At 35.7% G+C, this 72,089-nt stretch overlaps 1 protein-coding gene across 2 annotated transcripts; it reads left to right on the top strand.

Moving 5' to 3' along the window:
* The first annotated feature begins 39,304 nt into the window (after positions 1-39,304).
* Positions 39,305-65,010, top strand: LOC145687916 (testis-expressed protein 264 homolog). Of its 2 annotated transcripts, none has more exons than XM_081761473.1 (4): positions 39,305-39,698; positions 41,310-41,528; positions 43,689-43,896; positions 64,199-65,010. In XM_081761473.1, the coding sequence occupies exons 1-4, from the start codon at positions 39,444-39,446 to the stop codon at positions 64,264-64,266; spliced, it is 750 nt and encodes a 249-aa protein (XP_081617599.1). In that variant the 5' UTR covers positions 39,305-39,443; the 3' UTR covers positions 64,267-65,010. The 2 variants fall into 2 exon arrangements, with proteins under 2 accessions (XP_081617599.1, XP_081617600.1); XM_081761474.1 differs by having other exon boundaries at positions 39,309-39,698; positions 43,689-43,890.
* The last annotated feature ends 7,079 nt before the right edge of the window (positions 65,011-72,089 follow it).

Below are 72,089 nucleotides of genomic sequence, written 5' to 3'. Positions count from 1 at the left end.
GTGATTTAACTGTGTCGTTTTAGAATGAATTGCGAACCTTCTTTACTGAACCATTGCAGCTCGTATCTCGAACCTTTGCGCTCGAGGAGTTTGACTCCAGGTTTGGAAGCCGTAACCACGCACGTCGCGTCGAGTTTCAAGTATGACTTTGTGTTAAGGGGCACAAGCTATTAGCCGGTGAAGGACGTTTTCTTACGGCTAGACCCAACTAGTGAAGTCCCACGTTCACATACCTTGTGCGTATAAGTTATAAACGCATCCTCCAACATTAGCATTCCACTTTGGAGACTGTGTTATTTTGCTGAAGACTTATCTCAACTCTTCAGCACTTTTTGGAGCAGCAGCTAGATTACAACGTGGGATTATCCCGACAACCCTTTTCCCCCAGTGCTAATCCCCCAAATGCGTCAACGGTGTGAGAGAAGCATTTATAGTGAAATCTCCATTATAATTTTCTATATATAAATCAAAGTGATAAAGGGCTAATATATAGTGAAAAATAAAGTGCGATTTTGATAATGGTAATAATTATATATATCTAGTGTTAAGTGTTGTGATCATTTCTCTTCGTTATTTTTCTTTTTAATAGTGTTATAATAAATAAGTATAGTATCATTTAACCCAGTATGTTTTCGTTGTATGTGTGAATGATGTTTGTGTGCGTTATGGTCTGGATGACCCTCTGATCGTCCGTGAGGTTTTCGAGACGAGACATCCGAACCTCTCGGCGCCTAATGCTCATCTCGTGATTGAGACCCACGAGCAATTTCGAAACAATTTGGTAATCCCTTCTTAGAGAGGTCCTTCATCGTCCTACCCAGGTAAGTCCAGGTCTTCAGCAAATACCCATTGGCAGGACCACGGAGGACAGAACCACGAACAGGGACCCGATACACTTGATGGTTACAACTAAATGGCAGCCCGAACAGCGACCCGATACCTGGTCATTTACAAATACATGACGCCCGAACTAACAACCCGAATCGAGACCGTTGGTGCTCGAATATACTTATAAGATCAATATTTTAATGCAATTCATTTCCAGTTTAGAATAAGTCATGTCAAAAAAATCTCTTTCAGGTGACTTTAATTATATGTTTTAGTGATAGTTTATTTTATTTTGTTCAAAATGGTATACAACGAAGCAGAATTGTTTACTATGATAGCTTCACTTTTTCAAAAGCATTTCGATAGATTAAGAAAGATATAAGATGAGAACTTTGCTAGGTTAAAACAAAAACTAGATGAAAACAATAAGAATATCGTTGAGTCAAAGAGCGAATTAAGGCAAAAGATAGACGCTTTACGGGATGTGTTTAATGAAAATAACCATGAAATAGAGAGCGCTGAAAATAGAACTCTGAAGTCTGAACATCAATTACAGTCAGATGTTCCTATTGAAAACAAAACATCGGAATCGGAAACTGAATTAGACACAAGTACTTCTAGTGAAAACTAAATACACGAATCAGAGTCTCAAATAGAGATAGATATTTTGAATCAACCTCGTAATAGACATGTTTATGATTCTGCTTATTCAGAATCTAGTGACACAGGTAGTAGTAGTAGTAGTAGTGAAAATCACGAACTTATGATTGTAGACAACAGAAGTCGCAAGCGCACTAAAACAGCTACTACCACGAACCACAGAGAGAAAAAGCGCAAGCGAGGTTATAGTTATTGTAATAAGCAAAGATAGGAACATCAGATCGTAAACAATACAAAATTTAATGGGAATCAGAAACAACACAGGAGCCACAACTTGTATGACAACATTAAGAATAGATTCATACATAGAGGTAACCGTTGTAGGAATAGTAAACCAACTGTAGTTATCAAGATAGGAATAGTAATCATAAAAAACGTAACCAAGACTTTGTATGTTAATACAAATTTTTCTTGCAGGGAAGCGACGTATTTCTTTTAATTTTTGTTTTGCTTTTAGTTTCGATGACTCACGGAAAAACAGAACTACGCATTTCTTTTAAACTTCTTTTAGCTTCCAGCTTGTAACTGTTCAGCGAAGAGCAGGTATTACGTTTTTCTTTCTTTTTATTTTGATAAGATAACCGCTGGATTTTCAACCACTTATGTTTATGGTTACCAATAATACGCGACACAGCTGATTGATTCTTTTTCTTTTTTCTCTCTGGTCAGTGTCGTACTTCATATACTCAAATATGTATATACCAATGTTGCAAATTTCAGATGTTCGAATTTCAGATTTTTAGTAAATATTAATCCCTTTTACATGCGTAGGGGAATTGCATTTTGAAAGCAATTTGAAATTTTGGCAAAATTTCCGCACTCTCAGCCAATGGGAAGATATTTTGGCGTTATAATATATTTTATTAAGTGTTTTAAAATTTTTAAATTCTTTTTTAGAATCCCTTCCCACCTTTCAAATTCTTAAATATATTATAACATATGATTCACAATTAATGTTTGATTTTATTTTCAGAATCCTTTAAAAAAGATATATATAGCAAGATGCCCAGGATGAAAAAAATTTTAGTTGTTAATTATATATACATTTGAATATTTGTAATTGAAACTCAATATGCAATCTCATGCGTAGAATATGAAACCAATATCGTTTTTTCTTCCTTTATGGTAACCCGTAACTAAGCATGTGTATTCTTAGGTTAAATCTTTCCTGTATGTTTTATTGCTTAATAATATCCCAATAAATATTTTAGTGTTTATGAACCGTAATTATATTATGTGCACTTATATGATATGTAGTAATGTTTCTATACGAATCTTGAGAAAGTTATATTTTAGTCACAGTATTTCCCAATATTATTTGAAATATGTTAGCTAAATTGCTATCGTTATGGAGCATTTTTAGAAATCAACATGGCCGAAGGTCTCTTTAGTACGTGTCTTCAGGTTTCAGGCATAATAAATAGTATGGAGGATTTCCTTCAGAGATCAACATGGCCAAAAATTTTTAATACAAATCTTTAGCTTTCAGCCATACTACCAGTGACGGACGAATTTTTTCAAAAAGTCGAGAAGGCCCATTATTTATGAGGTTTCAGCCGTCTTAGAGAGTTCGATATAGATCAGAAAGAATAAACTTATTTTCTTTCTTTCCAGCAGCATGAAGCCATGATAATTTATGAAAATTACTTTCGGTTAATTATTTCATATGCTCGATGACTGAATTTTAATGTCTTAATAAGACCATTTTGAGTATTTTGTAGCGAAGATGCCTAAGAAAATTTAACTGTCGTGGAATAACATAACTGTTTTGTAGGGAATTTAATTTTGATGTTTCAGGCCGACCAGAAAGTTGTAATGTCGTTGACCATATTTTTGTGTTTGTATCCCATGTTTTTCTTTCAAATATGTCTCATGTATTTTGCCTTAGAGACATATCTTTACGATGCTAGGAGAGCATTTGCATTTTGTGAGTTTACATATCTTTTTGTAGGTGGAAGACGTACATTATGTTCCAGGAAACATACGTGTATTTTACTGAATATTAAAATGTTTATATTTCAGTTATGTATAGAAAATTTTATAACTGCCTATGGCTACATGCCTTTTCACGCTTCTAGTTTTGCATCGTAGAAAACGATCGCATACTTTGTGTGTAAGTCCGTGTAGTATTACACATTTTTCCCACCTATGGTTTTGGTCAATTCATGGCGTAATGACCGTTTATTTTCAGGAATGTTTGGATTTATGAGTCAACTTCCTTATTTGACCTCTGAAAAACTTGGATCAACACTGTATAGTTTTCAACGCTTTATTAATAAGTTCCTTTGCAGCTAGTAGCCACTTATTTTGGCAAACCTATAATATTTACGTCTTATGGAAGTGAATAAAAATTATTATTCTAGGACTAAATTAATAGTAAATTTATTTCAGAATAAAATCATTTATTACATTCAGCATTATTAAATTAAAGTTTCAATTTTCACATGGCGAGTAGATGTCACTTTCGTCTTATGGCGTACCGAATTTTCTTCATACATGTCAACGAAGTCACTATTTTTTTCTTGACGTATAGAATCATGCTTGTTTCTTGGAATTACTATGAATGTCACTTTTGACACTTAATTTTATGTTTTTCTTTATTTTTGAAAAAAGATATTTCGTTCTTTTTCGCTAAACAACACAAGGCACTACTAAAAAAGGGACATACAGTTGAAAACCTTATTTTGTTTGCATATTATCAGTTTATAATGTGTTTGTGTTTGCATTCATTTAACATTTTCAATGGTTTTCAAATTTTTCATGAACGTTTGACAATAATTTTAATATTTTAATACGTTTAACATGTTTGCTATTTGCATATTCATTTATATTTTAATATTTTAAATAGAGATGTCAGTATATTTTAAAAGAAAACATTTACTAACTTCTTTAAGCCGATACTTTCATGAATAGTTATTAAGTGTGTATATTTACTTCATATTATACAAAATAAAGTGATCGAAACGGAACACTTTAAACATTTTACGAAAGGTATTTAAAAAAAAAGAAAAAGAAAACATAAGTATTTAAATAGCAGTATAAACGCTTTCTGCGCACTTTCAGTGAAAGAAGTAGTTATTGTGCAGGTGTTAAACCATACCTCGTTTCTCACACCAGGGTTTAAAAAATTTCCCCTTCTCCCCTCATCAACTCATCGATGGAAAACCATGGAGCATATTCAACACAGGAAGATAGCATGGCTTCAACATGTGATAAAACGGAAGATAAAGAAACCCGACAACAGACATTCAAGAGGATCTTATTACTTCATGGTACATTTGGATTGGATATTGCTCATACAGGAACTTCAGCATGTTTGTTGCAGTGAGTGAACAACTAATTTAACTATTTCAAATAGCCCTTTTACAGGTGAAGAAACCATTGAACGTTTATACACGTAAGTCTCACACCATATCACAGAGCTGCCAACTAACTGATTTTATATTTTTGGTGAAAAACTTAATTTTATCCAAATCTCATTAAACGCCAGGAATTCTCAACCTGTCTACGCAGACACTTGACAGGTCGTTCCTCTTGCGGACGTCAATCTATAACCGCCACCAGGCTATAGAATTATTTTTTGTGGACGCTCTGTTTTTTTCGTAAAGGCAGTGATTATTTTTTCGATTTATACTTTTTTCTGCGACGCAAATAAGTTCTTTCTTCGGTGGGAATTGCTTCCTTCCCACGCAACTGGACAAAGAATTCTTTCATTGTTTTTCATATATATATATAACACTGTTTCATGGTGAGAACATTTCAGTGAGTGACGAACCTTTTCAGTGTTTCTCCCTTACTTATTAATATGCACAGTCTATATTCTACTGTTATTTGGAACTGAATTAAGTGCTTTCTTTATTCGCTTATGGAAATATGGCAGTAGATTAGAAGAGATCAGAATAAACCAGATGTTCTTACACCAGAGTGACGCCTGTCACATCGCTTTTCCAGTTCGTTATCTGTTCTTTCTCACTCCCGAGTTATTGCAATGAATGGTGCGTCGTGGCCAGTGGACTAAAATTAACATAAATTATCTTCCGTATTCTGTTTGCATGAGGATATAGGTGATTTAACTGTGTCGTTTTAGAATGAATTGCGAACCTTCTTTAGTGAACCATTGCAGCTCGTATCTCGAACCTTTGCGCTCAAGGAGTTTGACTCCAGGTTTGGAAGCCGTAACCACGCACGTCGCGTCGAGTTTCCCCCAGTGCTAATCCCCAAGTGCGTCAATGGTGTGAGAGAAGCATTTATAGTGAAATCTCCATTATAATTTTCTATATATAAATCAAAGTGATAAAGGGCTACAATATAGTGAAATGTAAAATGCGATTTTGATAATGGTAATAATTATATATATCTAGTGTTAAGTGTTGTGATCATTTTTCTTCGTTATTTTTTTCTTTTTAATAGTGTTCTAATAAATAAGTATAGTATCATTTAACCCAGTGTGTTTTCGTTGTATGTGTGAATGATATTTGTGTGCTTTATGGTCTGGATGACCCTCTGATCGTCCGTGAGGTTTTCGAGACGAGACATCCGAACCTCTCGGCGCCTAATGCTCATCTCGTGATTGAGACCCACGAGCAATTTCGAAACAATTTGGTAATCCTTTCTTAGAGAGGTCCTTCATCGTCCTACCCAGGCAAGTCCAGGTCTCCAGCAAATACCCATTGGCAGGACCACGGAGGACAGAACCACGAACAGGGACCCGATACACGTGACGGTTACAACTAAATGGCAGCCCGAACAGCAACCCGATACCTGGTCAGTTACAGTGCCTCTACCCTCAAAATTTAATGTTATAAGACCAAAAACTGCGCCCTGTTGTGTGGTGTATACATACATACAGACAAACAAATTGAGATCAAATTGTCCCAGACACTGTCTTGGGCACTAATGTTACAATAATTATCACACTTTAATGGTGAGTTACGTGCGCGACTGCCATACCTTGCGCTTTCTCGCCTGGCCCCTTCCAAGTTGTAAAGTTTTTAAGAAAATTTGGAACCCAGGTGGGGAAGAGGGATAAAATAAAATTTCCATAATGTAATGAAAACGATATACTTGATACAAAATTAATTCTTACCTGAAGTTTCCTGTTGCATCTCAACCACATCAGTGATGTTAGAATCACCAGAAGCAATTTTCGGATTAACACTTTTACCATTTGTTTGGGCATTCAGTTTCTTCACAGCATTGCATTTTTCATAATGATTCTTCATTCTTTGAACTAAACCAACCATTTCTTTCTTACACAGTTTGCAACGAGCTCATGTGACCGTTTTCTTATCTGATGGAGTTTGAGTTACTCTAATAAATTTGCTCCAAATCATGTCCTTTTTTCCCCGTAAAACTCCCTTTAAACGATTCCAAGTTGTATGGAGACTGAAAACCAACATGTAGTGTATCAATGAATGTTTGCTATATTTTAATTTCAGAAAATCAATTTAGCAAATAACCCTTTGTTTGTTTTCTGAATACAACACAAAAATTTGTTTCCCTGACAATTATTTTATGTATTTTTTAATATCAGTTCTCAAGTAGTCCAACCTTCGACTACGACACTTTCTCGCAAGTTAACTTAGAAGCATTTAAACAATACAATATGCGTTAAAAATAAGGGAGAGACAAAATAAATCGTAGATCACCACATTGACTTGCTGTAGCCGCGAGAAATCAAAATATTCACATGAGAAGAAAATAGTCTTCTGAATGGGGAGCACTTTTTGACAATTTTCTTGCTCTGGCAGATTTTTTTACAAAAATAGAATAAAATACAAATAAGCATATGTTTAAAACAGGTCTTTAGAAATACACCTGTTTAAAACAAAATGTTTCAAACGTATACAAGATTTGTTTTAAACAAAATCAATTGTTTAAAACAAGTTTTAATCATTTGTTTTAAACATTTTGTTTTAAACAAAACAGCCCTGATGTCCATGCAAACCTATCGATATATAATCAGAAAACTGAGTTTTCTCTCTATCGGAGCGACTGTGAATATTCAGATCTGCTAAGATTAAAAGATGACGATACTAAGAAAACAAATATCGAAATAATTCTAGAGGAAGTATATGTCCTGGACGGACGTAGATCGTAGCCACAGTTAGAGCCAAGTTTGCTAGTTATATTGTCGTCACTAAGTGTTCGGGTAATGGAACATACGTCGGTACGGAGTGATGTCCATAAGGAAGTTTATTGTGTATTCCAATTGCTACGCCCCTTGTGCTCTGGCGTTAGTTTCTGGGTAATCATGCCGTACAAACTGATACGTGGGAAAACGTATGGATTGTGGAGGTTTAAGAGCTGTCTCGTCCAATGCAAATATATCGACCTGTTCTTCTAGAAGCACTTGTTCAAATAATATTCGATGTTGAGTTAAAGATCTAATATTCATAAAAGAATAGTAAGACCCATATTGAAACAGAAGAAGTGGTTTTTAAACTGTAGTATCTCATGGTGCTATATGAAAGTGAACAAAGGGACCAGAATACGTGGCATATAGATTAACTTGGAAAATAACAGTGGCTGCTGCAACAACATAGTCGAGAATAAGCTGACGTTGGAATGGAAAAATGTTTTGCAAAATAAGAGTGATATATCGCAAGAAGTTTTCCACAGTGATAGGTGAAGCAATAGATTGGGAGAATGGGACTGAAGCATCCGTTGTACGGAGTGGAACTGTCATTTCGGGTTGATCTGGATCAGGTGCCGGCTTAGACTTGCATTTGTAACTATAAGTAGAATGCCTTGTGATGGATCATGTTGAACAACGTGGTTGCTTTCCCGTATTCGGACACTCCTTGATTTCATGTTGCCCTGCACAATACCCACATTTGGGAACATTTGGACATTTTGACGTGACGTGCGCATTATAAGTTTGACACTTCTCACATCTAACTGGGAGAGGTGAGGTAGTACGGGATGACTCTACACGGTGTCGTTTTTTGAATATGTAAGCTCCCTCTTGCAACAAGGTGTCAATAGAAGTTTCGGACGTGGTTAAGACACGAACCATATATGTAGCATCATTGTTATTTTTAATGCGAATACATTTTGCTACATCAATGCCTTCTGCTTTAAGTTCCTCAAGAACTTCTTCATTGGTTATTTCAGGCAAAACACCTCGAATAACAACATACATCATAGATATGCGAGGTGGTGGTGGATTTTGCTTTACTTTGTCAGTCAGATTCGAAAGCTTGGCATTTTTACCAAATATTTCATAACTAACTTTGTTACGGAGTGTTATGCCTAATTTTTCGTCATCTGACTTTATGATAACACCATTCTTAGTGAAAATAATTTGCTTCACACTAGCCCGTGGAAATAATTTTCTTCTGATTGAAAATGTGCTGACTATTACTTATTTGGCGTCATAATTGAATAATAAATAATAAATTAATAGAAATGAATAAATCTTCGGGCGGGTCGGTGATGCAACATAAATAGGAGGTGTTACGGAAGTAGACGGTGCAGGCTCTGGCGGATCTGTGGTGAACCAATTTCTTCAGTACGTTCAGATGTTTTTTTGTATGTAAGTAGGTGAATTGAATCGAGAGAGTTTATCTGCAGATTCAGTACTACTTTCAGACAACGGTCGACCGCGCCGATTCTTGCCAAGATCATAAGGAACACGGCGTTGCTATTTGCCAATATCCAATATCTAGTTATATTAGCCGCGAGTACTTGAAATTTTTACATTTTTACGTAGGCCCGTATTTAAATAAGTGCTATTCTGTGCTCGGACACAGGGCGGCAGAATTTAGGGGGCGGCAAAATTTTGGATTTTTTAAAAAAATAAACAATAAAGTAATATTTAAAACTAGCAACCCGCATAGTCCCGCGCAAGCGCGAGAAATATATTAATGTGTTCAATTCGCTCTAATTACAGTAATTACTAATTAACTAGCTTAACAGATTATTTTTAAATGTCCTCCTCTCCCAGTCTCATTCCAAGGGATGAGGATGAACTTGAACATCATGTAAAGTGATACCGTTAAATTCAACGACCTTGAAAACTATGAATTCAACACTAACATCTGTCGTTTTCAGTTACTTTGAAAATCTCGCCCCCTCCCTCGTGAGTGGAGTATGACCTTGAAGTTGAATTGTTTTAAAATTGTCACTAAAGATTCACCCTAGCTATTCACTATTCATCCCAACGACCCCCAAAACTATAAATTCAACTCTAATATAGGTCGTTTTCGGGGAAGGGGCGGCAATTTTTGTGTGAGGGATGGCAAATTATTTAGAGCCCAGGGGCGCACAATCTATAAATACAGGCCTGTTTTTACGAGTATATAAAAGCCAGAAAAATATTTAAACACAGAATTTAGATAAACTTTATACTGTAAGTTAAACTTTAAGTTCATATTAAAATATCTGCAACAGTTCTGTATTCTTTCCCGAAATAAGTAGACTCAAATCTACTACCATCTATGTTCACATTTATGCTTTATAGATAAGTATTAATACCACAATTCGTTATGCCTCATGGTTACTGAAATATGAGGAAATAAAAAGCGACATTATAGGCACGTGGGACTAGAGTACTAGACAGCACATTTTTTTTTAAGTTACATTTTGTCCTTTATTCAAGGTGAATGCTAAAAAGACGCTAACAACGACATTAAAAAGACACTAAAAGAACACTACCTTGGCGCCGAAAGTTAAGAGGTCAGCTTCAACGTGGCTTTTGAGAACAACTGACAATCGAACGAGCGCTGGCATTTTACTTCAATTTATAGAAAAGTGTGTTGCAAGTGAAGCTTGAGTTGCCTGCACCACAGCTTGCGCTAAACAAAAATAAGCTTTTGTGTATAAACGAAAGCGGAATAAAATTAAATAAAAGCAACAGGCAAGCAAGCATGCTGTCTGGAACTTAAACCTAGCATTTTAATACATAGAGTGTATGCATTAGAAATTTTCATTTTTGGAACGAGGTCTCAACTCTTTAAATTTATTGTAGTGATACAGTGCGTCCCGAGAACCCTACTTCCATTTTTTATGGTGATATAATTTCCTCTCAATTAATGTATGTCATTTGAAAACAAATTAGGATAATTGAATTTAGCTCTTTCTCTCGGGATTCATCGGTCAAGAATAGAATCCACAGAGCCGTCCACATCCACAAACAAACTATCTGTGATAGGTTCCGAATTTGTTAGTGATATTTCACGGTGCAGTTTATCAAAGACAGCTTTATACCAGTTGAGAATGCTCCAAGAGCATTGCCAGAACGAACTTTAAAAAAATGGAAAGATGGAGCGGGAAGGATAACTGTCATTGTTCCTAGATATAAAAGTAAATAATTTTATCCGCTCCTTCTTCTCTTTCCCGCAACAAGTAGCAAAATAGCATCTCTCTATGACCTACAGTTCTCGAGATATGGCTGCTTAAATATCTAGAAATTCGAACTTTTTGGCCAAAATCTGGGAAACTGTGGCCAGTGGGCCAGTAGACAGTTAATCAGTGGCCATCGGTTACTTTTTGGTACCAAAATATTTACCATCCTCTTAGGTATTGATCAACATTAATATAATCTCTATACAGCTTATGGTTCCTGAGCTATGGCTCGTTAAATATCTAGAAATTGGCCATTTTTTACCAATATCACGGGGACAGTAAGTGATAGAAAGATGATATTGGTGTTAGTCAATACCTAAGAGGATGTAAACATTTTGGCACAGATAGTAATTGGTGGTCACTGTCCAATTGGCCATTGGCCAAACCAGTGGACAGTTGGACAGTGGCCATCGGTTATTATTTGGTACCAAAATATTTACCATCCTTTTAGATATTGATCAACACAAATATGATCTCCCTATGAGTTACGGTTCCCGAAATATGACTCCTAAATCTCTGGAAGTCAGACATTTTTGGCCAATATCTCGGGAACGGTAAGAGTGACGCGAAAAATTTAGTCAATTTCTCTTATAGTTTTTGATGCTCTATCGAAAGCAGGGTTCAAAATTGAAAGAATCGCAAATAACAGATAGACAGACAGACACACAGACAGCAAATTCCGTAACGAACTTTTTATGTTCGTTGAAAATATAATCGCTTACTTCGTTTTTTGTTGTATACTTAGCATTTCTAAAGTTAATGTATTTATATTCAGTTAGTAGGGCTGGGTGGTAAGCATCCTCGAATACAACGGGAGGGTGTTCGTGTATGACCTCTACGCTAGTAAGATTCGAGAGTATTAAGTCAAGCGTTTTGCCATATGAGTTTTAAATATTATTGAGAGTTTGTAAATTATAAAAACTCTCAGGTTCCAATAGATATTAAGAAATTAAAATCAGTTCCTGTGACCTGTGAGAGACTATAATCACCTGTCAGAAGAACGTTACTCCATGGTTGTAAAAAATATGCTCTATATGTTAATTGATTTGGCCCAAGTACGATATACAAAAGATATAATATACAAGTAACCGTGTCTACAAAACCTTTTACTGTAATACAGTCCACACTAGGAATGTTTGGGGGAGAAATTTTCTGCACTCGATATATATATATATATTTTTAATTACGGCTAATACAACACAATCATCTTTTTTCTTTTTAACCAAAAGTAACACTATTTCTGTCAACTCTTAAAATGACATACCGCGAATTAAAGAGTTCAGAGTCATTGTGACTGTCAGTATGCCAAGATTCAGTTAATACAATTATCTGATAGTTGTTACTTAACACATTTTCAATCAGTATTCTTTGCTTGGTACGAATTTCTCTTACATTTCCAACATACATATTAAAATTGTCATCTTTTCCCCTAACTACTGTATATTGTCACTTTCACCTCTCACTTTGAATGTTTTTGTCCTTATAGAAGTATCCTTGGTGCACCCCCTTTCATGGTTCCTCTTAATGTCTTGATTTCCGTTGTTAAATGTTCATTAGCAGTACAAACGGATGCCACTTCGGCCACTACTTTTTCATTGGACGCGCGAAGAGATGATAATATCCCCATCAGGATTCTGCCGCCTATAGTCAGACAATTTGTCCATGCCGACCAGATGCCGCGGTAGGATTTCCGGCGCTGAACGCCGGCGTATTTCAACGCGAATTTCGACCGCGACGAATAGTTGCCTTGCAGAGCAGTCGGCAAACAGCCGGAAATGAGCATTAAATGCGCCGGCGCCGCAGTCGGAAAGTTGCCTTGCTGAGCAGTCGGCAAAAATCCGTAAAGGCGCAATAAATGCGCTGGATCCGCCGTCAAAAAGAGGCCAGCATAAGGAGTCGGCAGAGAGTCGGAAAAAGGACTTTCCGACAGTTTTGCCGACCCTAACGGTCGGCAAAGGGCGTTTTATTTTACGATTTTCGACCACTTGCCGCCTCAGCAAAAGGTCGGCAACTTTGAACAAATAGATCATCGTGCCGCTGCTGGCGGGTGCCGGCTCCCTGTGGCGGTCCGCCACCATCGACGGCGACAATCCCTCTTTCCAACCGCGACTTCCTGATGGGGATGTCTTTGATTTTTGCAATGTCATTGCGTTGACTGATTGGAGAACCGGGATGCTTCTCTGCACCCCTGATGATTAATAAAGTAAATACTATTAATCCGTAGGCTGAAAATTATTTCGTAAACCCTGGTGTATTCACTAACACAGAACATGATGACTCTTTCACAGTAATTCTGAATTAGCCTATTCTGGCTCTGTAAATTCCGAGCTCAACATCCATCACTTTTCTCTGCACTGACAAGTAAAGGGTCCAAATGGATGAATCGAGTTGCGGGAAAAGACATAGTACGCCTGATAGAAGGTGTGAAAATATATGTACGTGCAAAGTTAGCGGCTGAGCGCCATAAGAAACGGAGGGTGAAGAGGTCAAAGTTGGTGGGAGAAAGACTGTGCTGCTATAGAAATACATCAAATATACTGCTAAATCGTGAAAATAGTGAAAAACAGACAATGCAAACGATCTACTTGGTTGGCATGGAGTTGACAATGGGAGAGTGACAGGCAAAAGGTATCGAAAATATCCTATATTTGTGTCGAATGGATAGTTTTCGTGATCTCTGACATAAAAGATGATATTTTAGATGTAGATATGTCCAAGGTTGGCCCTATTAGTATGAGGCCATAGGGGGAACCAGTGAAGAATTCAGAACAGCTTCTTTTTAGTACGTTTCAATACACTGCGAGTGAAAAGTGATAATGCACATATACTGATATCACACTCGGAGAAATCGGAGATATAACTTCTGGGGAAACATTACTAACTGCTCACTTTCTAAAATTTTCACTGCTTTGCAGGGGCGTAGACAAGGCTTTTTGAGGGCATGTTTTACTAAAATGTCTATCATCATCTCTAAAATTATATATAATTTACAGAGAAGTAGTGATTTCGTGGGGCAGGAGCTCTGGATTGCCAAGGCCTGCATTCTGTGTATGTCCCTGCTGCTCTGAATTGTCATAAGCTCCTCCGCAAATGTAAGACGTAAAATGTAATTAAGAAACGTATAACATAGAATACAACATATATAAAAAATATGTTATTATAAATAAGAAATACAGTAGAAAATAATCATAAAACATAATGTTGAAGGACAAGCTTTTTTTTAAAAAAAACAATCATACTTGAATGTAAAATATACTTTTAAAACAATTTACCTTTTATGCAAGGCTACAAACAAGTGAGGAGTGCCATCTGGTAGCCACTGTTCATCTCTTCGAACCAGAAAACTATGAATTTGACGCCAATATTTTTTTGTATTCTATTACTTTTTTTTTACTTATAAACCTTTTCCCTCCCTGGAATGGTTTCAGTGTCTTAGCCCCTACAGTAGATTGTTGAGATGGTAATTTATACGTATAGTAAATTCGTTTGAAATTCCTCCAAGAGTCAATGTTGCACTGTACATTTTTTTCTGAGTCAAACTTTCTAAATGTATATGCATACATTCCAGTAAGAATTGAATTTTGTATTAACGCCTGACTGTCGTCGTTGTGCAAACATTCATGATGATATGCCGTAGGGAAATGAGTTACATTAAGGTTGTAGATTCAATACCAAGTTTGAAACATCGAAATTTAAAGAAACGCATGTATTAACAAATATCATATTTGAAAATAATTTCGAATTAAACTAGCTGTGACTACATTACTTCAAAATTGAACTTGTGGAATGCACAGTGTGAGCGTAGCTCAAAGAAAATAATCAATAAGAATGGTCTTCATTCGAATCTCGGACCGTACAAGTAGGAGTAACTTACATTAACCATTCTCCTAACAGACGATGACGCACAGGGCTTGGCACTACTTTATCAGATGGTTCTATCAAATGTAACCTAATTAACACACAACAGTATCAAATTTTACTACCCTAAAAAGTGTTCTGAGCAAGGAGAAGTTTATTATGCACATTGTAACTAAGTTCCAAGAGGTTTATATCCTATCAGAACGGCGCATCCACCAAGTCAACTTTTGGAATATTCCATTAAGTTACCTTTCAACGTAGCTAAAGAAAACGTGTGTACATGAGTACAGAGCTCTCCGTTGCAGAGTGGATAAAGTCATGGTTCGATAACTAGAAGGTTCGCGGTTCGAAACCCGTCTCGGAAGCTGCAGATTTTGTAAATTCTTAATTCCTCAGTTCTCAAGATCTTTCCATTCGTAATCATCTGATGCTCTCAAAAGTGTTCTCCACCTTATTTCGACAAATGCCTAACGTGATACTCGCAGTTCGAAACCTTCCCTTCTTCTGTATCACAAAATCACAATTTTCGTCATAATTCGAATGCTGTCCGATCATTTTTCCCGTTCTAAATCTGTGTATATAAAACATTCCTCTCTGTCTCCATATTTCAATCTCTCTCTCTCTCTCTCTCTGTCTGTCACTCTCAATGTCGCCCAGGAGCTCATATGGCTTGAGATCAAACCTTCGACTCTTTAAACCAAATGTAACCTCTCTAGCAATGTGCTATCGTAACTCTATAGGTTTGTTGCTAAATGCAGTGTCATTTTAGATTTTATTCGGGGGGAGAATCTCCGCGACAAAAATTTTTCACTTTTTTGTTCGTGTATTACTATATATTTGCTCAAACAATATGTATTTATGAAGCTCAAGGGAGGGGAATTACACCCTCCTGTCCCTCCCACTCTTGGACGCTCTTGGAACATTTGCTTGCAATTACTGAAAAGAAATGAAATGAATCATTGAATAACATTTATTTCTGTCAGTAGATATTCTCGAGCTCTGTGCGTGCATTACAGACTTTAGGAAGCACAAAACTTACTGCCGTTATTGGCAATTTCTATAGATTTCTTAGGGAGCATCTTACTAGCTTGCAGTCTTTAAAGAAGGGAAAGAATGAAACTAAATGTATTAATGAAGCTATGGGAACATAGTGTGACTTTTTTTAATAGGCTCTTAAAAGATATTTCAGAACAAACAAATGAAAAAGACTGTTTTAGAGCTATAACATTGAAAACTTGATTCCTGTTTTCTTTTTTGTCTGAATGGAAAGAGTGTATTATGTCGCACACGCTGCTTTAGACAAGGAGAGGTGGAGGACAAGAAAGTTGGATTGAAGACAAGAAATAACTAATCGATCGAGACATGTATTTCTGGATTGCATAAGAAAACGGGGCAAGAGTTTGTTATTAATTTGGACTTAGAATTTTTGTAACAATTTCTAATCCGCGGACTGTACCTTCAACATCGTTTCTACGTCATAGGCAATGTACACCTTGTCTCAAAAAGGTTGAGTGCATTCTTTATTGCTGTTTCGAGGCAAAAATTTTCTAAGTCCAACTTCGGGTATCTTCGGGAAAAAGTAAACCAGGTTCGAACCTCGAAGCTAACCTTTGCAATCGGGAAAAATCTTGCAGATGTGTTTTTCTTCTTTAAAATATAATAAGACTTGTTACCAATTATATATAAAAAAGCAACATTGATTGAAATATTTAATGATACAATATTTCGAAACTTTGTATTAATGCTTGTTTGTCATTTTGCTCTCCATACTTAATGGAATATTTAGATACGTAAACGAATCTTTCCATATGTAAAAGAATGGTGAAAGTTAAGACATAGAACATTATTCTCTTCTGAGTACTAAAATAAAAGTCAAAGTAAAGAGCTCATTCGTGGCTAAGCGGTTAGCGTACGCGCCTTTGGCGTGGGAGACCCGGGTTTGATTCCCGGCGGGAGCTCATGTGGTTCGGATTCCACGTTAATCAGTAGGTCCACGTCTCATATAGCCTCGCTGCTGAAAGGGACGCTAAACTAAAATCAACTCAACTCAAAGTCAAAGTAGAACAAAAACAGCGTTTGCAGTGGATATGAATGTAATTATTATCTTAAATACAGCTATATATCGCTAGAAGTATTCTTCGAAGAGCGCTTGTGTTAGCTCACTGGTACGCCGTTGGATTTCAAATCTTAAGGTTGAGGGTTCGATTCCCATCTGAGTCAACGTTTTTTTATGAAATTCTATTTTCCGCAATGCATGAAAAATTATATAAAATAATTACATTAAAATACGTCAGTTGTATATATATATAACATATAATCATTGCAGAACATAGTGATTATTATGTTTAAAATATAACAGGTGTTCACAGTACGTTGGTATTCTATGATATATGTGAACGTTAAATACAAATTAAGAAAATAATATCATCGCAATGAATAAATTATGTAGTGTATTTATTTGCAGCTATTTGTCATCGGAAGTTACTTCTGAATTTTCTCAATACAGCAAGTGATTTACGCTTTCTGAAAGGTAAAGAGACTATTTGGGTATAAACAGAAATTATTATACAAACTCGAATCTTCGTTACAGACACAAAACTCCCGATCCCCAAAAGCATGTAAACAGGAAATTTACGAACACGAAGTCTTGTCTAAGAGACTTATTTATACTCCAGAAAGAAGGCAGAATAGGATTTCTTTCCAAAGGATTTCAGTTCAATAATCTGCAAGGCTTTTGTATATGGATGTGGTCCCTTTCTCTCAGCCTCTTATATATATATATATATATATATATATATATATATATATATATATATATATATATATATATATATATATATATTATGTGTATGTTCCATCATGTAAACAAACTTCCTACATATAGTGCTTATAGTCTAAAAAGTACTCTCGGGGTAAGCTATTGGGAGTTGGAGGGGGATATATATAAAGTAAAAGCGATTGATATTAGTGTCGAATCCATAGTTCTCGTTGTTCCAGGTATTAATAATTACAACTCCGAAAGCGTTAAACTCCAAATTTAACTCTCATCGTAAAGCTCCTTTGTTGTTAAGCGTATAGCGTACACGCTTTCGGCGTGGGAGACCCAGATTCGGCCCCCAGCGAGAGCTCATGTAGTTCGGATTCTAGGTTAATTAGTAGGTCTACGTCTCATATAGCCTCACTGCTGACGGGACGTTAAACTCGAATTCAATTCAATCGATTCAAAACCCACTATTATGGCGGGCGATAAAGGGTGAAAAATAAAATGTCTCAAGTGACTGATTAGTGTCAAATCCATAGTTTGAGTTCCGGACACTATTACAAACACAATGTCATTTAATGCCACGTTTTGGTATGAGCGACTATACCACCTGGATTTTGAATTTACAGGAGCAACATCGAAAGCATTGCTCACACAGCTCTAAATGTTTCGATGTATGTATACATGTATATTCCAGCGAAACTCCGGAATGTCTGGAGCAACTTTTACCTAACATGGGAGACATTATTTCAATCTAAGAAAAAAAAATATTGTGGAATTCAGATACCTCAAGGGATTGAAGTTGGGAGGAGTGACATGTAAAAATAGTGTAAAATGACTGATTGTAGAGTATTATCCATTGTTTTCTGGGTCGTTGAGATGAGTAGTGAGGCACTCAATGGCGTTATATCCAAATTCATCCCCGTCTTCACAGGATGAGGGGCTTGGAGATATGATTAATAAAATGTAAAAACTTACTTAAATATTTCTCGAAGTAATAGTTTTCTGGTGTCCGAAAGCGTTTCTAAGAACTTTGGAATGTAGTTTGTAACCACTTCAAGATGGGCTCTTTAATCGTATCAATTTCTCACCTTAAGAAGAAATTACCATCTCAACTAGTATATGTATCAAGCTAGCCTTCGCAATCAAGAAAAAAATGTGTAGATGTATGTTTCGTCTTTTAAATGATATACTAAATGTAAAATCAGAGATTGAGTTGGTCGGTGGGTCAAATGGGTCAAGATTTGTGAGTGGGTCAGTGGATCGTAGGTCAACAAGGCGTGACCCACTGCGAAACACCATCACTGTGACTCACACTGACCCATTGACCCACCAACCCATTCTGCTCAGTGCCTTCTAGATAGCATTTTCTGAACACTGGCAAGTTTGTCTACGTTTTACTTTCAAGACCTCCATTTTTCTTCTTTACTTCATTTGGTTTCATTTCATGAAAAAAGAATTTCAGGCTCTTTTGGATTTTGATATTTCCAGTTGTAACAATGGCAATAGGACTTACTACTTGGCTTTTGAGATGCAGGCTATGAGATTTTAGAGGAGCTAACTACTGGAAAAAGTTGGTTTATTACAAATATAACCTCTTAAGTCAGTAGAGAGGATGGCGTGGATAATGGATCAAATTTAATGACGATGTATTTTAGTGGGTCGGAGTAGGTCACAATGGTTCAGAGTTGTTTGTAGTTGGTGGTGGGTCAGAGTGGGTCATGGTGGGTGAATGGGTCACGTTGGGTCATTGTGGGTCATGATGTGTGGTGGGGCAGTATGTTGTGGATCCAGGTTTCATTGACCCACACCATCTTTGGTCAACATTGCACTAAAAAGGAGAGTCTCCGAAGGTGCACGTCGGCGATTTTCTCAAATTTTGCACATAGATAGTACCCCACCTGAAAGCAATAAATCTCGAAACGGTTCATAGTACCATCTCACAGAACTCGAAATAGAGGGATTTGTTTGATTGGCTAAATTAAGACCTCAATAATTTATCCTTCTACAAGCGAGACTTTCTTCATCGTTTCCGTGGCGAAGTCAGAAGAATATGCGGCAAGTAAACTTAAGGTTGAAGGTTCGCGCCCACTTTGGGATACTTGCTTTTTTTCCCTAGTGTTTTTTACACTCACCTGAATATAAACAAATCAAACATATGGGCGATTTAACATATTTTTGGGGAGGAATTTTGTGGTTCGTTGGCCTTTCGTTGAGTCTCTGCCGCTGGTGGTATAATTTTCAAAACCGAAGTGGGGCCACTACGGATCGTACCTGCGGAATCACCAACTTTTGGCGAAAAGTCGCCAGTTGCGCATCGGTGGTCCACTGACGCTTACGGCATGGGGGCTTGTATCTGAAAACTAAGAGAATAAAGAAGCATGGTATCCATGAAGCCCGTTGACACTAATAAAAGTCTGAAACGATGAAACAGATGTCAACACCGGAAAACATGTATTTTATAATTTCAAAGGTACCCCGTGTCCAGGAAAAAGATTTGCCCCAAGGTTCACCGGAGGGTCTCAGGAGGGGTGCAACTACAAATTTGAAAATGGCAAGGGGAATCAAGTAGTATGCCATTTAAAAGTATTACTAAAATTTATAAAAAAATGGTAAGAGTCTCGAGTCTTTATGCTAACTTGTGCAAAATAGCGAGCGTTCAAGATGGTAATAAATCCTTCATTGAAAACTCCGTGACCACCTCTACAAATGTGAAACTGTGAAACTATCCAGAAGAGGTAAACATTTGTCTTACCATTGCAAAAGTATAATGCACCAAGGTAAAACAAGAAGCGACCCATTATGGGTTTATTACATCACTAATATTAAATTCTACGTTCCAGGATTGTGTCTTTAAGCTAAAGGACAGGGTGATTGCTAATTATGAAATTAATGGTAGAATACAGGATGGACCAACCACCAACTATGAACCACTCTGAACCATTGTGACCAACTCCGACCCACCAACGTAATCAACTCTGACCCATGATCCACGTCCTTCTCTCCGTTGACTAAAGAGGTTACACTTAAAAAAAAAAAAAAAAAAAAAAAAAAAACAAGACTGTGAAATTTTCACTTACCGGAGTTTGAATTCCTACCGTCAATCGCTCAAGCACCGCTCTGTTACAATACCGGTGGATCTGACCTTTACGATATACAATGGTAAAGTGTTTCTCATCTTCCAAATTAAGATGAATTTAAATTTATCATATATAATTATTTCTTTCTTGGCTTACATATACCTTTCAGTAGAAAACAGGATGAAATTTGAAAGTATCAAATGAAGATAAAGTAGACCAACGTAAGAAGAAAAGAAAGAAAAACTTGTTTTCAATATAATTAAGCATGCCGTACCAATTTAAAATGCTCATGAAATTAAGCTTGGAATACAAATGTTATGTCCATTTTTCTCACAACTTTATGGTTTGATTGCCTTATGTTCTAAACGATTCATATATTAAACACCAGCTTCAGCAATTATTATATTAGAAAGCAGTGGGTATAAAATGCAAATGACTGTACTTTTCATTCCTCAATGGGTTCTCAACTAATATCAATCGTTTTCGATAATTTTTACAAATCAACCCACTACCAATTTCCAATATATAGAGAATCCCCCCCCCCCCCGCTCATAAAACACATTTTTAAAAATGCCAGGACACGTTCTGTTTATTTTTAATAAAGAGTTATATACTGAATTTCAGCTCTCTAAGTTGAACTGCTTGTAAGATACTCAGTTCCTCGCAAAAATTCGGACACCTACTCCCCACTAAGGATATGTGTTATAATGAAAGTGACACGCGTATGATAACTTTCCAGTTGGGATTGGGGCCTGATTATATACCAAATGTCATTTCATTTGACTTTGCAATTTGACCGTGATAATCACGCAGACATAGTTACTTTCAGTTTTTTATACTAGGTATAATAATTCATATATTACAGGTGATTCAATTTTTTTTACAGCAGTTAGCTCCTCTAAAAGCTCACAAGCTGTATCTCAAAATTGAACTCCTATTGCTATTGCCACTCTTACAATTGCAAATATCAAAATCCAAAAATGCCTGAACTTTTTTTCATTAGAAACAAATGAAAGAATAAGAAAAATGGAGATCTTGAAAGTAAAACGTAGACAAGCTCACAAGTGTTCAGAAAATGCTGTCTACAATGCACTGAACAGAATGGGACGGTGGGTGGTTGGGGGTCGTTTCGTCCAAAGATATTTCGTCCTAAGAATTTTCGTCCAGAGACATTTAGTCCAAACACATTTGGTCCAGGGACATTTGGTCCAAAGGGCAATTTGTCCAAAGAACATTTTGTCCAAAAGACAGTTGGTTCAAAGGACATTTCGTCCAAAAGACATTTGGTCCAAAGCACATTTCGTCCAAAAGACAATTGGTCCAAAGGACATTTCATCCAAAACACAATTGGTCCAAAGGACATTTCGTCCAAAACACAATTGGTCCAAAAGATATTTGGTCCAAAGGACATTTCGTCCAAAAGACAATTGGTCCAAGGGACATTTCGTCCAGGGATGTTTAGTTCAAAGCACATTTCGTCCAAAGAACATTTGGTCCGGTAACGCTTGAGGGTCAAGGGTTTGCTTCTATTAGAAGAGTAAAAGTGATGCATATAACATTACGACTCACAAGTAATACCTCCCAAGTGTAACACTCCAATTTTGAAAAAAATAGGCAGGTTGATACTACACATAAAATAAACGAATACGTGTTTTTTTCTGCGGAAAAGTGGTTTTAGGGAGGGGCAAAAGCCCCTACTCAAAATTTTGAAAGTTGACGCCCGAAAGGCAAGAAGAAGTGGACCGAAGGAAACGAAATTGTGCACAGATATTGCAGACTTAAAATGAGGGAATACGTGTTTCGTATTTTCCTGGAAAAAAATGGTTACGTGGGGCACAGACCCCCTCCAAACCTTTGATCACGAAACATCAAAACTACTTATAACAGTATGTCAGATGTGTGTAAAGAACATGAAGAATTGCAACGAAACTTTGAGTAGGGATAATACGCAAAAAATAAATACATGTAAATACGTTTTTTATTTTCTGCGGAAGAACGGTTTTAGGGACAAAAGCCCCCATCCAAAAGTTTGAAACTTGAGGCCCGAAAGGTCACAAGAAATGAACCAAAGTGAAGGAAATTGTGCAGAGATATTGTAGACATAAAATGAGGGAATACTGGTTTCGTATTTTCCTGAAAAAAAAAAAAATAAAGGTTTGGGTGGGACACAGACCACTACAAAACTTTGATCGTGAAATATCAAAAGTGCTATTAAAAGTATGTCAGAAGTGCTTAAAGGACATGAAGAATTGGAACGACACATTGTGTAGGAAAAATACGCAAAAAATAAACGAATGCGAGTTTATTTTCTGAAGAAAAACGGTTTTAAGGGACAAAATCCCCCACCCAAAATTTTAAAATTTGAAGCCTAAAAGGCAAGAAGAAGTGTACAGAATTGAATGAAACTGTGCACAGATATTGTAGACGTAAATTAAGGTAATTGGGTTTCGTATTTTCCTATAAAAAAAAAAAAAAAAAAAAAAAAGCGGTTGCGTATATCACGGACCTTTTAAACTGTTGATTACGAAATGTCAAAAGTGCAAATAATTATACGTCAGAGGTTCTTAAAGAGTATGGAGAATTGCAACGAAACCTCGTATAGGGACAATTCACAAAACAATAAACGAAACGTGTTTTAATTTATGCGGAAAAACAGTGTTGGGGCTTAAGCCTCCTCCGAAAAAAAAGCAAATATTACCGTAATAGCGCAGGAAGTAGTGAACCAAAGCAAATGAAATGGTGGGTAGACATTTTAGAGACCCTATGTAAAATAAGGTCTTTCGTGTTTCTGAAGTGCCCCTATCCGTTTTGCTTCAAATTTGACACATCAACAGCAAACAGGAAATTAATCGTCACGTGTTTTTGTTTATGCGGAAAATCATTGTAAGGGTTAAAGGTGCCTCCTGAAATGCTATAAAATACACTATACTGTTTGTGCTTGTTGTTGATCTGCCAAATTTGAAGAAATCAGATGGAGACACTTGTGAAACACGAAAGACCTTATTTTACGTATCCAATATCTACATACAATTTCATTCGCTTCGGTCCACACCTTCCGCCACTCAACGCCTCGGTCCGCTCAACAGTTTTTTTTCTTTTCAGGAAAATACAATATCTGTGCACAATTTCATTCACTTCGGTCCACTTCTTCTTGGCTTTCGGGCGTCAACTTTCAAAAGTTTGGGTGGGAGTTTTTCCACCCTATAACCCTTTTTTCGCAGAAAATAAAAACCCCGTGTTCAATTATTTTTTGCGTATTGTCCATACACAAAGTTTCGTTGCAATTCTTCATGGAAATTTAGGCACTTCTGACATACTGTTACTAGCACTTTTGATATTTCATGAGCAAAGGTTTGGAGGGGTCCGCGCCCCACCCAACTATTCTTTCTAGAAAAACACGAAACCCGTATTCCCTCATTTTTCGTCTACAATATTTGTGCACGATTTCATTCATTTCGGTCCACTTCTTCTTGCCTTTTGCCTCCTAAAACCATTTTTCCGCAGAAAATAAAAAAACACGTATTTATTTATTTTATGTGTAGTATCTGCCTGTCAAATTGTTATCAAAATTGGAGTGTTACACTTGGGATGTGTTACTTGTGTAGCTTCTTATTTCTAAAGGAAATTTTGAAATAGAGATTTATTCCGCAATTTTATTTTCGATAAAACAAATATATGCTGAGATATTCAGAAAAAACGTAAACGCCTGAAAACTAAATGGTCACCTTTCTTTGCTTTCATTAATAATTTTACAAAAATACAGTTTTAGCTTCGCAGAAATACAGTTGTAGCTTCGTTGGTTAAGGAATTCAACTCCCAAAATGATAAACAACCCTTTGAAGAGCATACTCCCGCTTCATTTGCGGACAACATTGCCTCCGCATGGTCATGTGAATCTTGTATTTGGTTTGAGACTTTGCAATGGATATCTTAAATGTACTGTGCTGTACCGAGAAAATTAATATGAAAGCAAAACTATATACTATATTTGCATAAGGAGTAACACTGAAATAAAAATACAAGACAAGTTAACAATTCTGGTTTGTCATACAACTCACTAATTATGTGGAAACGTCTGCCGAAGTTACACACTATCAATAGTCTACGAATAGAAACCAGACTTGTGGTTAACCTGAAAAGATATGTATATTCTACACGAAATGTTCCAACTTTCATCTTATATTTGTCAATCACTTTTCACAATGTTGCAGCCAAGAATGTGACTGTTTAAGAGTATTATCTTTGGACGATAAGAATATACTTCACACATGTGTATTTTTCTATTCTCAGTATTTCTTCAAAGATACTTGACACATAATTTTTCACTTTTCTAACACAAGGGTTTGAATACCTAATATTTAACTTACTCAAATTTAAACTCCATTAATTTTAGTTACCGGTACTTATTTTAGAACTATTTCATTCACAACATGAAAAATTTAGATGTCATGTTAGTAGTTATTACAGCAACATACTTCACACTGCAACCTTTCCCTCACTCCTGTTGTTCGGCCATCTTGTTTTCAGGCGTTTACGTTTTTTCTGAATATCTCAGCATTATTTGTTCTATCGAAATGAAAATTGCAGAATAAATCTCTATTTCAAATTTCCTTTAGAAATAAGAAGCTACTGAGTCATAATGTTATATGAATCACTTTTACTCTTCTAATAGAAACAAACCCTTGACTCCCAAGCGCTACCGGACCAAATGTTCTTTGGACGAAATGTGCTTTGAACTAAACATCCCTGGACGAAATGTGCTTTGAACTAAACATCCCTGGACGAAATGTCCTTTGGACCAATTGTCTTTTGGACGAAATGTCCTTTGAACCAATTTTCCTTTGGATGAAATGTCCTTTGGACCAATTGTCTTTTGGACGAAATGTCATTTGGACGAATTGTCCTTTGGACCAAATGTCTTTGGATTAAATGTCTCTGGACGAAATGTTCTTTGGACGAAATATCTTTGGACTAAAAGGGTGGCCACTCAGTGGGCCAGTGTGAGTCACGGTGAGTGGTGTTTCACAGTAGGTCACGTCCTTTTGACCCACGATCCACTGACCCACTCGCAAATCTTGACCTATTTCACCCACTTACCAACCGACCCACTTACCCACTCCATCTTTGATTTTAACATGTCTTGTTTCATTTAAAAGACGAAACATACATCCACATATTTTTTTCATCGATTGCGAAGGTTGACTTAATATCATAGTTGTAATGGTAATTTCTTCTTAAGGTGAGAAATTGACATTATTAAAAAGCCCATCTTGAAGTGGGTACAAATTTCCTTCCAAAGTTATTAGAAACGCTTTCTCACCCCGAAAACTATGAATTCGATAAATATTTAAGTAATTTTTGAGATTTTATTTTTAGCTCTCCCAGGTCATCATCCTGTGAAGATGGGGATGAATTTGGATGTAACCTCCATTGGGTGCATCACTATCCATCTCAACGACCGAGAAAATTACGGATAAAACACTAAGATCAGTCGTTTTACATTATTTTTACATGTCACACCTACCAACTTCCGTAACTTCATACTACTACAATATTTTCTTCTTAGATTGAAAGTAATATGTCCCCCAAGTTTGGTAAAGGTTGTCCCAGACATTCCAGAAATACGCTGGAATATTCATTTATACAGGGACATTAAAATACATAGAGCTGTGCGAGCAATGCCTTCGATGCTGCCGTTGTAAATTCAAAATCAGGCTGACATGTTCGTTCAGAAGTGTTGCTATTTATCTCCGTGATAACGAAACGATGAACTCTACACTAATATCGATCGTTTTGATTCATCTTCGTTTTGATGTTACTCCCTTCGACTCTCCTTATTAGATGTGCTGGGGGATCTTACTCCTACTGGAAGTTGAACTTAAACTTAAAGGTCATCAGAACTGCTCCCAATGAACTTGGGGACCACGAAAGATATGGGTTGTATACTAACATTGGTCATTTTCAATTATTGCTACATGTCACAAATTTCACACACTCCTTCATTGTGTTAATGAGGGCTAAACTTACATGGCATCGGAAGTGCCACTCTTTATCTAAGAGACCTCCAAAATTATAGATTCGACTAATGTAGGTCTTTTTTATAATTTTGATGTCAGCCCCTTTCATTCCTCCTAGGACAGCAAACGGATACTGCCACCGCTAGGACTAAATTTGGTCTTAAATGGCATTAAAATTTCTACCAATTAATTTAGCGAACAGTGCTGCATTTAGAAGCTCGGCGTCCCTACGCACTTTTGCTCTCGGCGCCCCCAATAACTACATATTTCTCCGCCCCTTGATCCCTAACTTACAAATAAAACTTAATTCGAATATGCTTAATTAGTGAATTTATCAGTTAAATACCACTCACTAGATGCTACAGCTGCAACTACGTAACAAAAAATAAATGGGAAACATGTTCTGAATTATTTTCAGATTTCTTACGCTATCATTAAATATATTAGAATAGTAAAAGAGGATTGCTCATGAACTAGTATATTTGCTCTTTAACTTTTTCATACGAAGAAAATTAAAATTTTAAACTTTTCGCTCTTCAAATATGTTGCCCTCTAGGCACGGGCCTACTTGTACTAATGGGAAATACGGCACTGAAAACTTACGCTTCGGCTCTAATATCGGCTAATTTCGATATATATATATATATATATATATATATATATATATATATATATATATATATATATATATATATATATTGTCGCTGCGTAACCACCCTGGGTGCTAATGGGAGCTTAATTGGACTTGAATTGAAAGTCGAACTGTTTAACTAAGCCACCACGAAACTATGGATTCGATACTAATATCGATCCTTTTCTAGCATTTTTGATATGTATCCCGACAGTACTCTTTTCCAGATTGTAAGAAATATGGTTAAAATTGCTCTAGACATATCAGAATTATGTCGATACACACACATACATCCACTTTCATATATATAAACACAGAGTGAGCGAGCGAGAAAGTGAGAGAGAGCTACCAAAGGCATCACCACTTCCACATTGCAAAAGCATATATCAGGTATTGAATTGAAAATCTATGTAAAGACCTTCTGCTGTGGCATGCTTCATAAGGACAATTCCAGTCTGCTCACGTGACCTTTGGGGTTCATGAATTTCTTGCGAACGTTCCGACTTTGGATTCTCTGTTTATACCCTCTTTTAATGAGTCGAATATTTTTTCAAGAATATCAATGACATGCTGTAATACGAATGTTGAGAAGTAACCTCTATATGACAAAAAGCTGCAAATAAATACACTACATAATTTATTCATTGCGATGGTATTATTTTCTTAATTTGTATTTAACGTTCACATATATCATAGAATACCAACGTACTGTGAACACCTGTTATATTTTAAACATAATAATCACTATGTTCTGCAATGATTATATGTTATATATATATACAACTGACGTATTTTAATGTAATTATTTTATATAATTTTTCATGCATTGCGGAAAATAGAATTTCATAAAAAAACGTTGACTCAGATGGGAATCGAACCCTCAACCTTAAGATTTGAAATCCAACGGCGTACCAGTGAGCTAACACAAGCGCTCTTCGAAGAATACTTCTAGCGATATATAGCTGTATTTAAGATAATAATTACATTCATATCCACTGCAAACGCTGTTTTTGTTCTACTTTGACTTTTATTTTAGTACTCAGGAGAGAATTATGTTCTGTCTTAACTTTCACCATTCTTTTACATATGGAAAGATTCGTTTACGTATCTAAATGTTCCATTAAGTACCGGTATGGAGAGCAAAATGACAAACAAGCATGTGCTCACATTAATACAAAGTTTCGAAATATTGTATCATTAAGAATTTCAATCCATGTTGCTTTTTATATATTATTGGTAACAAGTCTTATTATATTTAAAAGAAGAAAAACACATCTGCAAGATTTTTCCCGATTGCAAAGGTTGGCTTCGAGGTTCGAACCTGGTTTACTTTTTCCCGAAGATACCCGAAGTTGGACTTAGAAAATTTTTGCCTCGAAACAGCAATAAAGAATGCGCTCAACCTTTTTGAGACAAGGTGTACATAAACCTATTAGTGTGTACAGGCTTTTGTCGTCAGACAAACATGTCTGGTTTATATCAACATACATGCGACGTGTCGAACAAAAATGCTCACCACACACATGACCGGATTTTCGAAGCATGTTATCAAAGATGACACAACAATTAATGCAGACCTTTACATTATCACAAACAGATCTGCCTGCTTTATTACGCTTCACATGATTCTCAAAAGACACATCGGCAATAACATGTATTATATGTACTTCTACCGTAGGAAACGAACATGTTTAATGTACGCCTGTTTAGCTTAAAGACCTCACTTCAAACCAAAATTAAGTCCTGTATAGTACCCCGGTTATTTTTTTAAATACAGTGAAACCTCTACTAACGGACACCTCTATAAAGCGGACACCTCCCTTAACGGACATATTTTGTAATTCCCAAACATTGGAATAGGAAAAAACATATTGGTAAACCTCTCTAAAGCGGACACTCTCTAGTACGGACACGGACAGTCTTTTCTGTCTTTTCTAGGTATTATTTACCTCCGTATTACGGACACTTTCTCTAGAAATATGTTGAAAAGTGTAGTAAAAGTATATTTTTTAGTAATTCATACATGTGTCACGAAGGAAGCATTGTGACAACATTTTGCCTCCTCAACTGTCTGCTCAGCGACCCAGACGAAGCGTCTCTGTTTAACAACACTCTTATGTCCTTTGTTTGCATCCCACTCCCACCCAAGCTGTTTTCGACACAAAAGTGATTGACAGTTGCCCGCCGTTAGGGATGACACGTTATGCTACTGTCCCGTTGGAGTCTCTAACCAACCAGAAGACAAGTTTAGTAATTTTTACCCTCAAGTATGTATATCGTCTCAAAAAGGACACTTCAGGACTGCAATTACCCCACAAATTAAAGCGCCATACTGAAAACGAAGGAAGTACTGATAAGTATAAAGTGCACAAAACTATAACATGTTATTTCCATGTTGTGCCTCGAACATAGAGAATTGGATGAGAAAGGATAATGCATGTAATATTCGTAAATACGTGATTCATGCAAAAATATTTTTCTAATTGTATATTACCTTCCTCACTAATTTACATAACAAAATACTGAAACCTCTTGAAGACGGACACCTCTCTATAGCGGACAATTTTTGATTCCCCACGGCTGTCCGCTTTAGAGAGGTTTCACTGTATATAGTACACAACTTTTTGGCTTCAAGTAACCAGGGCTCACAGTAAAAATTACGTGGCCCAAACACGGATGGCTTATACAGTTCGGATTATTGTTAAAATCACTACAAATAAAATCTTCTGACAATATAAGTTTCTTAGCTTGTAACAACTAAAAATTGACAAGCACAAAAAAATGTAGGTCCACGTTCCATGTAGCCTTAATATTAAACAATAAATTAAGTCTTAGTTCTATCCATTACTTTTTATCACAGAAAAAATCTTTATAACATCCAAACATTTTTTCTAACTACCTTTAGACCATACAATAAGTGTATGTGTCTGTGGGTTTCCTACCATTTCCTCCCGCTTTTCTTTAGTCATTCATTTTTCAAGGGCTGTAAAATACCCAATCATCTTTTCACAGAAAACTTAACAACTCAACAAGTTAGGCTTCTACTATAAGTTAGCTTTGGCCAAAGATTTTTTCATAGTTCTTGCATTTTCTTCCATTTTCTTTAGTCATTCATTTTCTCAAGCAGTGTAAACTATCTCAACAACTTTCACAAAAACTTAGCTTAACAATGTTTATTATATATATATATATATATATATATATATATATATATATATATATATATATGTGTGTGTGTGTGTGTGTGTGTGTGTGTGTGCAATAACTGTGTCCGTGGTTTGTCTCGGATTCTCCCGTTTCCTTCCACACTCCCACCCCACCATTTTTCAACACTCTAAACTAAGTCTTAGTTGTTTTTTCATACATAAAAAGAACACAGTAAATAAGAAAACATAAAAAGAAAGAAAAGAACTTACACATTTCTTCCAAGATGATAAAACAAAGTTCGAAAAATATTCGCAAAAAAATCACCAGCCGTAGAAACTATATGCACATCTTGTTATCAAAAAATAAGGATGAAAGATGTAGCTCAGTGGGATTTTATATACTTTATTTGACATATTTGGAAAGCATCAAACTTTTAACAACAATTGGAACATCTTGTCTAGAAAAATTTTTAAGATGTGCTCTACATGATTGAAAACTTGTATTTCATATTCCAATAGTTATATATATCAGCGTTTTCCTTATAGTCATTAAATTGTATTCCCAATCTTTGGTTTTCATCTGGCATTGATTAAATATTTTCTCTACATGGACAATTTCAATATTACAAAATGAGTCTTTGGTTATTGCATATATGAGCTGAAATTTCGTTTTCCATGTGTAGTACATGTACACTTTGTATGATAAAATTTAATTCTACTGTATGGCTGTTGTTACTATCAATTCTTCCTCAATATGTTCTCAAATCATTGGTTTTCATCTGCTTTTTCCAGTAATCACTCTCTCTCTGTAGCAATACGAAAGTTGATCACGTAGTTCAATCACTCACGCCCTGAATTTCGAGTATTCCTTCAGGGTCACATACTTCAGCTCATTCATACAAGGGGAAGGGGAAAGTTGTCTACATGTACATTATGCAACATGTAGAAGAAGGAAGGAATCTTAGTTGCAGCAGCAAAAAGTATGTCATCACAAAGTTACTTTCTTCTCCCCCCCTTCACATGTCATTCACACGCAATCACCGTAAGCATTAACAAAGCATGGGGAAAGCGGCACCCAATCAAGCGCGAGGATTCAAGCATCAGATTTCAGTGCCTCTGTAGCGTCACACGCACAGAACTGGAAGCTTGGTGATGCAGGTATAGTTACTATCCAGACTTGAACGAGGAAGAATCTATCTGAAGAGTACTCGGCATCATGCTATACCTCTGTGTTTAATGAGCTTCATATCAAATTTTACACAGTGTTCTAGTAGGTCATGCATATGTGGTATTTAAAAAAGTAATAAATGAATAAAGATTTTTCCACCTCACAATATGTTCCTCCACTCCTGCTCACAATACGTTCTTCCACTCCATCTCCCGAAGTATTTAAAATATTAATGTGCAGGGCTTTCACATACTGGGTCCCGGGTTCAATTCCTCTTAGATGTCTCCCTTCCATAGGAAAGAAGATGTAAAAACGACAGTGTTCAGATAATTATGAGCTGGTTAAAATAATGGTGTGCACGCCTTTGGCGTGGAAGTCATTGGTTCGATTCCCCTTACTTCTCCTTTCCATTTTATAACAAGAATTATTATTGTAAATAATACGAAAGAGAAAAAATAAGTTAGCAGCGAGCTTTTAGTATAATCACATTTTTTAGTATTTTCAAAACAAGTTTCTCCTTATGATATTTCATTGAATTGGATCCGTGAAAATACAAGTTGCAAAAGCAAATGATCCACTTTAAAATAAATAATACAAGAGAAAACAAATAAAAGTGTTCAGGGACAGAGCACTCTTTTCACAACCATTTTAAAGGTTCTCAGCAATACAGGGGCTATAGGAACTCCATAGGAATCCAAAAACCATTGGAGGTGTTCTGAGCAATACAGTGCTATAGGATGCAAATGGGGACCCAGGAGATGACCTGCAACCAGAGGGCTCCTGGGAGCCATACACTAGCTAAAAGCGAACCTATAAAGTCAGGAAACAAGTTTTTAGTATACACACACAAAGTGTTCGGAGCATAATCTTTTACATTGGGAGCCATGACGGGAGGTCCCTGGAAACCCGGGGGTCATTGACCATGGCACCTGCACAGAGGCACTCTTCAGGAACCCTTTTCAACCCAGGGGTCATGCTCCTGCGTGGACACAACAAAGGTCAATAACTTCTCACATAAGTCATTCCACTTTCCAGGAAAACACTCAGACTTTTTAAACCTTGTCAAACATATACAAGCCATTAGAACTAACAGAATCTGCAATTATCGGCGTCGTTTGAAGTACCAACGTACTACCCTACGTACAAAAACCCTACCTACTACTAACCATTACAATATATGTAGTCATTGTGATTTTAAGTTTGGCTGGAATTTTACAAAATGAAAAATTCCATTATGTCTAAAGTTAACCCCATCAACATCTCAAATACTACTGAAATTTTTCAGATGGTTAGTGCTACGTTAGTGCACTAAACACGAACGTTACTGCTATGATAGTTTAGAAGTTATTAAGTAGTAACACGGGCGGGGCTAACTTTAGATTTTTCAACTCTTATACAATTTTATAGTAATTCTGCCATGAAAGTGGTACAAACGCCATCGGTTAGTGCGTTCTTAGAGCTCTATAAAACACTAAGTACTAATGTTAATGCTACAATGCTTTAAAATTTATTAGCGAATAACTCGATTGGAGCTAAATTTATATTTATCGAATTTTACAATAACTATCCCATAATGGTAAGATAAACGTCAGATTTTAGTGCATCGTTAATACATCCCGAAACGCCAAGCACTAAGTTTAGCGCTATCATGTTTTAGGTATTATATGTGAATAACTCGCTCGGGACTAAATTTAAATTTATTGAATTTTACAATAATCGTCTCACGACGTTAGTGATCAAAAAACACTAAGCACTAACGTTAGTGCTACCGTAGTTTAGGAGTCATTAATGAATAACTGAGGCATGACTAAATTTAAATTTATCGAATTTACACTAATTTTTCGAATTTTGCACTGACTTCTGATCTATGAAAGCACTGATGTTACTTCATGGTGTTTTGGGAATCAATAACGATGCAATAATTTTGATGTATGTTCCATCTTTCAGAGAACAATTATTGTAAAATTCGATAAATTTAAATTCAGTTTCGTTCGAGTTATTCATTAATAACTCCTAAGTTAAGATAACACTACCGTTAGTGCTTAGTACTTTTGAGCACTAAAGATGCACTAATCTCTTGCGTTTGCACTAATCTTTGAGGGACAATTATTATAAAATTTGAAAAATTTAAATTTAGCCCCGCGCAAGTTATTCACTAATCACTATATCACTAACGATAGTGCTTAATTTTTATGGACAACGAACAATGCACTAACCACTAATATTTATCTCGTTTTTATGACTAGTGAAATATTGTGTAAAAATTTAAAAATCTAAAGTTAGCCCCACCCAAGTTATTTATTAATAACTCCTAAACTATCATAACACTAACGGTAGTGCGTAGTATTTTTGGAGCAGTACCGTTGCACAAACATTCACTGATTGTCGTATATTTGTGGAAGTTTAATGTAAAATTCGATAGATTCAAATTCAGTAATACCCGAATTATTCATTAATAACTTCTAAACTATGGTAGCAGTTGCGTTAATGCTTTGTGTTTTATGAAGCACTAACGATGCACTATTTTTAGCGTTTGTTCTACGTTTGTTGGACAATTATTGTAAAATTCGACGAATTTAAATTTAACCTTTAGTGAGTTATTCACATATAATTCCTAAACTATCATAGCACTAACTTAGTGCTTGGTATTTCGGGAAGCACTAGTGATGCATTAAACCCTGACGTTTATCTTACCTTTGTGGGATAATCATTGTAAATTTCGATAAACTTAAATTTAGTTCCTATCGAGTTATTCCCTAATAATTTCTAAACTATTATAGCACTAATTTTAGTGTTTAGTGCACTATCGTAGCACTAATCATGCGAAAATATATAGTAACATTTGAGATGTGGATGGGACTAACTTTAGACACGTGGAATTTTCCATTTTGTAAAATTCCTGCCAAATTGAAAACCACTAATTGCTACATATTGTGTAGTGGTTACTACTTCGTTACTGAGATTTATTGCAGAACTTCCTACATTAGACTTTCAACAGTATAGACGCAAGAAGTTAAAACTTAGGGGGGCTAACTACACGATAGCCCCCTCCCACAAAAACATTTGCGATGGCCATTAACGTCTGGAGTCTATGTACTAGCAACTACTAACGAAGCACTATAAATTACACTATAATTGACTATTAGTAATTTTAAATTTGACGGTAATATTAAAAAATGAAAAATACCCAATGTATTTCTAATGGGAGTTTCGTGACATATACTTCCTTAATAACTTTACGTGGGTGAGAATACTAACGTTGCGCTTTTAGTACTGACCAGTACTAAAGAAGCACTAACGATTGACACCACTTTGTATACTTTACACAATATTTACAAAACAGACGAATCTGGCTTGACGTCAAGTGAATATCGCCACTTTAATTCTTTAATAACTTCACATGGGTCAGAGTACTAACGTTGTGCTTGCAGTACTAATCAGTACTAACGTAGCACTAACGATTGACATTATTTTTCTATACTTCGGACAATATTTACAAAAGTGGCGATTCTGGCTTGACGTCAAGTGAATATCGCCATTTTAATTCGTTAATAAATTTATAGGGGTGTAAGTACTAACGTTGTACTTGGAGTACTAACTAGTACTAACAAAGCACTAACGATTGCCACCACTTTTGTAATCTTTGGACAATATTTACAAAAGTGGCGATTCTGGCTTGACGTCAAGTGAATATCTCCACTTTAATTCTTTAATATCTTTATATGAGAAGGAGTACTAACGTGCTTGCAGTGCTAACCAGTACTAACATAGTACTAACGATTAGTATATTTTTCATTTAGTTATTAGTAAGTGGCGATTTTGGACTTGACAAACGTCCAGGCAAGAGATCATATAATTAGGATTGTCAATAAGTCCCAAGGCATACGAGAGAGAAAAACAAATAATATTAACAGATCACTGTTTTCACATATGCGGAGTCCTGGGAGGGTTCTGAAATAATATTAATAAGCCATTGTTTTCTCATATGGAAGGGTCCTACAAGCATTCTCTTCATCTACATTGAGAATCACATTTTAACAGTTTTCAAAAGTAATATTTTTTATATATGAAAGCCATAGGATGGTTCTCAGGCCATTTTAACAAGGAAGTTTTCATAGCTAGAATCGAACCCGGAAAACCAGGAAACAACAAACACTTTTTGAAAACGTTCACACATAGTTTTCGAGTAAATTATTACAAGAAAATAAAACGATACGGGAAAAACTTCTAAAAAGACATGGGGGAAAATTCTCTACAAGGGCAGGTTCTGAAACCATTGCGGCCATTCTCTACAAATGCAGGGTCCTAAAACCATTGGGGACCATTCTCTCCCTCTTCATACCTTCACCATCATCAATTGTTCATTGGGGGCCAGGGACACATTTTAACAATATACAATGTATAAGAACACTCAAAAGCTTCTGGGGTCATAGGAGGTCCCTGGACGCTACAGAACCCTTCTATAACACAGAGGCACACTTCTCGGCCGTGAACCATGCTCATGGGGACTACAGAAAGCATGAAAGATCATCAACGTTATTCCATCCTTCCAGAAAGTACTCATACCGTTGTAACGGTTAACCAATTAACACTATAAGCCTTTCTCTTCCTTGTAAACATATCAAAGTCATTAGGAAACAATTAATTACGTAAAAACAAGTAATTTACCGTTACCGAGGTGTGTTTTACCACTTAAATCTCTGGTACTACTCTTATCAAATTATAAAACAGCTCTCCCAAGCGAGAAAAAAGTTTTAAAATTTACATGTTGCCCACCAACATATGGTTGAGGTAAACAAGAAGAACATCTTACTATTTTATTATTATTATTATTATTATTATTATTATTATTATTATTATTATTATTATTATTACCGCTCTACTACTACTACTACTAATGTATGGTCAATAGAAACCCAGGCCCTCAAAGCAGTATATGCCTCTGCACAAATCACTTAGGGACCAGGAAATTATGGATTCGACACTAGCGTAAATATTAGTGCTGGCATACAATGCTTTTTTGTTTGTTTTCATTGAAGCAATGTTGAATAGGTGCAGAAATTTTCATAATGGTCGTACTAAAATTAGGATTGGTACCAAACACAAATAACGTAACAAGTAATTATAATTACCATAGCAAATCTGAGTGTCTTCCTCGTGTTCAAAGAAGCGGGATTTTCAGTTGGTTGATTTTAATGATTGCCTTTCTCCTATAATAGAGAGAGAGAGAGAGAGAGAACAGAAACTAATACTCATGTAACGACAGATTTCAAAACTTGAAGCGCTCGATTTGGAAGAAAGTGAAAATGAACCTGAATCTTGTGACACTAGAGAAAACAACCATGACAATATTATTTTTGTCACACTTTATATTTCATGACAATACAAATATATTTAAACTTGGCATGGTAATTGGAAATATAGTTGTTGTTATATAAACCATGACAAAACTAGGCTACCTCATATGTTACCAGAATATTATGAGAAAATTCTCATATACTGCATAAAAGATTATACAGGGTGTTTCAAAACAACTCCGACAACGTTTGGGAGGTGATTTCTCACCCCAAGATAAGACAAAAAGTAAAGACCAAAGACCAACCTGGGTGCATAAATGCTTCGTTCCGGAGTTATAGACTGCCGAAGCCATAAAAAATGAACTTTAAATGTTCATAGCTGCAAAACTATGGGATCTACCGTAGTCGGGTAAAGACTTCACCTAGGAACTAGTATGTACTCTATTCAAATATCTATGTTTCAAAATCTGCCACACTTCCCCCACAATTTTTATAGAGGTAGTTACTGAGTACTTCAAATTATATGCCCTTAGAAAAACTATCCCTACAAAAATTGTTGCGTGAGTACCTTAGGATGCTGAAACTTATGTGCTGAACGCGGTAAAGTACTTATTTTGACTTACTTTCTTTTCCTCGCTGTTTATCTCTTCTTGTCCCTCTGTCTTTCCCAGCTTGCCATAACGGAAACGACCCTTACCGCGCTTATATTTACTCTCCACCGGAAGCTAGGAGCGATGGATTTCAATATAAGGACCGTCGTTTGGTGTGAAATGAATGTTTTAATTAATTCAATACGAATAGCGTTCCAAAAAGAATGATCTGACAAGTAAATAAAATTCAAGTACGTAATATATGACACATATAATTGTAATTATGAATTAAATCACATGCAGATTACACGAATAACACGAATAATGGTATCTTACTGTTATTTGTTTTACAATAATAATAATAATAATAATAATAATAATAATAATAATAATAATAATAATAATAATAATAATAATAATAATAATAATAATAATAATAATAATGTACCTAGCTCGGCTCTTTTAAAAATCACCAACGATATATTTGTTAAGTGGCTTTTGAGTTGATATATTTGTTATACTCACAACGATGATTATTCATGTTGAAGTCCTCCGCTGTTGTATCATCCGGTCGTACAAAATTGCAGGGTTGAAGTCCTGAGTCACTCCACGCCGAGGTAAGGAAGGTTTATGCGCAGAAGTCTCCAGAATTCTCTCTTTCTAATACTTTATCGCAAAGCTGCACTTTGAACAATTACACATATAAGGTAGGATTAAAACACAAATTGAACAATAACACAGTTCACTGAGTATTTGATCCACCGAATCGAGCACTGATTAGGTGGAAGCGCGCTAAGGATGCATAGCACTTCTACCAATATAGGCTTCCTGCGCCCGACTGAGTATGTCTCCCCTGCCAATTCCTTTGTCCTATGGCTTTGGAGGAAAATGTCCCGATTTTCTTACACCTTGGGAACCAAAACAAAGGTTAAGTTTGGCGCTGACGGTGTCCTCAGAAATGTAATGTGTAGCAATTTCCTTTCTATTTCGTCATATAAAAAGGTATGGGCGATTCTCGTTCAAGCACACAAAAGCAAATACACATGTATGTGCTTGAGAGAAAGAGTTTCGAGAATTTTCCTTTCATACGAGGTTCGTTTAATCCGCGTTTGAACATACGCACGGACATAGCGTAGCTCAATGTCTTTTTGTTTTGTTTTCATGTAGGCGTATTCGCAATGCGTGGAAAAATATATTTCGTGTCGTTTCTTTAATAAACAATTACGAGCATTTGTCGAAGAGCTCTACTTCTTTTTTGCTGCATTATTTGTATTTCGGAACAATGGAATTAGAGTAAAGAAAGTAGCGGGTTTATTCTGTTTTGGAACTACGACCGGAGTACGGTGATTACATAAATTCTTTCTATGATGGAAGAAAACTGCTTTATGCAAAGTCGTTTTGAAGAATTTTTAGCTTCATACTAAAGGTCTGACTACTAGAGGTAACATATGTTAATCGAACTTTTTAGTATAGCTCTAATCACGCTCCAGAACGACTCTGTTTAAGGCCCAGTATTCTTTCCGAAATGTTTTGCGTTAACGCAACTTAGCATCTGCGTCTTAGTTTGCTTAATATACATAACAGTTATAATAACTTCTTCTATTTTTGAGTTCCGTTTCAGTTTGCAAATTTTGCGCACCTGTAGAAAATGGGATCATTTATCATGGTGTCATAATCAAAACTAACCTTCGCAAGAATTGCGGATGGTAATCCAACGCAAACCTTACAAAAATCACCAATGGCCTCTATATCTGTTATCACTAACTAAAACGCAGATTTTACATTGTGTTGTCGAAAAACGTTACGAAATTAGGCCCCTTACTGCTTGAATTAATATTGTTGAATACATGCAAAGCGTTACAAAACTGGATTTAGATGTTCAACACTGAAAATATGTGATGGTATAATATAGTAGTTGGCACCTGTGTGTGATGTCAGAAGTGGCGGTTATATGTTTAGTTTAAAAGAAATACATATGAGCAGGAGTGTGGGAGAAATCTCGTAGGAGTGCTTTTTTTTCTGATCTTGATCTTTCTTGTGTTCATCCTGATTTTTTACAATGCATCTGATCTGGCTAGGAATAGCGTATGCGATTGTAATTTTCGGAGGTATTTATGTTGTATGCGCGAGCGGTCTCTTTCACGAGATTGAAATATTGACAGGTAAACCTCCTGTTAAAAATATAGAAATCGCATATAGATGGTTCAGTGATACGCCTTGTGGCCGAAGTTCAGATTATAGAGTGTGGTTATGTATGGAAACATCATTTCCGAATAGAAAATTGATCTACATGCATATGAATACTGAGGTTATGGTAAGTTTGTTTATTGTATTAAGCATATTAAGTAGTTTATGATGTTAAAAGCTAGCCAAGCATACTTTGAAAAGTAAACTTCAAAATTGTGTTGTAATATAGCTATAATGTGTGAAGATTCTAGAACGCAAGTCGCCCTTCCCACTCAGCTGTAATAAAGACAGAAAACGTCCCCTGCGGGGCTCTAACCGGCCTTTGCTCGCTGACGCTCGCTCGGCAATACTATCTGAATTAAATATTGAACTTTGGTACAGAGAGGAACCAACTAACCTATACGGGGGGACCTGTGTTCTAGAACTTACCCTATAATGTACTGAGGGAAAATGGTAGCAATAGGCCTATATCTGACCAGATCTATTCCCCTATACAATAATACATTGCTCATATTAACTTTCATTATCAATCGCTCTTCGGTGCATATAAAGAGGTCAAGCTATTTATGGTAATAGTTAAGAACAGCTACTTCTCATCTCCCGTGCACGAGGATACATCTTACTGTTGCACTACCTAAACACCCTAAGTACAAGAACTCAGTCTATTACCTACTTTTTAACATCCTAGATAGTCAATGAATAATTCCTGAAAGTATGGCGTTTCTCGTCCTTCCCTAAATGGGAAGTACGGCTCCTTAACTATAACCCTATTTATTTGAATATGTCCAAGGAAATCCTAATGATTCACAAAATAAGAGTAGCATATGAGGGGCTTATTATCTGTACAATTTTTAACCTCACTAATTTCTCACGAGAAAATTTTTGGCACATGGGATTTGAAGTCTGGACACTTGTACTTTCTTCTTGTACTAATGAGTGAACTAATTTAGGTTTCTAGGAAAGACATCAATAAACAGAAAGGACATCAAAATTTAAACAGTGCTGTATTGTTTGCTGTGCTATAGTTCAGAAGTTTACTTTTCGTCTGCTTTTTACCGTCATGATTTTTTAGGTTAATTGACAGTTTTTGTAATGGTACATTTTATAACAGCAGACACTTGCGCACCTGTTGATTGGTACACTCTTTTAAGGGTTTTCTGGAATTTTCATCCGTACTTTTCAGTGTAAAAAATTGTTTCCTGCATTCTAATTCGTAGATTTTTGCTGGAAGTCAATTCAGGAATGTATTATTTGACGTGTTTTAAGATATTAATTTGTGCAAAAGATCAATCACGAAACATTTTTATAATTACTCAACTACGTATAAATGAAACTAGGGAGGACTAAGTGACTCCTGCAGTGTTTTCTCATTCATTGTAAATGCTTGGGACAGAAGTCTTTATTTTGTTCTAGTGTTGTCAAGTTTAGAAGTTATAAGTTTTACACTATGAATGGAAAAGCTAGGGGCAAAATGATCCTTCTTGCACGCATCATATTTCTGCAAATGAAATGATTCTTTAGAATGTATAGAATGTAACTCATTGGAAATCAGAGCCCGTCTCTCTCGCAAAACTCAATGGATGCAATGGTGAATATTTCTGTTATTGAATATCATTCTATTGTATCACTTCGCAGTGTTGTTTACATTTGTTTCCATAAAATAATCTCCTTTTCCAATAAGAAGTGTAGCGGGAAGAAATTGAAGTAAAAACATATGTACTTCTTTCTTTTCTACAAGGATGAAAATCCGTCCAAATCCATAATGGGTGTTGTGTTGTCAGAAGGATGGCGATGGCCTTCACAGGAAGACCTGAAAAAAGTCCAGAAGTTTAATTTAAGAAGAGCTAGCATTCCTCAAGTCCGTCATGCTCTCTTTGTAAGATATCCATATTATAATAAGCTATCCATAATAGCGGCTGTTCCACGGGTTTACTCGAAGATGGCGTTATACATTCAAGTAAGTAAAATTTTCATGAACAACTTGAGTCAACTGTGTATATAATTCTTGGTAAAGTTTCAAAATAGTTATAGTTTAGGCTGCAACCTATATAGCAGTGGGTCTTAAACTTTCCGATAACGCGGACCTCCTGTTCATTCGGAAAGTGATCTGCGGACCCCCTTGCAATGTTATCTGAAATTCCACATGATACTTAAAAGTATACTAGTTAGAATTACCACTGACAATAAAAAGATCCCCCTCCCCCAAAAAATAAAATGCAAGAAGTAATTTATTCTAAGAATACATGACTGTTTCCTAGTGAACTAACTTTTAATTAAAATAATATTATCTTCCGAGACTTTTAAGAAATCCACTTGATAAACAATGTTCTCAAATGTGGGGTTACTAATGTGAGGAATGAAATTATTTGTGCTTTTCCATTCTGTAAAATACTTACTGCCCTTCCCTCTACAACCCATCTTTCCCCTCTCCGCCCCATTTGTACTAGCACCTTATCAAACTTCTCTATCACTCCGAGGGAAGTTTCGGTTCTCTTGCAGTCTCTTTTTCCACATAGATCTCTTGGGTCCGACAAGATTGGTTCTCTCGGCCTAACGAAACTGCTACAGCTATTTCAGTTCCTCTATACATCCTATTCAATAGATGCTTCAGAGAAGGATATTATCCCACCAGCTGGAAACTAGCTCACGTGACCCCAATATATAAATCAGGTAAATGTAGGTTTCATCCAATGTGACAAACTTCTTACATGGTTGACAGTGAACTTCAACGGATCTAATCTCTGGGCCATGTTGCGTTGGAGGGGTGGGTCTCGTGTGCCAGTCGACCGATTCGACGAAGGACCTCAGATGACACTTCTACTAGTAATTTCGAACACCCACACTTTTTAATAATGTTTCTGCTTAGGGCTCATTTGTATTTGGCTGGCGATGATATTTTTAGATGTGGCCACTCCGATGGTTAAACATTTTCTCGACACTATTTCACTATTCTGTTGTACGAAAATGTTTTTGGGAAAAGGCAAGTAATCTTCCCATAACAATTCACTTTCAATGGCATGAAGTAATCTTCCCACCAGCAACACGACGACGATGGAAGCAAGATACCACACTGATAAAGACGCCGGTTTCATGCTAATCACAAATGACAGCAGCTTTGCCAAAACGATCAGATATAATATCGGAAAAGTGGCTTTAATTTTGATTTAAAGGCAAATTAAATTCGCAGTGTTAACTTTGGAAAGGGCCTGCAATAATCCACTTCTGGAAATTACTTTTATGACACCACTCAGACAGTTTCTGAAGTAAGTTGAAAAAAAAAATGGCTAAAGTATCCATTTCATATAGTATTTTTCAAAAGATTATTTTTTATTCCTAAACTTTCATTTGATTTTCGTTAATTTTTAACTAAATAATTACAATCATGTATATTTCAGCTCTGCATGTTCGTCGGTAGTTTAGTGTTCATCAAATGCTAATGATACTTTCACTTAAAAGGCTGACGTTTAAATCACGTATTGAGATATAGCTAATTGGTAGTTTCCTATCAAATTTTGTTTTTACGTAATGTTAGAATTACCGTGGATTTTTCATATTACAGGGTGTCTATTGGCCACGAAATCAGAAAACGGCCACGAAAGTCAAGAAATTTAGCTTTTGGGTCACTTTTACCTGTACAAATATAGTTATAGGCTGGAAAATTTTGTTCTATAAAAGTCAAAGTTCACTAACAAAAATGTCTATGATCTGCTTTAGACGCTACGAAATCGCAAGCAAAACACGCTTCTATCGCATGCATGAAAATTCGGCGCAATTCGCACCCAAATTCACTCTTGAGAATGCTACTAAATTTTATGGCTTGGGGAAGAAAAGGTCACAAAATTTCATTTTGGAATTTTAGTAGACACCCTGTATTAGTAATTAGTCCAGTTAAATTTATACAAATTGTTTTCAATAGTATATTAAAACAATAATTTGAAGCTTGTGTTTTATATATATATATATATATATATATATATATATATATATATATATATATATATATATATATGTGTGTGTGTGTGTGTGTGTGTGTGTGTGTGTGAGTGAGTGAGTGAGTGAGAGATTGAATATCTAAGCTAAGAGATGGTGTAATAAAAATAGCTATCCTTTCTTCCAGGAACATGGCCTATGCGCCCACCCGATAATTGAGGTGTACTCAAAAAAAGAAATAGTATTCATCGCACCTTTGACGCGGCAGATGGAGTATTATCCTCGTGAAGTCTATGAGCTATTTTTCCCACCTAATTTTAAAGTAGAGTATTGTTCCACCGGCCCTACCTATCGTGCAAGTGAATTGGAACCCCACGACGATAATGAGCGTAAGTGTAAGCAGCTATAATTTGACTAAAGTTTAGGAATTACATGTTGTAGTACTCTCTTTGAGAGATCTACTCTCTTGTTTAAATGTGTCATTTAGATTCTTGTTATAATTCATTTTATATGTAAGTGGTAGTATTGAAACAAAAAATCCTGACTGGATAAATAATTGAAGACCTGAAGTAAATTTCGATCTAAGTGCCATTTTCTGAAGATTCGAGTTATAACCGGAATGATGGTCTATGGGCCAAGCCAGTTTAAATATATTCGGATCTAAGCGGCAAACCTGTGCGTAGTAGTCCAGATCATTGCCAATTGAATGCGTGAGGTGTATGCACACGGTACAAATTCTCGAGGAAAAACATCGCTATCTCAAAACTGTTCAAATGTCACTTAGATCTTAATTTACTTCAGGTCTTCATTTGTTTTTGTGTTTGTCATATATGTTACGGTTTATGTATATAAATATATTACAGACCTAGCCGCTGCCTTCTGAAATTGTTTTTGTTTACTACCAGCTAGTTCTAGGGGAGAACTGTTCAATGGCTCATTGTTCCGTCTTAGATTTCAAGTGTTTCAAACAAAATGAGCAGCTCGTTTACTATATAAGAGAGGGAGCAGGCGATGGAAGAATTTTCCACCAGTCATTGTAAAAGGAAAGTGGGTTCGGTACAAGAAGGGAGAGAATATTTAGTGAATTTCCTTTTCTTGAGCAATTTAACCTATCGAGTTTCCATTGGCACAACAAAAAGGTTTTATCGTGGAGGTGCAAAGAAAAGTGCTGATCCGATTGTCAGTTTCTGGGAGCCACGTGTCTACTTCAGAGAGAGATAGACCGTAGGTTTTTGAGAGGAAACTAGCCTTAGAAATGCTTAGCAATAAAGTTGTGTAATGGCTGATGTGAAGTAAGCGGAGCAACTTATTATTATTGAGTTGTTCCAGGTCAAATCAACACAATTTGAAATTTACCTTACTATCTCAGATTTTAATGAAATTTGGTACATAGATGCCCTCTAGATAGACTAAGAAAAATACCAAATTTCAACTTTATATATCAACCGGTATTGAAGATAGGGCTATGTAAAATTTGAAAAAAATCCCCAAAGTATTATGTTCAACGAATTTTGAAATTCGAATTGCAGTTCTCCTAGTTTGGTTAGATAGCTGGTTGAGGTGTCATTTTACAGAATTTTCCGTGCCCTTTGGTGTGGTGTACATCATCATATGGGCTAATACAGAATTATTTTTTCGAAATCAAAATTTTTCAAAAAGTACATATAAAAAGTTCGGAAATTAATTCCATGAGTAGATAGTGTTGTTGTAAAGCACTTGGCAAAATATGAATTTGGGATGATAATAGGGTTACTGCTTTAAAAAAAAAAAAAAAAAAATCAAACCTATCGCTAGAGTTTTCACTAATACCCTATACCTAGCTGAAAAACACGAGTATGCAATGTTTTCTTGTTTTACTTGTGGGAATATATATGAATAGCAGAGTAATGGGTCTAAAACACATCATACAGATTTGTAATCTGCTGGTAGTACTTATTAACTCATACTCTAAAAACTTTAACTTAAAGCTTAAGTTAAAATGCTGATACTTTTGAACTTTAGTTTTATAAAAGTTAATATAATAATATTAATTCAAGTTTCAGAATTAGAAATGTTACTGTAAATAGACGTGGTTTGTAAAAAGTATACATCTAGCAGGCTTGGATGGTTTAAACCAAGTTTATTTTTAAAGAAAAAAATTGGTGTAAACAAAAACAAAAAAAAGAATGGCACAAATCGTGTGAATTTCATCGTGACGTTTTTACATATCTGGCATCATCTGTGTTAGTTGAATCTAATTTTCGCCTTGCAATTAAAGGGTCCCGATGAGCCCACAAAATTTATCCCAGCTGGAAACCGAGTAGTGGTTCAGATGCCACTTTAAGTAATATGTCCAATCCTTCATAACCTCGTTACATAAGGACATCAATCCTAAACAAACCAAACAAACTGAAGAAGCTTTAATGGGTAGGCCCGGGATTACCCTAAAGTCTTGAAAAATATAAACGTCTAAAAGATAATAAATATATATTTACTGCAAAGGAACAAATCCTATACATATACATTAATATTTAAAAAATAAAATTTAAAAAAAAAAACTGGCCTACTCAAAATTAAAATCCTGAAGCCGCCCCTGCTAATGAAACAAATTCTATCTTATCTATCTGCTTGCCTGAATGTCTGCTTCATAGTTATTAATATTTTTAAGTTTGCTTAAATATATTGATAACAAGGATCTTGGGAGATCCAAAAGATGGATCAAAAGATTTCGATCTTGGGCAATAATTAGTTTTTGGATCAGAAGCCAGAAAATTTTTGAACGGCCCTTTTTTTTTTTAACGGAATAAGCACATCGTCATACTGAATTAAGTGATAGTTTTGGTTTGCCTACATTATATGTTGTTCTGCAGATATAAGGCCTAGAAGATTTTTTTTTTTTTTTATTGAAATATATTGGATCTTTTCATCTAATAAAAAAAATAGGGAAACTTTATTGACTACATCCAGACCCATATTTAGGTAAGTGCTATTCTGTGCTCGAGCACAGAGCGGCAGAATTTAGGAGGCGGTGAAATTTTTATTTTTTTTAAAAAAGATTCACAATAAAGTAATATTTAAAACTAGCAATCCACAGAGTCCCACGCAAGCACGTGAAAATGTTTAATTCGCTCTAATTACAGTAGTTACTAATTAGCAAGCTTATCTGATTATTTTGAAAGGTGATCTCCCACCCCGAGGGGTGAGGCTGAACTTGAACATCATGAAACCTGATACCGTTAAACTCAGCGATCTCGAAAACTATGAATTCAACTCTAATATTGGTCGTTTTGGGTTATTTTATAAATGCCCCCATATTATTCTTATGGGGGCTTTGTACCCTCATATCTCAGCTCAGGTGTGACCTAGGGACCTGGAACAGGTCGTTTGGATCATTTCTCTGAGAGCTTTAAAATACATTAAAATTTCATGTTTCTATCTATTATGGTTCTTGAGTTGAAAAGCGCTACAGACAGCATATTGAATTAACATAGATGCTATTAAACCAGTACTGACTGAATAATGTAAACAATTATTTTCCTTATCAATTAACACCAATAATTATTGGTGTCTCACAGTAGAGGTCGGTACGGTTTCGGGCCTACAAAGCATAGATCGCTTCGGGCACCGGCCTTTTCGGGCCTAACTTTGTAAATATACTGTACAACCATATTTATCGGACCGTTCTTTCTGGAGAATTTTTAAATCACATCTAAATTTGTAACTGAGACGCCCATACTAAAATTCTGATTATCATTATGTAATTGAGAGCAAAGCAAACTGTGCAGTGGAGAGAGAAAAAAGAAAAGACCTAAACATGCTTAGCTTATCTGTAACTGAAAGTACTGTTTCTTATACTGAATTTAAAGGAACAAAAGCATTCAAAATAAGTTGTCTTATTTTTTCTTCTTGAAGACAATGTTTATATTTTAGTTTTTTTTATTATTATTTTATTTCTTCCTTTTGCTGATATCGGAAGTTTTTTTTTTTACAAATTCTCCACAAAAATATAGTATTCCCATTTTCACTTGTAAAAGGATAAATTAAATGTTCCCGAAACTGAATCACAACGCAATATTACATACTTACTAAAAGGAGAATATGTATTAGTGAAAAATTAGCGCTGCAAAGTTGTAATGTTGTAAATAAAAATACAAATGGCCTATGTTTAGCAGAAGGGATCCAGCTCTTTTCTCTAAAAAATGTTACAAATTTGGTAATTTCTGTTCACATTCGGTTAGTTTAGAGTAGGTTATGTTAGTTTAGGCTAGCTTAGGTTAATTTAGTATAGTTTAGGTTAGGTTAGTGTATGTTAAATTAGTGTAGGTGTCCCGCATAATTTTCCAAAAAAATGATAGAAATTCGCTTATTTCTATAATATTAGGTAAGTTTAGATTAGCTTACGTTAGGTTATATTAGATTTGGTTACGTTATGTTACGTCTAAGTACTTGCATCATTCATTTCTTCTGTAAATTTTGTGTCTTTTACTTGCTTCTGGACCCCTTGTACTAAACATACTCCATACAAATTTGCGTTAATCATTCAGTTTTTGTATTTTGGGCGTATTTCGGGCTCATTTTATTATCACCGGGCTCGGGCCTAAAGGTTAAAACATATCTCGGACTCGGGTCGGGTCTCATAAATTCATGGGCCAGGCCGGGCCCGGGCTAAAATTTCCGGCACATGCAGACTTCTATCTCATATTGACGTCCACCAATGGTCCCCTACCTTCGGGCAGAACACCACCTCATAATCATTATTGAGAGAATTAGGCCATTTAAAATTACGTTGTAACTTTTGTAACTTGTAATACCTAAACTGCTACCGATACTCAACAGGAGCTAATATGTTTGCAAAATCACGGCTTGTTTCCTTGTTTTAACGTAAGTTTGTGCGGGGAGAGGGTCGGCAAATTATTTAAAGCACAGGGGTGCACAATATATAAATACGGGCCTGACTACATCTGTAGCTTTTCAATAGGACTTTTTAATTTTTTTGAATAATATACTAAATTTTAAATTTCCAGCATTCATTGTATAAACTCCATTTTAACGCACTGGTTATCAGGGAGGGTTCGTATTCAATATGAGGGTAAATTGTATTAAAATTCTCAGATGGTTTGCACGATTAGGAAGAGAAAATTGTCAAAATCTTCAAATAAATTTCAATTAGAAGATATATCAGGCTGTCACCGCTGTCTATGAAGAAAATTGGCTTGGGTATTGTTTGTTATGTTTGGTTGATTAGCAATAGTTGGAGGACCACTGTTAATTTATAACAGAACTGTATTTCCATAGGAGGTTCATCCACGGATACACGAGTTGAATAATGATCGCATGCGCATTCAATAGTAATTTAATTTATCATATATATAGTAAGTGGAATAACAAATATAAATCAATTAAAGAAACATATGATTGTAGATTAATAAAGTTAACTAAATAATAGTTAATAAAGCTAACTTGAATCTATTGTTTCACTTGATCGATTGTTTTTGTTTGTTTGTTTTATAATTGAAACACGAAATTGACGTGGTAAAAACACATTGTCTTGCACTATTGCACTTGAGTGCCAAATAATCATTTATGCTGATTGTTCTTGATAAGCAATTGTTGTATTGTGAATATTGAATGTTAATTTTACGCACTAAACAAACACCGCACACTCGCACTGTCCATCTCTGCTCACTTCTGTTCCTCGCGACGAACCCTCTTCGCTTGGCGAGGACACTTCTTCTTCCCCCTTCTCCCTTTCTTAACGGTTGTCTTTGGGGTGAAAGTTGGAAACTGGTACTATTTACAAAATGCATTCCAATGCCATCTTTGGGCCAAGAAAACACACTATTTTGGAAGGGAAATAAGAAAATACTAACAGGTATGTTTTACAGAAAAATGAAGAACTTAGGTGAAGTAAAAATAGGCCTAACTAACTTCTTTATCCGCCTGGGCCATCTTCATTATTCTCATGTCCAAGAAATGCTGATGTTCTGTGGATGTTAGTAATGGACGTTCTGACAAAAGTGAATTCTGTAACCCACTGGAAGTAATGTTCTGCTTGAAAGTGATGTATGCCAAACAAATGTAGTTTTTTCAAACTTCAAATAAGAAACATATCCTACTACTTATTGAGAACTTTTACTATGGACTCTTCTATACTCTTTCTTCAAGTAAGTGTTCATTTTTATTTTCACAGAAGTGTTAAATTTAGCATTCTTGTGTTATTACCCTACGTACAGAATATTCTGGAAAAATCCGGTGTTTATTTTGAATCTTTTAAACAATGAACGCATTATAATCCCAAATTCATATTTTGCCAGATGCTTCACAGCAATATTATCTATTCATGGAATTAATTTTAAAATATGTAGTTCTTGAAAAATTTTGGGCCGCGGTGGCTCAGTGGTAGTGTTCACCTCTGGTGCTTGGGGTCCCGGGTTCGATCCCAGCCCCCGCTAAGTGAACTTTGTGCTGGACAAACACCGTGTGCGTGGGTTTTCTCGGGGTTCTCCCGTTTCCTCCCACTTTCTTCATTCCACCATTTCATTCATTATTCATCATCACCGTTTCCTTTAGCCTAACCGGCATAACCGTGGGACATAAAACTCAAAGATTTCATTTTTTTTTTTTTAATTTTGAAGTGAAATTTTTTATTTTGATTTTCTTTTTTAAATTCTGTATTAGCCTATATGATGATGTATATCACAGGTAAGGACATGAAAATACTGTAAAATGATACCTTAACAAGCTCTATTAGGAGAGCTGCAATTTCAATTTCAAAATTCATTGAACATGCTATTTTGGGGATTTTTTTCAAACTTTACATAGTCCTATCTTCAATACCGGTTGATATATAAAGTTGAAATTTGGTATTTTTCTTAGTCTTTCTAGAGGACATCTATGTACCAAATTTCATTAAAATCTGAAATATAGTGAAGTTAAGTCACTGTGTTTAATTGATATGGAGTGACCCTTTTGGCAGAACTACACGTCTGTCCTAGAAGAATAATGTTCAAATTCTGACTGACGCATGACAGAGGAGTCTATTAATGGGGGATCTCGTATTCCCTCCTCAATATTGAAGGAAAGGTTCTGCCTTTCCGACTCAGACCTAGAGGTATCAGGCTTGAGTCGGTTGTATTGATGTTTTTTTTTTCTTCCTCAATCAGCTTCCAATCATACCTCGAACAAAAATCATTGTAAAATTTGAACTGCTACACTTAGAAACACGATTCTTGTCTCAAATTAAGCATTGACTATTGCAGATTTTAGAATTTCTATTACTGTAAGATATAATTTTATTGGTTTTATGTTTTTATAAATATGTTAAATTTTAATCACAAATATTTTCGCCATTTTAAGAAATTGCTCTATCCTGAGAAGTGCTTATATTTGTAAACTAAGTATCTAGTGTTATCAGAAATAAGCTCAATAAATATTATTTTGGAGATATAAAAGCTAGTTTAGAAAAGAAAAGAAAAAAATTTTTAAAAAAACTTCAGTTCCACATTGCATATTAGTATTTTGTATTTTTTTAAATATGTCATCTGGTTTATCGCCAATCAGCTTAGCGACCCTACAAATTATGGATCCAATAATACAATCGGTTGATAGTATAGAATCCATTCCATCGGTCAATTTGGACATTTCATTTTTCACCCTTTCTTATGGTAGTGCTGAATTTGGACAGCATTTCGAGTGTCACTATTCATCTAAGCGACCCCGAAAACTGTGGATTCGACATTAATATTGTCTGTTTTTAATTATTTTACATGTCAACCTCTTCCTACCCCGAAGATGTGTCTTATTCTCATTGTATTTGTTTCCAGATTTTAGTTCATATGTGTACTAAGTTTGGGAATTTTCTACAGGCGTTGCACAGTCATGGTGGAACGCACGTACACACATACATACGTACGTAATTATATATATATATAATATGAGAGAGAGAGAAGCTATGTTTGTTCCTCAACCCCTCCTAGACCACTGGTCCGATCTTGATTAATTTTTGTATGACTGGATCATAGTCTAGTTTGTGCGTATCATATTACTTTAATTAAGGTATCCCAAGGGGCGAGAGCAGAGGATTCATGCGGAAATTGAGTTTCTCACTATCTTCTCAACTTAGGAACATGAAACTTAGTGTGTAAATTCATGGAAATAACAGAACCCGTGATTCAGTTTCCGAAAATTTCTGTTTTAGGGAATACATCGAAATATAATTACTGTAACGATCTTTGTCCCTCAACTTCTTCTAGACCGTTGGATCAATTTTGATGGTTTTTGGTAAATGGATTTTGTCATGTTACCTTGATTAAAATTTAATTTCGAATAGTTCGACAGAATATTCACGACTTACTTACGGTTATGTTGGCATCCTGTAATCAGCACTGGAAATCACAACCACAACTTAAACAATAACAAGCTGAACCAGCGGTCATGTTTTAAAAATGCTCAAGAAAGTTATTAGACTATGTACTTACACGTTTCTCGACCGCTTTCCTATACAACAATAAGCTGTCATGAATAGGGTTATTTTTCACGTAAGCTGCATTGATTCATCGCAATCAAATCAAATCGCATTTCCTACTTCTTTTCCTTTCTGGTAGACAACCAGTTTTTGCAGTTTTGTGTTGAACTAAACCACTAAATAATGAAACACGATCGCATGCTTAATATACTATAATTAATCGTATACACTCGTGTCTGTTACTTTGGATTAACTATTAAGTTGGCATTTTTTTTCTTTCTTCAGGAACGAGTACTATTGCGAAAGTAAACTATAAAGGTAACCAAGAAAGTTCTGTCGTTTTTTCACCCACCACCTTCGAACATTCATATGTCATCTAAGACACCTGGAAGATCAAAACTAGTCCCCATCAACATCGACCAGCTTCTGCCATGGATTCCATCGCGGTAAAACTTCGTGAGCCGTCAAGCGAAGAAGGTATCAAGTGCATTTTGCACCTCTACTAAGGATTTGAATTGGCGTCCTCTAAGGTGATTGTCCAATGAATGGAGCAGGTGATAATAGGACGGTGAAATATCTGGGGAGTATGGCAGATGCAATAATGTTTCCCATCCAAGGCGTAGAATGATGTCCCAGGTCATCCTAGCCACGTGGGGCTTACCGCTGTCCTGTAACAGGAGGACCCCTTTGTGATTCAGAGTTTTGAGTTTTTCTTGAACACGGCTCAACTGCTGACAGTACACAGATACATTGATGCTCTGACCAACTGGTAGCAGTTCCTGATGCACGATGCCGCGAGCTGTGCACCAAACACACAGGAGGACCTTCTGGTGCAGTGCTGGTTTCGGCTGTTTTGGAACCAGTTCATGGGATGCTAACCAATGATTATTTCGCCGTGGTGCTTTGTACCCACTTCTAATCACATGTCAACACCCTGTCCAGATATGGTTCCTTTTTGAGACGAGACAGCAAAGAAACACAGGTGTCTGATCGCGTTGCCTTCTGCCCTGGAGTCAAATCATGTGGGATCCGTCGACCCAACTTGTAGTGCTTCCCAAGTTGATGGAGGTGCTGCCGAATGGTTTCTCCACTCACACCAAATTGTAGTCCCAGTTTCTCAAATGTCGGTCCCCTGTTCGCCTCAATTGCTGCCTGAAGATCGTTATTTTGTACATGTGTTGGTCTTGTGGCACGTGGTGCGTCTTCGAGTGTTTCGTATCGTCCTTAAATTTATTAATCCACCACTACACTGTCCGCGTAGTCACGACACTCTCACCAAAGGCCTGGCGTATCTTCCGCCCCGCTGCAGTGGCGTTTGACTCCAGTTTGAACTCGTACAGCATACACACCCTTATGACGCTCTGTGGAGGTCCCATATTCACTCTGTCCTTAAGCAAGTACATGGTGTAACTGAACTGCTACAACAGGTAGTATGTTCGATATATCCACACCAAAAACTGACCTTCGCCTCATCTCCATTCGCATTCAACTCACGGTGTGAGGGCCAATGGAACACAGACCTCCACAAAAAGCGATAGAACTTTGTTGGTTGGTTACCTTTATAAATCCCACAACAACATTCCTGAGAAGAAAATAAAATCGAGTCCAGGAACATTATTTACACGAGGTAAAAGAAGTTAATCATTGCAAATGCGTAATTCCACAATTCTTGAAGGCGCTTTACGGTTATTGATAGACAAGAGCTCGTTGCTTAACATATATACTTGGTAGTTATTGAGTTTATGATGTAAGAATGGAAACAAGTGTAGGAATGATAAAAAAAAAAGAATCAAAAGATTGCGATCTTGGTCAAGAATTAGTTTTTGGATCATGGGACATTAAATTTGAACGGCCCATAAATAGAATTTTCATACTTTTTTTCGGAATAAGCACATCATACTAAGGTAAGCTATAGTTTGGGTTTGACTACACTATATGTAATTCTCTAGATATGAGGCGTACAAGAACATGTTTGATGGAATGAAATATATGGATTTTTTTTGATTCAGGGGTCTCAAAATTTTTGAACGGACCTTAAATCGAGTTTCATATTTTTTACGGAATAAGCTCATCATACTGAGTAAATTGTTAGTTTTAGTTTGACTACACTATATGCAGGGTGGATTGATTTAAATCAAGATTTAAATCACTTGATTTTTAAAATAAAAATCGCTGATTTAAATCAAATTCCGAAATAAAATAATTTAAAGTGAAAATAAGTAAAATCCCGTTTCTGGTGTATTATTTCGGTTACGGAAGTTAATAATTATAATACAATGAGACTCAAATGTACAGTATGTACAGCATAGTATAAAAACAAGTGTCATGCACAGGATGATTAGGGAAAATCCCGTTTTGAACGGGTAACGGAGCAATACTGCTTTCTTTTCTCCGTAACAATGAGTTTGGGTTTTTAAATCGTTAACTATTCCAATGGGACAATCACCATCGACATTTGAGACGAAAATTCTTTCGCGTACGCGTCTGCTTGTTTATTCCCAGATAATAGGGCGTATATAGAGGGGTCCTATCCCGTCTCCGATTTTTTTTAAAGATTTATAACTTTAGATGAAATTAATGTATTTCTTGCCTCAAGCTAGTTCTAATTTTTTTAAAATATGCCCCTACCAAATATCAGTAACTTTTGTGAAAAAAGTGACATTTTGATAAATGTTGCTATACTTTTTCCTTAATGCTTAACCTTTTAAATTATATTACCTATTTTTATCCTATTAAAAATCGAATCTTCATTATTCGATTAAAAAAGTACCAATGAACATTTTTACTTCGTTTTCTTTTCCAAGACTGAAGGCACTGTAGAATATGTTACATATGCTTTCACGCCTTTCTGCGTCGAGACATAGTGTGTGATGACATCATAAATTAAAAAAAAAATTTTTTTTTAATGCCTATTATTTTCCGCAGGCTTAAATTTTGCATTCAAAAGACTGAAATTTTGCACACTCGTTCAGTGCACCACTTAGTATTTTTCAGATGTTTTTAGATCTCTGCGTGAAAACAGGGAGGTCCAAAGAAAAAATGTTAAAAAAAAAAAAAAACGCGATTCAGATGGAGACATATGAATGGTACCATTTGAAACGCTGTTCTATTCTGAAGAGAATGACGTACAAACCATGATCCTAGGATAAATAAGGATGTTTCAGGGAACTGTTGCCTGAGATCCTGTTTTATAAGGGAATCTGGGGATGTGGGGGATATTTTTCGCGGGCTTACTTTTGCACCTAGCAGATTGAAATTTTGCACATTTATTCAATGCACCTTTTAGTACTTTTTAGTGTTTCAGATCTCTACCTTAAAACAGGGGGTTGGTCCAGAGGGTTAAAAAGTAAAAAAGGATATTTTTTTAACAGAAAATCTCTTTTTTCTTGATTTTTTCGCCCCAGATACATGATGGAGATATTTGAATGATACGATTGAAAATCTTCTTTATTCTGAAGAGAATAATATACAAAACACGACCCTAGGATAAATAGAGATGTCTGAGAAAATTTCTATATTACATGCGTGTTATCTGGGGCATTGTGGGGATGTTCTTTGCTCATTGTTAAATGTTTTCCCCGTCCTTACTATTCAAGATAGCTTGAAATTTTATACACACATTTAGTACACCCCTTAGTGTTTCCCAGTTGATTTTGAGGAATGTGCGTTAACACAAGGGAGTCCAGAGGGGATCAAAATTTGAGGAAAAAAAAAAACATTTTCTCTCAAAATTTCCCGCTTCAGGGGCATGATAGGGAAATCTGAATGTTACCGTTTCAAAAGCTGTTCTATTCTGAAGAGAATGAGGTATGAACCATGATCCTAGGATAAATAGGGATGATGTAGCATCTTGACTGAAAGTCTATAATTTTCCTTTTAAAAAAAGCCATAATTTAAAAGGGTTAAAAAACAATGATTGGGATTAACAGAGGTTAACAATTGGGGATTAATTCAAAATTCAATCCTAATACTTTCACTTAAATGGCATAATTAGCATTTAATAGTAATTCCTAATGCTTTTTCTTGAGTTCGCGACTTGTAATTTACGAGGAGAAAGATTTGATTTAAATCAAAAAAATCGATTTAAATCAAAAAAATCAACAAAAATGATTTTTTTTAAAAAAAATCATGATTTTTTTCCACCCTGACTATATGTAGTTCTCAAAATATGGAGCATGCAAGAAAATGTTTGATTGAATGAAATACATTGAATTTTATGGATCAGGGGCCACAAAATTTTTGAACTGCCCCTAGATCGATATTTCGTATTTTTTACGGAATAAGCATGTCATACTGAGTAAATTGTTAGTTTTGCTTTGGGTACATCATATGTAGTTCTCGAGATATAAGGCCTTGAAGAAAATTTTTGCCTGAAATACATTGGATCTCGATTGGATTGATCCAAGAATGCAAATGGAAGGGGAAATGGGAGAACCTCACGACAACTCGATTACTATGCAGTTATTCCCACAAGCATATAACGCGCAACTATGGTTTGAACACAGGAATTTTGGGGCTAGAAGTGAACGCTGTATCGATTAGCAACTAAAATAGTCAGGGGTGCCCATAGGCGAGTTTTAGAGCACAAGAGACGCTTAGGAGACTTTCTTGGAAGATAATTTTTCATTGAAAATGGTACAACCGAACTTCAGTTACACCATGATGATTCTTTTATGAACGGTAGATGTTCAGAAACTGAATGTAATATGAAAATAATAAAGACAGTAATAATAAATAATCAAATAAAGACAAATAATGAACAACAACAATAAATACTGTACAAAAATGTCTACGTATCCATTCGTATTAGCCGAGTTTTTGCTTAGCCGAGTTAGATCTGGTCCACATTAGCTCGGATAATCGGATTCTACTGTACCTTTGATTTAAGTTAGCATCAACATGCGAAAATATTTCACACCCTTACAACATCTGGAACCTGATTGATTATTTGGACCCGTTTCCTTCATTCAAAGTAACTTAAAAATTGAACTGTTAGCAATAAGGAATCTAGTTTTGAAACTCGATGATTTTTGCGAAGGGCAAAATAGAGAACAGCATCATATGAACATGACGGACATCCAATTTCCGAATTCCCCCCCCCCCTTCCCCATAGTAAAGATATGAAGATAGTCAACATTAGAACAGGAATTACAGATCACGAAACTTAGTTTCTTCCACGATATATTGGAAAGAATTAATTCTAATTGAGGGCCGTTCCATGTCAAATCACCTAATTTTAAAACATTACCGTGCTTCAATGTCTCAGATTCTTTTGAATTTTTTTTCATACATAAATACCAATGAAATTATGCTAAATTAATTTTTTTCGATTTTTCGGATAAGAAATTTTTGAAATATGTGAATTTTGCTTCAATTTTACTTTTTGACAACATCATGGATCTAAATTACCATAACTTCGTTATTTTTAAAGTTGTTGGGGTCATCCAGGTGTCAAATGAAAGCTTAATTTTCGCTCTTTCGGTAGATATTAAACTAGATTGCAAAAGACTATCAAGCATTAATGGGCATACAAACAAATTGTAGGGTTTTTTACAAATTGTGCCATTGCTCAAAAGTTTGAACTATGAAACTTTTGATTTTTTGTACATTCACCTTAACACGTACTTGGTATGGTTAAAAAATAAAGAGGGTGCTTTTTGAATTTCTGTAATTATTTTTTATGTACGGAAATATACAGTTTTAAGTTTTGTTACAAATTGTGTCATTGCTCGTAAGTTACAACTATGAAACTTTTGAAACTTTTTAAATAGAATAATCTTAGCACATAAATGATATGGTTAAAAAATAAAAAAAGATTTTGGTATTTTTGCAACTATTATTATTATTTGTGTTGTAAATGTACAGAAATATACAGTTTTACTGTTGTCAACAGATTATTCCCTTCCTCTGAAGTAGTGGTGGCCAATTTCGGAATTTTTACTTTCCGGATTCCGAAATGTAAAATCGGAAGAATTCCGATTTCGGAAAAATTCCGGAAAGTGAAATTTCCGATTCAGGAAAATTTTGGTCATCCCTACCCTGAAGTGACAACTATCACACTTTAAAAGTTTTCAAATAATCTCCTTAGTAAGTATTTGGTATGCTTAAAAATAGAACTGGTGTAATATGTAGTTTTGGTATTACCATAATGTTATATTTTTGTATTTAACTATGACTTTCAACTTTTTTCCCCAATTGTACCATCGCTTGCAACTATCAAACTTCAGTGACTTTTTATAGGATTAGCTTGCGTTTACTACGTATGATTAAATCACAAAAAGGGATACCTTTTTTGTAATAATCTGGCAGTTTTGTGAATGGAAAATATAGGCCTAGCAATGTAAGGGATTGAGTGATTATTACAAACCCTATCAACAGAAATAAGAAATAATAGAGTAATGTACATAGATGAAAACAATAAACATACATACCAGTAATACTTCTTTAAAAAAAAAGGTTTACATATCTTAAAATGTTGTGTCCTATATTTCACAGCTCATTCTTTTCATTAATGATGTGAGTCGTGGGTTCCTGTCACCACGGCATGGCGCGTCCTCAGGTTGCGGATCGAGGAGAAGGCCTCTAGGTATAGAGGTTAGCTGCGAATATACTGAATAAGCAGTCGCGGACAGCTGACTAGGAGTGGTCCTCCAGCTTGGGGGTTTGGGTAGGGCTAACAACCTCATCCTGTAAACAAAAAGCACTTGTTCAGAAATATTCACAAAAGCCTCGGACAAGGACTGATAACTTGGCACGACCTCAGCAAAAGAAAATGGACATGAGATTTGGAACATGGAATATTAGGAGTCTTTATAGGGCAGGCGCGTTAAAATCCGTAACGAGTGAGTTAGAGAAATACAGGATGGGCGTAGTAGGAGTTCAGGAAGTTAGGTGGGAAGGAAATGGATCTGTGAATTCCGGAAATTTTACGTTCTTTTACGGGGAAGAAAAATAAAAAATCACCAGTTAGGAACAGGGTTTTTCGTTCATAAACGTATATTACCAGCAATTAAACCGGTTGAATTTGTTACTGACAGACTTTCTTTTATTACTCTTAAGGGACGGTGGTGTGATATTATTGTTTAAAATGCACATGCCCCAACTGAAGATAAGGATGACGATATAAAAGATAGTTTTTACGAAGAAGTGGAACGGATATTTGACCAACTCCCGCGATACCATATGAAAATTCTATTAGGGGATTTGAATGCGAAGGTAGGACAAGAGGATATTTTCAAACCGATTATAGGGAACGAAAGTGCATAAGGAAAGTAATGATAACGGTGTTAGACTCGTGAACTTTGCAACATCCAAAAACCTAATCGTGAAAAGTACAAAATTCCCACATCGCGACGTTCATAAATACACTTGGACATCATCAGACGGTAAAAAGCATAATCAAATTGATCACGTTTTAGTAGATAGAAGAAGGCAATCTAGCATAATTGATGTCCGGTCGTTTAGAGGGGCTGATTGTGACACTGGCCACTACCTGGTAGCAGCGATAATACGAGAGAGGTTATCGTTGAATAAAGGTAATATTCATTGTCCCAAAACCGAGAGATTCAATTTAAAGAAATTAGAAGAGAGCCAGGTAAGAGAGGAATACCAGATTGAAGTTTTGAATAGATTCTCGGCTTTAGAAGATTCGGAGTGCACTAGTGTTGAGGATACCTGGATTGAAATTTGTTACTTTATAAAATGTAAGGTGCTACTTTCTAAGGGACTTAAGAGGATTAGTTAGCTTGCAATTATACTTATCTTAAACTATCCGTAATCGTAATGTACTACAAATCAAAATCATATGTTCACCCTTATAGAAACCTGAATTCTTTATTCTTCCCAATAATCGTATTCTTGTTCTTCAATCCTTTGACAACAATCTATTTTGAATCTTACTAATTCATATAATCTTTACATAGTCTTTCTATTCTTCGTCCCTACGACATATACTGTATCTTCGTTTCATCTTGTTTATCTTCACAACAACTGATATCACTTGACAACCACAGACTAACTAACCTTACGCAACACAGCATGTATATTCTACCATAACATTTCTTACCAACAAAATTAGAGATAGTATTAAAATTTCAGCAAAAGAAAAATTGGGACACGCGGAAATACGTAGGAACAAACCATGGTTCGACCAGGAATGCATAAAACTAGCAGAGAAGAGAAAACAGGCAAAATTACGCTGGCTACAAAACCCGAATGAAATAACTACACAAAATTTCGCAGATACCAGGCGGGAAACTTCCAAAACTTTTAGAACAAAGAAACGCGATTTTTTGAAAGCTAAAATTAAGGAACTTGAAGATAATAGTAAAAATAAAAACATCCGGGACATGTATAAGGGAATCATCGAATTTAAGAAAGGCTATCAACCTCGTGCTTATATATTAAAGAAATCTGACGGTACAGTTCTCACTGACACGGATAGCATCTTAAATAGATGGAAAGATTTCTTTGACGATTTGCTTAACACGCAACCAAAAACTAGTGTGCGTGGAGAAAAGGAGATACACACCGCAGAACCGTATATTCCAAAACCCAACCGAATAGAAGTAGAAACCGCTATAAAGAAATTAAAGAAACACGAATCTCCGGGTGTAGATGAAATTCCGGCTGAATTAAATTTAGCTGGAGGCGAAAAATTGTGGAACAAGATACACAAACTCATTCTCCTTATCTGGTACAAGGAAGAATTGTCACAAGAGTGGAAAGAATCAATCATTGTTCCAATTCACAAGAAAGGCGACAAAACTGACTGTAATAATTATCGAGGCATTTCTCTTCTGTCAACATCCTATAAAATCCTTTCAAATATTCTATTAGCAAGGTTGACCCCATACGCAGATGAAATTATTGGAGATTATCAGTGCGGATTTAGACGAAATCGATCAACTATCGACCAAATATTTACCATTTGTCAAATACTCGAAAAAAAACTGGGAATACAATATCCCGGTACATCAACTATTTACTGATTTTAGAAAGGCGTACGACTCTGTTAGGAGAGAAACATTATACGACGTTCTTACAGAACTTAGAATGCCGAGAAAGCTAATTAGATTAAGATATGTTTAAATGAATCCCAAAGTAAAGTCCGGGTAGGAAAATGTTTGTCCACGAGCTTTCACATCGAAAATGGCCTGAAACAAGGAGATGCGTTGTCGCCATTATTATTTAACTTCGTTCTGGAATACGCTATAAGGAAAATCAAAGATAGCAACCAGGGCCTACAGAACGGTATTCACCGGGTTATGGCATATGCTGATGATGTAAATTTAATAGGGGATGATAGGAAAACAATAGAAAGAAATGCAGAGATCTTATTAAACGCTTGCATGGACATGGGTTTAGAAGTAAATGCAGAGAAAACTAAATACATGGAAGTGCGTCGGGACCGGAATACAGCAAATTATGGATGCGTTAAAATATTAAATAATACTTTTGATAAAGTGGATACTTTCAAATATCTAGGAGTTTCAGTTTTAATTTACGAGCAATGACACAATTTGTAACAAAACTTAAAACTTTGTTTCCGTACATGTAAAATACAAAAAAATAATAATTACAAAAATACCAAAAGCACCCTTTTTTATTTTTTAACCGTATCATGTATGTGTTAAGATGATTCTATTTAAAAAGTTTCAAAAGTTTCATAGTTGTAACTTTTGAGTAGTGGCACAATTTGTAAAAAATCCTAAAATTTGTGTGTATGCCCATTAATGTTTGACAGTGTAGCTTTTTGCAAAGTTACTTAAAATCTACTGAAAGAGCGAAAATTAAGCTTTAATTTGACACCTGTATGAGCCCAATAACTTCAAAAATAAGGAAGTTATGGTAATTTGGATTCATGATGATGTGTGCCAAAAAGTGAAATTGAAGCAAAATTCACATATTTCAAAAATTTCTCCCCGGCGCATTTCTCATCCGAAAAATCGAAAAAAAAAATAATTTAGAATAATTAAATTGGTATTTATGGATGAAAAAAAATTTGAAGAGAATCTGAGACATTGAAGCACAGTGGTCTAGGTGATTTGACATGGAATGACCCTTGACGATTTTTTTTTTTTTTTTTTTTTTTTTTTTTTTTTTTTTTTTTTTTTTTTCATTTCACTGCGAATTGCTAAATAAAGAAATCCAGTCTTTATTAAATATTTTTGAAGAAGGGTGCTAGCAGGAGTGTCTCCATGGGCAACAATCCCTTTAATCCCCACAACAGTCCTTGTGGCCCCTCTGAAGAGGTACATTCCGGTAAAATATATATATATATATATATATATATATATATATATATATATATATATATATATATATATATATATATATTATGCGTGTTGTTAAAGGCTTAATTAAGAATTCCCGATTTAGCAGTACATATTAGAAGGGTTTTCCAGTAAGAATGATAGAATTTGACAATGCAATAAAAGTCAAACTGTGTAAGATATAACTAAACCTTTTACTTTATTTTGAAGCACAGTTGGTGACAATGTGCTTTGAATGTACAGTCCGTAGCAAAAAACTTCCAACATGAGCATGTAAGTTTATTGTGAAACGACGAAGTCTTTTGCTCCAAAATAAGTATGCAGGGGAGGACGCCGAGGTTTCTCCTGGCGTGATTCGTGCCACCTAAACGTTATGTTGATTCCCTGCGCTGTTAGGCGTAGTTTCACAATAAACTTACATTCTCATGTTGCAGGTATTTTGCTGTGGACTGTACAACATTGTCAGCAATCTTCGTAGATTTATAAGAATTTCTAATAAACCTCTCTGAGAATTCAAATACTTTACAATGAAAACACTGAAGCTAAAATACTAGTAACCGTATTCCAAAATCCTTTCACTTGCGTGATTTAATGCAGGACAGGAAACTCCGATAAAATCGAATTAGTAGGAATGAAAATGGAAAAAGGTTGGAATTATGAGGGCGTCGATGATAAATTTACCATTGGATCAAAGCAAAAGAATGTGCACAAGTACAGAGCGTAAGTTTGTAACGCGTCACTAGATTAGATCAAAACAGAGAAGTTTCTAAGTTAGAAGTTGGCAATTAGGAAACAAGTACTCAACCACATCTGCAATTTTAGAATTTTCATTTCCAAATTCCCTGAGACTTAGCAGAATTATGATTTTTCCCAGTCTTCTCATATTACCTGATTTTCCCGGTCTTCTGAAATTCCCGACTTGTCGCCACTTGGGCAGCGTGACCTGAAGACAAATGAAATTTCGGAAGAGTACGGATGTGACTAAAATCTATGGTTATAGACAGCGTAATGCACTGTATAATTTTATTGTTACCTTCAGCTCCTTTAGAAATGTCTGACAAGGGGAAAGCAGACATTGGTAAATGAACTTCGGGGCCATCTTTAGCGAGGTAGTAGTGCACATTTAAGGTGTTAATATTACAAACTGGGAGAGCGCAATAACCAGAAATAGCCTAGGAAAAGCGTCTTAAAGTTTTCGACTCGTTACATGTATGATACGATGCGTAAAGTTGTCAAAGTGATGGCGTGGTAGAGTAAAAGCATCTTCACCTCACGTGCAAAGGGTCCCGGGTTCGATTCCTGCTCGAGTCTTTTTTAACCAATAAAGTAGCCATTTGTAACTACAAGTAAAATATTCTCCATATGTTTATAATGCATAAAACAATAGAATAAAGATGCATTTTTTCTAATATAAGAATAATAAACTGTATCCCATGATCAACACAGATTAAGTAAACTAGAAAAATTCACTCTGAAATTAGTTACTTTGTAAAGTAGGGTAACGTGTTAAAAATAAATAAATAAGAAAATGTGCCATTTCCTTTAAAGATATCGATTACTAAAAGTTACATTTAAAGTATAAATGCATGTAAAATATAAAATTATATGTAAGATTTGAAAAAATAGATCCTAGTGAGTACTAGTTGTTGAAATTCACAATTCCAATGAACACACTAATAGCGTAACTACACATTAAGTTGAATTTGCTATTCCTTGTGTACAGTCGCAAGCAAATCTCCACAGAATTTCTTTTCTTATAAACTTGAGGTTGTTAAACTATGAAAATATGTACTCAGATTTGGTTTTATTTTCAACTTACTATCGTAAGAAGTTGTACAGGTGGATCTCCTCTTTCACTGTCAACTGCACACGATAGCGACGGAGCTCACATTTGTGCACTTCAAAATGCTGGTTGTATTATCTGAATGTATCCTTATGTGCAAATATTACTTGCTCTTTACGTACTGTTGTGTCTTTCAGGTGATGAGCAAAACACGCCTTGGCTGTGCGACTGTTGTTCGTGTGGTTTCAGTGGCGAAACAGCTTAACAAATGATGAGCGTGCCTTCGTTTGTGTGTTAAAATGTTTATGGGAAAGAAATATTTTGAGAGGAGCCTTCCAATTTGCGCATTCGAGTGTGTTCAGTCGTGATGCTTGAATCCAGTGTTTTTTTTACAAATTTTAAGTGAAAAGCAAACTCATGGATCAGTTTTCACGCTTCACGTTCAAATGATATTTTTTTTTCTGATCAAAATAAGGCAAATGTTGAATCCAATGCTTCTACCAAAGTCTGTTGAGTTTGTACTGCAATCGAATGGACGGAAGTTATGTTAGTGCTTCAAACTATTTGTACAGATTTAGTGGGCTAACATTTTGTCAGTGTATGATTGTAAGACTGCTGGTATTGGAGTTCACAATATTTTTCAGTATGTTTTGTTTAAGATGGCTTTCGAAAAAATTTTTAATATCTGACGTGCGTTGAAAATAATGTAAAAGTTGAAATAGATTAACTAAAATACCAGTTTTTTTTAATAGGCGATAATTTTCAATTTGCGTTTTGCTTCTGTTTTTAACATTTTTTTTCGCGTTGTTCTTGTTTTAGTAACATCTAACAATAAGAGTTTTAGTGATGGTTTAATTGACATGTATATGTTAACCGAAAAGTATTTTTTCTTTTGTAAAGGAAGTAATATCTGAACTTCAATAGGGTCAAAATAAAATGGAAGTATGTTGATATACTGAGAAACAAAATACATAGGTTCACTATATATTAAAGTGATTTATGTTTATAACGTTTACGTACTGTTTTTTAAAGGGAGCTGTTCCGAGTTATATGATATTTAGATAGCATTAAACGAGAGCTCATCTTGTAAGACTGATATAATGTGTTACACCATCATGTCCTATCTGGTAAAACACTAAAATCGCTTACATGTACATGTTGTTAACAAAGAAAATAAAATGAAGGGAGGGGTTATGGTTTTAAGAAGATTCTTGAAAAATACTTAAGATGTCAACATAGCACAATTGCTTCCTAGTCCCAACGAATAGAGAGTTTAGTTTTAAGGCATCATAAACAATATATTTCTTTGTAACATCGTACCCAGGAGAACGATGTTTATATTTTCAAGTAGACAATTTGGCTGTTAAATGTGTAGAATAGAAAACAGAGCCAAATAAACCAAAGGAATCGTTCTTTTTAACGAATTGAAAGATCTGGTCTATATACATTTTATGGGTTGCTGTCAAACATCTTAATGGTTGTATACTGAAATACAACGCACAACGCTTCTAAATTGGATGAGAAATTTAATAGTAAAATTTGAATTACTAGTTCTCTCGTCATGCTATCGTTGATTGAACTTTGCTCTGTCAGTTCTTGGAATATATTTTTGGAGCTACTAGTGTTCATTTTGAACAACATCTGTGATATCTCTAAACCATTATATATGTTTTCTTTAAATGTATGATGGTATTTGTATAAAGATTAATTCTGAACTTATTTACTAGATCTGTGATATGTATTTAGTACAGATTTTGCTGATAGTGTTAAAAGGTATGTAACAAGTTCAACTTCAGTTCTGTTTCAGATTTGCGAATATATATTATTTCAGTCTCGTTATGATTTGCCATTTAGTAACACACTGTGATATAGGAGAGATTTTAACGTCGATCCATTTCCATGGAGATTAATGGATCTTTTGATAGTTCCTCTTCAAATTCTACTAGTATGAGAGTTTATTTATTGTTTGTTTGTTTGTGAAATTAGTGTTTAACATGACTAGTCAAGTTTCACATCTTTATTTTTATCTTTACTTTTATCACGTCGATTATATTTTTTAAGACATCTTAGTTATATAATTTGTTAAACGTTTAATTTCAGAGGTAGGTCGCAAATTAGTCAGTCGAAGATCTTGAATAAATCCAAATGTGCTTCGTATCTTTTCTCAGGACAAATTACTATTAAAGAGCCTGTGATATTAATAGGAAACTAAGGTCCTTAATAATAATATACTCTAGTTTTTCTTTTTTCGTTTCTTTTGAAACTTTGTTTGAGAAATTTGTTTTTGAGTATCACAATTTTGTAACTGTAAATTTTACTGTTTTTTAAAGAAATTTTTGTTTCAGTTTATTGTTGCGACAATATTTGTTTTGTACGAAAAGACTTTCAAATATAACATTTTTTGTATGATAATATCTTTTCCTTTCTTATGATCCAATATAATACATATAGAAATCGAGTTACTTCTTTACAGTCCAGACCATGGGACATTTCGTAATGTATGTAGAAAACATGACTTCACGTGCTACTGAGATTATTGCAATAAGTTCACAGCAGCAGACATTAGTATTAAGCAAACTACGTTATGGAAAGGTCAGTATAAATTACGAGAATTATATGGATGTAATTAGTATTGATTTATATTTATTAGATACGCAAGGTGGCACCACAATCGAACGAAATGTATTTAAATTTAGTCGAAAATATTAATTTTGTAAAATGAATTATGTTAAATCTCAAGTATATAGTTTTCAAATATTTACTTTGGGCAAGGTTTTGTTCATATTTTTTTGACTTTTTCCATCCTTATTTGGATTGTTTTAGGTAAGTACATAGGGATGTCTTAAGTCAAACTTGGTATCACATACGAAAGGCGAAACTGTTTTTAGCCAAGGTGCTGTTTCTGAAACATAAACTGTGTCACGTTATGTATTATCAAATCCACGAACCCTTCCTGTGAGTAGCAACAGCGTTTCTACAAGCCAGAAAGTCAGGAAAAAGAAACATGGCCATCGAGTCCTGTAGGAATAATTAAAGTAGAATCATTTTATTAAGTGCGTAAGTTTTTTCAAGATGATTATTTTTAAATCCTAGCCATTTCTGCGGACTATATAAAGTCAGTGGTCCCACACCTACTTAGTGCTGTAGGCAATTGTTACCAGACCAGGTGAGGACATTAAATCTGTGGTTAAAGCTATTAGATATCGTTACTGACAGAAATGTTGATTATGAGTTTACAGCCAAGTGAGACAAGTAGAATACTGCTGAAGGAGCCGTTGAAACTTACATCTTTCATGACTCCCTCATGATTCTAATGTATACAATTGAAAGCTTCAATAGAAAACATTTCAAATACAAAAGTGTAAGAGGTCTGACTTCCTTACATCATCATGCAACTGGTCCCGGATCCACTTCATAATTCTTCCATCATTGATTGATTTGCGGGCGTAGTAGGGGAACGTTACTGGCCAGGCTATTAGCCCTCTCACATCATCGATGAGGTTGCTGAAAACGCTAAGGAAAGACATAACTATGCTTACAAGAGGTTTCTTAGAAGCATGAAAAGTACAAACATTTGTAGCAGTAGCTAAAAGTTGCGTTATCTTTCTTTCTTTTTATTGTAACAATCGGATCACGTTTTATAATAAACTAGCAGAATTGTTTGCACGGGTCAGGTAAAATATCTATGTGAACAAACTAAACAACAAAAGAAAAAAAGTCTTGTTTTACTAATTGTTTTGAAACTAATATCGGTCATTGTGGATTACTTTTACATGTCTTGGTATCGCCCCGCCCCACCGCTGAATCATAGCCCACTTGCAATGGTAGCTGAATTTGAAATTAATCGCTAATGGAAGTGTCACCATTGATCTCAGCGAGCGCGAAAACTATGGTTTTGACACTCTGAGCGGTCATTTTGGATTGTTTTTACATGTCTCGGTATTCCCCCGTCCCCCGGTGACCCACGGCCCGCATCCGAATTGGGTGAGTTTGGAAGTTAATGCAGTCGGACGTTCACCATTGATCTCAGTGACGGCGAAAACTATTAATTTGGCACTAATATCGGTCACTTTCTACTACATTTACATGTACCGGTAAACGCATCCCTGAGACCCTCCTGGTTCGAATTTTGAAAGAAACTCTTCGTCTTTATCTTCGGCCTGAACCAAGGTACTCGTGACTAAAATTTAATAACTCTCGGCCCACTCGTCTGGTCCCCAGGCCGCACACACACATTATTTATCTATTAGCTGAATATACCCATTCTTCGCATGGGGGCTGTATTTGGAAGTCAACGCCTATGGGAGTATTACTATTCATTTCAGCGATCGCGAAAACCATGGATTTGACACTAATATTGGTCATTTTGGACTATTTCTACATGTCTCGGTATCCCCCCGCTGGCCCCCAGCCCGCATGCAATGATGGCTGAATTTAACATGTCACCGCTAATGGAAGTGTCCACCATTGATCCCAGCGACCGTGAAAACTATGGATTTGACACAAATGTCGGTCATTTTGGATTACTTTTACATGTCTCGGAACCCCCGGCCCACAGCCGAATAGGGTGAATTTGGAAGTGAAGGCGATCTGAGTTTCACCATTGATCTCAGCGACCGCGAAAACTATGAATTCGACACTAATATCGGTCAAAATACTTTTACATGTATCGGTATTCCCCCTCCTGAGACCCCCAGGTTCGAATTCTGAAAAAACGCTTCGCCTTGGTCTAGAGTCTAGACCAAGGTATCTGTGACCAAAATTTGGTAACTTTCGGTCAATTTGTCTGGTCCCCAGGCCGGTCCTGATAAACGCCACCCCATTAGACCCCCCTGGTTCGAAATTTGAAAGAAAAAGACGCTTCGTCTTGATTTGGGGCCTGGACCAAAATACCCGTGACCAAATTTCGGTAACTCTCGGTTCACTCGTCTGGTCCCCGGGCCGCACACAAACATATAAACAAATTCTTTATTTTATTTATAATAGATTAGATTAGATATTATAAAATTGAAAGTGACTTAATCTCTTGAACCGACCGACCGATCTCGATCAAATTTTTGAGGTAGATATGGTTCTGGCCTGGGAGTGTTATTAGATATACACTTTTACGGTAGAACTTAGGGAGGAGGGAGAATTATAAACAAATAAACTTAATTCTTGAACCAAACCACCGAATCAATCAATCAATCAATCAAAGTTTCAATATAGGTAAGATTCGGGCTTGGGATGTTTATTATTTCACATTGACGGAGCAACATAGTGGAGGAGGAGAATATATACTAAAATTAATATATATATATATATATATATATATATATATATATATATATATAAGATAAAAGTGGTCATACTCGTGAGTAAATAACTTGAACCACCCAATGGATCTTAATCAAGTTTACAACATAGATGACTTTCGAACCTGGAAGTTTTTTTTTTTTTGTCATTTCACTTTGACAGTAGATCTTAGGGGAGGGGAAATATATGAAAATGAATAAAACTAAATAACTCTTGAACCAACCGAGCAATCTCGATCAAATTTTTAACATAGATGAGGTTCGGCCCTGAGATTTTTTTCATTTCACCGTCAAAATTATATATATATATAATAAAACTCCAACTGACTACAGCAGTATATATATATTTTTAAGATTATATATACTGCTTTAGTCAGTTCGTGTTTTATTAGCTATCTTGAATTTTTCAAAGCTGCAATAAATAAAACTTAATAACTCTTGAACCATTGGACCGATCTCGATCAAATTTAGAACCTAGATGAAGTTTAAACTAGTGCTGTTGAATTTTTGTGACATTTGCGGTTTTCGGTTTTCTGAAAACCGAAACCGCAAAAGCGGTTTTCAAAACCGAAACCGCAAATGCGGTTTTCAAAACCGATACCGCAAATTCGTTTTTCAAAACCGAAACCAATGTTTTTAATTACACCTTTTAACAATTGTGAAAGCATCTATCGATCGAGACAATTGTATTGATTTATGTCTGTGTTTCAACTTTTTTTTTATTTGCTCTCGTTTCCTCCCACTTTCTTACGGTTTAGAACTCCGTAAGTACTGATGTGAACTTGTGTGTTACAAATACTGACCTGGGATCATTTGCACTTTTTTTTTAGTTACTTCTTTGATGACACTTCCAAGGTACTTTTCGGTTGCAGGGAAGCAAACTGGACCCCACCTGATTTTTATATATTTTGTAAAGTAGAGCACGAGGTACACAAATCTTAAGGAATTTTGACATTCCGACTTCCCGAACTCGAGATACTAGAACTTATACAGTAGTTTTACATAGTATGTATAAAATTAACGAAGAAAGTTCTGTCGCTTTTTGACCTATCACCTTAGAACATCGATATGTCACCTAAGACCAGGGCTGTAGCCAGCAGGTTTCTGTAGGAGGGGCCCGTCGTTTTTGAAGGGGGGCAGCTACAATCTAAAAAAAAATGTGTTACAGCTAGTGTTCTTGAAGCCTGAAAAAAACTGGAAAATTTTGGTTTCCTTCCGGAAAACTAAAAACACTGTTTTAGCTTATTATTATTATTATTAATAATAATAATAATTTTATAAATTATATTACAGATAGTTTGTATTATGTTTAACCAAGAACTACTGCCCCCGACCAAACATTATACCTTTGTGCATAACTATTTCAATACACAGAACCGATCTATATAGGTAAACAAGAAAGTTCTATCGCTTTCTCACTCACCACCTCCGGACATTCTTATGTCACCTAACACGTATCTGGAAGATCAAGAATAGATCGACAACCTTCTGCAAACGTTCTGGAAGGCCATTTATTCCATCGCGGTAGAGGTTGGTGTTCCGTGAAGTGAAGAAGTTATCAAGTGCATTTTGCACCTCTACTTGGGATTTGAGCTGGCATCCTTTAAAGTGATTGTCCAAGGAAGGGAACAGATGATAATCGGACGGTGCAATGTCCAGGGAGTATGGCGGATGCAATAGTGTTTCCTATCCAAGGCGTAAAATGGTGTCCCGGGTCATCTTAGCCACGAGGGGCTTAGCGTTGTCCTGTAACATAAGGACCCCTTTGGGAGTTTTGAGTTTCTCTTGAACACGGCTCAACTGCTGACAGTACACAGTTGGATTGATGCGATGACCAGCTGGTAGCAGTTCCCGATGCACGATACCACGAGCAGTTCATCAACACACAGGAGGACTTTCTTCTGGTGTAGTACTGGTTTCGGCTGTCTTGGAACCGTTCATGGGATGCTAACCAATTATGACGGCGCCGTGGAACTTCGTACAAGACCCATTTCTCATCACATGACAACACCTTGTCCAGAAATGGCTCCTTCCTCAGACGAGACAGCAAAGAAACACAGGTGTCTGCTTGCGTTGCCTTTTGATCCGGAATCAAGTTATGTGGGACCCAACGTCTAGTGTTTCCTCAGTTGAAGGTGCTGCTGAATGGTTTCGCCACTCACACTGAATTGTCCCCATGCCGTAAGCGTCGGTGGACCACAAATGGGCAATTAGCGACATCACGCCAAACATTGGCGGCGCCGCAGCGACGATCCCCGGTGGCCCCTCTACCGTTTTGAAAATTATGCCACCAGCGGCAGAGATGCGACAAAACGCCAATGAACCACAAAATTACTCCCCCAAAATGTTAAATCGGCTATATGTGTGATTTAGTTACATTAAGGTGAGTCTAAAAAACACTTTTAAAAAGTACCAAAAAATTACCCCGAAGGGGACTCAAACCACCAACCTTATGATTACTAGGCAAGTGTTCTTCCTACTTCGCTACGATGGCGATGAAGGAAACGTTGCTTGTAAAGGGATAAATCGTTAAGATCTTTTTAATTTGGTCAATCACAGTGCTCCTTTAACCGTGTATATTCGACGATAACTGTTTGGAATTAGATAAAATGTGTTCGCCATGTAATTTTGTAACAAAATGACGCGTGTCTACTTTATTTCATAGTTCTCGCATACTCACTTTCTAATGATCGACGACAGTTGTCATCTAAATTCATACAATTATCGCACTTATCTCAAGATTTTTCACGTCATGATGTTGAGGCAGAGGTTATTCTTGACCCTCGGAGCTCAC

The sequence above is a fragment of the Thermobia domestica genome, chromosome 6 (assembly GCF_964235325.1).
Source record: "Thermobia domestica chromosome 6, izTheDome1.hap1.1, whole genome shotgun sequence".
Lineage (NCBI taxonomy): Eukaryota > Metazoa > Arthropoda > Insecta > Zygentoma > Lepismatidae > Thermobia > Thermobia domestica.
This window is presented reverse-complemented; position numbering and strand designations above follow the sequence as displayed.

What these genes read in the sequence shown, in the direction of transcription:
- LOC145687916 (XM_081761473.1), top strand. Translation starts at nt 39,444, where the DNA reads ATGCATCTGATCTGGCTAGGAATAGCGTATGCGATTGTAATTTTCGGA. An exon ending in ATATGAATACTGAGGTTATG is followed by an intron (nt 39,699 to 41,309) that starts GTAAGTTTGTTT and finishes CTTTTCTACAAG; the next exon opens with GATGAAAATCCGTCCAAATC. An exon ending in CGACGATAATGAGCGTAAGT is followed by an intron (nt 43,897 to 64,198) that starts GTAAGCAGCTAT and finishes TGTGTCTTTCAG; the next exon opens with GTGATGAGCAAAACACGCCT.